General features: G+C 46.5%; 3 protein-coding genes across 3 annotated transcripts; 2 read left to right on the forward strand and 1 right to left on the reverse strand.

Annotated features, from left to right (window-relative positions):
• The first annotated feature begins 21992 nt into the window (after nt 1–21992).
• On the forward strand, nt 21993–24802 carry LOC123104456 (putative alpha-L-fucosidase 1). The gene is made up of 3 exons (XM_044526308.1): nt 21993–22537; nt 22632–22871; nt 23811–24802. Exons 1-3 carry the CDS (start codon nt 21993–21995, stop codon nt 24472–24474), a joined length of 1449 nt encoding a protein of 482 aa, XP_044382243.1. The 3' UTR covers nt 24475–24802.
• A 1687-nt stretch (nt 24803–26489) lies between these two features.
• LOC123104455 (DEAD-box ATP-dependent RNA helicase 7) lies at nt 26490–30607 on the forward strand. The gene is made up of 13 exons (XM_044526307.1): nt 26490–27062; nt 27516–27650; nt 27733–27873; nt 27963–28074; nt 28209–28279; nt 28371–28525; nt 28617–28728; nt 28992–29093; nt 29167–29399; nt 29494–29590; nt 29671–29765; nt 29849–29982; nt 30123–30607. The coding sequence occupies exons 1-13, from the start codon at nt 26559–26561 to the stop codon at nt 30329–30331; spliced, it is 2100 nt and encodes a 699-aa protein (XP_044382242.1). The 5' UTR covers nt 26490–26558; the 3' UTR covers nt 30332–30607.
• Nucleotides 30608–33126: 2519 nt separating this feature from the next.
• On the reverse strand, nt 33127–35278 carry LOC123104458 (putative alpha-L-fucosidase 1). The gene is made up of 3 exons (XM_044526309.1): nt 34310–35278; nt 33985–34224; nt 33127–33897 (listed from the first exon to the last, which is right to left on the reverse strand). Exons 1-3 carry the CDS (start codon nt 34861–34863, stop codon nt 33231–33233), a joined length of 1461 nt encoding a protein of 486 aa, XP_044382244.1. The 5' UTR covers nt 34864–35278; the 3' UTR covers nt 33127–33230.
• Nucleotides 35279–71846: the final 36568 nt, after the last annotated feature.

Below are 71846 nucleotides of genomic sequence, written 5' to 3' on the forward strand. Positions count from 1 at the left end.
ATAGTACAAAGTTGAGTCATCTATTTTGGAACGAAGGGAGTAGTATGGAGTAAAAGCCTTCCTCTGTTCTCAAATACGGAGTATTTGTCTTTCTACAGATTTCAACAAGTGACTAGGTACGGAGCAAAATGAGTGAAGTGAGCGTAGAGGCATAGGGATACTGTAGAAAGGAAGTCCTCGCGATCCATTTATTCCCCATCTCGGTCAGAGAGAACTATCCAACTAGTCTTCGCAGTGAAGTGACAATACACGCTGCAGCAGATGGGACACGTAATTAATAAGCTGAACCAGCGTGTTGGTGTTACTAAATCAGCCTTACCCAGTACTGCCATCATGTTTGCCAGTAGAGCACGCTTCCGCAAATACGCCTACGCACCTCTGTCCTCCATTAACTGACATATGGGCCCTGTTGTGGTAGACCCACATGTCATCGGTGTAACTATTTACACTCCGAAGGACGGTATATCCTGGTAGTAGTACTAGTAGAACTGAGATTGAATGCACTTTCTTCCCCGTCTTCCACTCTTCTTCCTCCTCTCTTCTTCTTCCTCCTATCTTCCCCATCGTCGGCCGCACACCATTTACCCCCGCTCACTGCTCGCCCGCCCGCGCCATCTTCCTTTGTAGCTCGCGCGTACCATATCCCCCCGCTCACTGCTCGGCCACACGAGGAGAAGCTTCTTCGCTCGCCCGCCCGAATCCACTTCCCCGCTGGCTCGCAGGCACCGAAAACTCCAATGGTAGAACCGACTGACACGCAGAGCCGCGATTGGAATTCCCTCCCCGATGTTCTCTTGGAGCAGATCTGTAGTCGTATGGACCTACTCAGCACCGTCCGTCTGGCCGCATGCTCGGTGTCTTTGTACCGTCTACTCGTCTGCAACTGGTCGGCTCTTTTCAAGACACCCTGCTTGCTGATGCCCGATCCTCGCAGGTGGCCCAGACACCGACTTGACAATCCTACGGAGGTTGCCGTGGTGCCCCTCGACATGCTACCACTACCCGTCCACCTGCCCTTCATGCGCGGCCACTACTGGGCGGGCATGAAGGCCAACTAGGTCGTCCTCATCCACCAATCTGGTAGTCCATGGCGTCTCATGGATATCTACACCCAGCGAGAGATCACCCTTCCATCTTTGGATACCGCCGCCATCGAGCCTCGCGGCCCGCCGGACACTCCTGCCTACTACGCATGAGACGCGTCAAGCTTTTGGCTCGACCTTTGTTTGCAGAAAGTTGTAATCTGTGAAGTGCCCACACCATCAGAAGACTACATGGATTACAAGCTCATTCCCTTGTTCAACAAGGGATTAGTCTATCTGGAATCCGGTCGCCATACATGGTTATGGCTCATCATCAATACTATTGAGGAAACATTTCTGTCTGATGCTATAGTGCACGATGGCATCATTTACGCGGTCGACGCACAGATTGGCTACCTATACTAGTTGAATCTATCGTCGTGTAATTGTTCTATCTCATCTCATCTTTACCTTATGAATACAACTGCCTGTTCATTTGTTACAAATTTAGAATGCATAGCATGTCTATAACCACATCATTGCTATATGTTCCTCTCATTTCCTAGATTTTTATGACCACACATGTTATTGATAGAGTTGATATGAGAACAATTGGCATCTAATGATTGTTAGAATACATATTATGACCATAACATCATGATTGCTATATGTTACTCTCGTTTACAAGATTTTTATAACAACGCATGTTATTGCTTAGAGTTGATATGAGAACAGTAGTAGTAAGTGCTATGGTAGAATATGAGTAGGCGCTGTCATAGCTGTTTTCCTCTCATTGTTACATGATGTTTGAACCATGACATATTGCTAGAATATGAAAGCCATTGGCTTATTTTTTAACTTGGGGTATGATTATGACCACGGCATTGCAATTCTCTGTCTATGATATGTGTCACTGTTATAATAATCTTAATTCCACACATACTCTGAACATGATTGTTTATTTTTGTCCTTTTGGTCTCCAATTTGAATTGTTGCAGCAGACGCAAATGCGCTGGCCTTCATGATTCCAGGACCTGGAATCATACCAGCCGATGGGTGGTGGTTTATCGCTCGTTCAGCTGACGGCGGTCATTTGATGCTCATTCGCACGTACCAAATTGACCAAACCAGTACATCAAACCACATGCAGTACAATGCCTGGGGCGTTCGTGAGATTGATGGCTATGGCTGCTTTGTGTTCGAGAAAGATCCCAGCTCCGTTGGGCCAGGCATATTCAACTGGAGGCGGGTTTACAGCCTCGGCAACCACTCCTTGTTCCTCGGGCTCAATTATCCGATCATCCAACCAATCATCGATCATATCACCGGCGATGATTACTGTGCTATGCAACTTCCATTCGCGAGGGGGGGGCTGTGTTTACACATCATACCATGGGTTTCATGAATCACCATATCCAGAGATTCGTCGACATAGCTTGTTGCCAGATAATCTTCAGTGTGTGAAAGGCATCAAGCTTCCATGCGATGGATGGCTTTTGCAAATCCGACATGCGGCGATGTGGTTCATGCCAACAGCAAATATGCAAAACTTGATTCTGCTGATATCTAGACCGAGCCATGTATTCTGCTGCTGTAGCACGACCCTCTTTTGTTGGATATTATGTATTGTTGTTAGTTTGAAGCACTCCTCTAGTTTGAAGGATAGATACCTTCCTGGGATCAAGTGCATCCTAACTCACCTGCGTAGATGTACTGATAATGATGATGGAGATGCTGTGCAGAAGCCATATATATATACATATATCAGTTAGGCTTCAAGTGCGTACTTGTTAGTTAAACCTATGTATAAATTGTGACACTAAATACGACTAGTAAGTAGTACAGTAGCAGTACTAGTATACGTCGGTCAAATTATTCATCATGTCCACACATTGAATTGACGTGACAACACGCTGCGCGTGAGGTGACACAAGAATCCCGGCGGCGTGTTCGGGTATTCTGGAATTACCGATGCAAGTCGAAGAAGGATTGGCCCAACCTGAGAAACTTGAGGCCAAAGTGAGTGCTGACAGCGCGAGATTTCAGCCTCTCATCGATTTTTTCATACCAACCATCGACAGCGAGCACGGCATATGTTACACCCAACCTGAGAAACTTCCAGGTAAGACACCGATCGGCCGTCTACTTGCACAAACATATTCCTTTGTTTATAGTTCTATTTTTCCTTTTACATGCAGACCTGGTGAAGCAATTACAATTTGACAGTTAATAAAAAATGAAACAAGTGACTGCAACATGCCAAAGGTGTTATGAAAATGCCAACTACGTACACTAAAACATGTATTCCACAATACTGCAGGTATCACACTGAGTGGCCGGAAGCATTTCTTCCAGCACAATTCCAGGGCGTTCAAAAGGGGCGCGTGGACACGTCGCAGGATACAGTCGGAGTGCGGCATGCACGCGATGTGGCACAAGACCGGCAATACCTTGCCGGTGATGGTCAACGGCCGGCAGACGGGCAGCAAAAAAGGTTCTGGTGCTGCACACTAACAAGAACTTCGACCAGTAGAGGACCAACTGGGTGATGCACCAGTACCACCTCGGGGACCTGGAGCAAGAGAAGGAGCGGGAGCTGGTCCTCTACAAGATTTTCTACCAGACGAACACTAGGGCCAGGAGTAAAAAGATTATAAGTTAGTTTGGTATTGGTAGTTGTACTACCTTGCCGTCCGCAAGTTGGTATTGTTGTTAACGATCTTTTGGTATGAACTTGCATTTGCTTCCAACCATCATGTCGAGGGTCGACGTGGATATAAAGCTGAATCATTTTTTTCGAAACGAATTTTTAGGCACCTGATTTTTATTTGATGGGTAGCATAAGCACCCGCCGTTCGAATTCCCAGTTCTCCAATTTTTTTCGAAACAAGTGCATGCACTTATTATCACGATAAAAAAACAATATCCATGCTGCATCCCAGTTATCAGTCTGTACTTGCAGAATTCTCTCGTTTATTGAGCATGTATATTGTTTTTTCTGGTCGAGCAAGTTTCAACTGGGCTGTAGATTGCCAGGGTTGTTTTGTTTTTAACAGGCCCAGCCCCTGACGACGGGGCACAAAGATCCAGCAGGTATCTACTGGCCTCTGGCCCGCCAGCATTAGTTATATTTTGTCTTACAACATCCGCAGGCAGTTTTTTTACTGAATCAAACACACAACCCAGTTCTATTTTCCTCTTGAAACGCATGTCCTACATCCATTTTCTAACCTCTACCTATAGTTTACTAGTTCGTATACACGTATCATTATATTGAAAACACATAAAATTCCCTTTTCATATTTACATCCTTATTTTTGTTGTTTTTTCCCACCCAGCGCTGATATTTTTACCACTGGTTTTCCCTTAAACCAACTAAATTTGTCCCATGTCTTATTTTCTTACAAAAACAAAAAGTTTTTTTTGGCAAATCAATAAGTTCTTAAAAAAATGTTTATCATTTCGGGATTACAACAGTTCGGACTCCACCGAAATATGCAAAATAAGGTTGGACTTTTTGACCGTGGTCCTAGGCAGAAAATGGGCTGTAATAAATTACTTAAGAATTAGCAAATGGGCTGCAAATTATAAAAAATAGCAAATGGGCTTTATGTTGTCTGCCACAGATTTGGAGACTGACTTGTGGGCCTACTAAGTTCATGCGTACACAAGGTTTCTCAAAAAAGAAACTTAGTCAACAATCAACTCTACCAGCGTCAGACCGTTAGATGTCAATCTAACGGCAATCGTACTTCTTCAGTCTCTGATCCTCCTGCCCAAGCCGCCCAAACCAGCGCCGTCGGAACCGCCTGCTCCCGCCTCCCATGGCCGGCAGTGCTGCCGGGAAGGCCTCACGGCCCCATCATACTCGCATCCCTGGCCTGTCTATCCCTCTACTCACCCACACCTCCTGTTATTTTCCGGCGATGGCAGCCGAACCAGTCAACCCTCGTACTCTCCACCGCGTTGGCAGCCACTGTCGTGTCTTCCCCGGCTCCGTGTTGCTCCCTTCGTAGGCCTCGCCGTCGTCCACCACCCTGGTGCTCTCGGCGCAGAGTGGTCAACGATGCCCATCCAACGGCCGTAGTGCTTCTTCAACCTCTGGTCTTCTTGCCCCAGCCGCCCAAAGCAGCGCCGGTCGTGCCGCATGCTCCTGCCTCCCGTGGCCGGTTGTGCTGCTGCGGAGGCCTCACCATCCCCATACTACTCCCACCGCTGGCCAGGACATCCCTCCACTCACCCACTCCCCCTGTTATTCTGCGGCGACGGCAGCCTCACACCGCAGCCGAACCAGTGAACCCTCGTACTCCTCTCCGTGTGGGCATCCACTGCCGCGTCTTCCCCGGCTCCGCGTCGTCCCCTTACTAGGCCTCGCCGTCGTCCACCGCCTTGGTACTCTCGGCGCGGCGTGGTCAACATGGTCAACGACATTCCATCGGAAGAGTATTGTACGTGGAGAGGCTGACAGCTGGGTCCACGGCCACAGCCCAGTTTTTTTGTGATTTGCCAAGTAAGTCGCTTTGTCAGGCCTGTTGGGCTGCAAATCTTTCAAGACAAGGAGGAGAGCTTTTATTCGGCTGGCCGAGAAAATGGCCCATCAGTAATGAGAAATGGGATGTACATTTTTAAAACACATCAAACCGGCAATTAGTTTCAAATATCTTTTTTTCATTTCGAGATTTGAAATTACATTAATTTTTATGCGTGGAGAATTTGTTGGATTTTATATTGATATACATTTATTTTTAAAATCAGTTTGAATGTGAGTCGAAATTTCGGGATTAAAAACAGTTCGGACCTCACCGAAATATGCAAAAATTCGTATAATTTTTTAACCGTGGCCACAATATGGGCTGTAATGCTAACAAAAAGAATATGGGCTCCAAAAAAACCTTAATAATTAGCAAATGGGCTGTAAATTATTAGAAATAATGGTAGATTGGTTGTATGCTGTTTCCCACAGATTTGAGGCTTTCCTAAAAAAAGGTTGATGCACAAGCAGTGACTGTTGGATGGCCATCCAATGGCCGTCGTGCTTCTTCAATCTCTGCTCTTCCCGCTCCAGCCGCTCAAACAGGCGCCGGCGGGACTGCCTGCTCCCTCCTCCCCGCGGCCGGCTCTGCTGTCGCGTAGGCCTCACCACCCCACTGTACTCCCATCGCTGGCCTAGCCATCCCTCTACTCACCCACACCTGCTGTTATTCTCCGGCGACGGCAGACGAACCAGTAAACCCTCGTACAGTCATACTCCCCTCCACGTGGGAAACAACTGTCGAGTCTTCCCTGCCTCCATGTCGTTCCCTTCCTAGGCCTCGCCGTCGTCCACCGCCCTGGTGCTCTCGGCGCGGCCTGGTCAACGTGGTCAACGACCGACATGCATCTGAAGTGGACTTTAGGTGGAGAGGCCGACAGCTGGGTCCACGGCCGCATGCAAGGAAATGCCTCCTTATTACGCGCAAAATAATGATTCCTCCACCTGACATCTGGGACCCACCGAAAGGGCCTCTGTATTTCGCAAAAAAAACGTTACCGCCGCTGACAGCTCGGACCCACCAGCTATATCTTCGCACGCAAGGAAGTGCCTCCTTATTACGCACGAAAAAATGAATACTCCCCCTATTAGCTAGGACCCAGTATAGTGGCAGGCTGACTTGTGGGCCTACTAAGTTGACGGGGACGGAGGGCTTTGTCAACTTAGTCAATATGCACGATTCTAGCTCCAGTGACCGTACGATGTCCATCCAACGGCCGTAGTGCTTCTTCAACCTCTGGTCTTCTTGCTCCAGCCGCCCAAACCAGCGTCGGTCGTGCCTCGTGCTCCTGCCTCCCGTGGCCGGCTGCGATGCGGCGGAGGCCTCACCGCCCCCTACTACTCCCACCGATGGCCAGGCCATCCCTCTACTCACCCACAACCCCTGTTATTCTGCGGCGACGGAAGCCTCACACCGCAGCTGAACCAGTGAACCCTCATACTCCTCTCCGCGCGGGCTTCCACTGCTGCATCTTCCCCGGCTCCGCGCCGTCCCCTTCCTAGGCCTCGTCGTCGTCCAGACCACCGCCCTGGTGCTCTCGGCGCGGCGTGGTCAACATGGTCAACGACCGACTTTCATCGGAAGAGTACTGTACGTGGAGAGGCTGACAGCTGGGTCCAGGCGGCCGCAAGGAAGTTCCTCCTTATTACGCGCAAAATAATTATTCCTCCACCTTACAACAGGGACCCACCGGACGGGCCACCTTATTTTGCGAAAATAACGTTTCCCCCCTGACTGCTCGGACCCACCGGACGGGCCAGCGTATTTCACGAAAAAATGTTCCCCCCGCTGTCAGCACGGACCCACGAGAAGTGCCTCCTTATTACGCACAAAAAATGAATACTTCCCCTGCTAGCCGGGACCCAGCATGGTGGGAGGCTGACTTGTGGGCCTACTAAGTTGACTGGGACGGGGGCCTTTGTCAACTCTAGTCAATATGAACGATTCTAGCTCCACTGACCGTACGATGTCCATCCAACGGCCGTAGTGCTTCTTCAACCTCTGGTCTTCTTGCTCCAGCCGCCCAAAGCAGCGCTGGTCGTGCCGCATGCTCCTGCCTCCCGTGGCTGGTTGTGCTACCGCGGAGGCCTCACCGCCCCTACTATTCTCACTGCTGGCCAGGCCCTGCGGCGACGGCAGCCTCACACCGCAGCCGAACCAGTGAACCCTCGCACTCCTCTCCGCGCGCGGGGGGGTTTCCACTGCCGCGTCTTCCCCGGCTCCCCATCGTCCCCTTCCTAGGCCTCGCCGTCGTCCACCACCCTGTGCTCTCGGCGCGGCGTGGTCAACGTGGTCAAGGAACGACTTCCATCGGACATGGACTGTATGTGGAGAGGCTGACAGCTGGGTCCACGGCGGCAGCAAGGAAGTGCCTCCTTATTACGTGCAAAATAATTATTCCTCCACCTGACAGCGGGGACCCACCGGACGGGCCACCGTATTTCGCCCCCCTGACTGCTGGGACCCACCAGCTACATCTTTGCAGGCAAGGAAGTGTCTGACAGTCGGGACCCACCTGGCCGAAGCGTACGTAGCGTTGTCATTCTGGTCGCGAACGTATATGTACATATATACTGGTGGATGTAGAGGCGCGCATGTGTCGTAGTAGAGGCGGCCAGGGTGCAAGAAAGAAAATACGACCACATATGTGTACATACGGGCGGGGTCTTGAACGCCTACTCGCGCATACGTACGGCGAGGGCTCGTGTACATGGCTGGGTCGGAACGGAGAAACATCATCGTCGTTGTCTTCATGGGGAGGCAACGGAATGCATCGTGTTCATGGGGAGGCAACGGAATGCGTCGTGTTCATCGGGAGGCAACGCGGCTGGGTCGGAACGGAATGCGTGGTCGTGTTCATCAGGAGGGCTTGGAAGGAAGAGGCAATGGAAACAAGGCCTGGCGTACCGCATAACAGAGGAAACGGACCTCCTACGGTCGAAACGGGGGTGCTGTTGATCGGGAGGGGTGTGGCGTACCACAAAACGGAGGAAACGGACTTGTGTTGGAGTGCTACGGTCGAAACGGGGGTCCTGTTCATCGGGAGGGGTGTGGCGTACCGCAAAACGGGACTCCACGGGATACTGTTCATCTCCACCGTCGACCCCATCCAGCCTCCACGAGCTACTGTTCATCCACCGTCGACCTCCTCCAGCCTCCACGGGCTCCTGTTCATCCAGCCTCCACCGCGCGCTACTCCACCGGCTACTGTTCAACCACCCCTCCACCGTCTACTGTTCTTCCAGCCCTCCACACCACGGGGTCCTGTTCAACCACCCCTCCACGGGCACCCCTCCACCGTCTACTGTTCATCCTGCCCTCCACACCACGGGGTCCTGTTCATCCACCCCTCCACGGGCACCCCTCCACCGTCTACTGTTCATCCAGAGGCAACGCCACCGCTCACTGTTCATCCATCCCCCCCCCCTCCCGCAATGCTCACTGTTCATCCAGAGGCAGCATCGATCGGCTTCAGTTAGCAGCAGTAGCCAAGGAATCGCTCGATCGGGTTCAGTTAACAGCCATCGATTGATCGCTCGGGTTCAGTAATGCGTAGCCTGCAGTGCAATCGCTCGGGTTCAGTTAGAGCCCAACGCCTCGCTCGGGTTTAGTTAGAGCCAACGCCTCGCACACACGCGCGTACGTGTACGAGAGAAACGCGCATCGCTCGCCCCCCTGACCTCCCACCGTAACCGGGAACTCCCCGAAATTTTCCTCCCCCTCGCTTCTACCACGGTTTTTTCCGTCATGGACGGCCCAAAGAATGTCATGCAGCTGCGTCTCCGGCCCGCCCAGGACGAAAAGCCCATTTTCTGTCATGATTTTTTGTCATAGAAGTAGGAGCCCACCACATCTATGATGATACCGGGTTTTGTCACAATTATCGTCATAGAAGTGTCATATGTATGACAGAAAAAAAATTCGTTCGGCCCAAAATGTCACGGATGTGTCTTTTTTTTGTAGTGATGGGTCGTCCCATATTCGAACGTCGGTGCCGTCCCCGATTCGCCAGATCACTCCTTCCTTGAGGAGTGCAATCCCTTGTAGAATACTCCTCCACACATAGCTCATATTGGGGACTGGTTCAGCGGAGAGCACGTTGCCATTAGGGAAATACTTAGCTCGGAGAACCTGGGCACAGAGGGATTCGGGGGACTGGATCAGACGCCATCCTTGCTTCGCTAGCATCGCTAGATTAAACGAGTAAAGGTCCCGGAAACCCAGCCCCCCTCTTCCTTTGACAGCTTCATTTTTCCCAGCCCACCCAGTGCATCTTGTTCTCTTCGCCATGGTTGTTCCACCAGTACTGATAGATAAGCTGGCTAATCTCATCACACAAAGACTTTGTTAGATCAAAGCAGGCCATGGCATATGTTGGGATCGCCTGGGCAACGGCCTTCACCCATATTTCTTTGCCGGCCATGGAGAGACACCTATCCCAGCCGCCCTGGATACGGCCGATAATCTTCTCCTTGATATATTCAAAACATTTCTTCTTTGACTTTCCAATATATGTGGGGAGGCCCAAGTACTTTCCTTCTGTGGATTCGCTGCCCAACTGTAGCTCTTGCAATAGTAAATTTCTGTGGGGCTGTTTGGCATTGGAACTAAACATCACGGATGATTTCTCACGGTTGATCATCTGGCCAGATCCCTCCTCATATGCTTGCAATATAGAGTTAATCATTGACACCCCTTGCGTAGTAGCTTCCAGAACCAACAACGAGTCGTCAGCGAAGAGAAGATGGTTTACTCTGGGTGCTATTGGAGCGAGTTTGATGCCCTTTATCCGGTTCTCCTCATCAGCCTTGTTGAGCATCGCCGATAGACCTTCAGCACAAAGGAGGAACAGATAAGGGGAAATGGAATCCCCCTGCCGTAACCCCCTGCCCGGAACCACTACATCTGAAAGTGTGTTGTTCACTTCGAATCTATATGACACCGAACTAACACACTTCATGATCAGCTGCACAAACGATTCCCCGAACCCCATCTTCCTCATCATCCCCTGTAGGAAAGACCACTCAACTCGGTCATAAGCCTTGCTCATGTCCAACTTTAGCGCCATGTATACATCCTTTCCTTTCCTTTTCCTTTTCATAAAGTGAGTCATCTCATATGCAAGGATAGTATTGTCAGAGATCAATTGTCCTGGCAAAAAGGCACTTTGGTTTTCAGAGATAAGCTTCTCCAAAATCATTTTGAGGCGGTTGGCAATAACCTTCGACACAAGTTTGTACACCATGTTGCAAAGGCTAATAGGGCGGAGATCTTTGACTCGATCAGGGTTCCGAACCTTTGGGATAAGCACAACAATTGTTTCGTTCCATCCCTCCGGTATACATCCGCCTCGCAACACATGTAACACTTCTTGTGTGACTGCATCATCCACCGTACTCCAAAAACGCTTGTAGAAGATCGCTGGCATGCCATCTGCCCCGGGGGCCTTGAGATCCCCCATTTCATCAAGTGCCTTCTTAATTTCTTCCGGAGTGTACTCTTTACTTAGCATGTCATTCATTTGTCCCGTAACTCTAGGTTGCACATCTTGTAGGACTCTATCATGGTTGGACCCCGCCCTGGCCGTAAATAAGTGCGTGAAATGATCAGTAATCAGCGCCTTAAGGTTCTCATCTCCTTGCACCACAACCCCATCATCTCCTCTTAACTTGTCAATTCTACTGTGTCTCTTTCGAGTGGACGCGTACTGATGGAAAAACTCAGTGTTCCTGTCCCCTTTCATGAGCCAGTTGGCATGAGCTCTTTGTCGCCACAAGATATCAAGTTGTTCTTCCAGGCGATCTAACTTGTACCTGGCGACCTGCTCCTTTTTGATATTCGACTCATTTAGATCCCCCCCTCTTGTACTTCTCCAGCTCGGCCTTCAGCTTTTTAATACGTTGTTGTAGGTCACCAAGCACCTCCCTGCTCCATGTATCCAGATCCTTTGACACAGCCTTTATCAGTTGGGTCACCGTAAAGTCACCATTCTCCTTTGCCCTCTGCCAAGCATCCACCACCACTCTTTCATAATCCTCCTCCAGCAGCCAGCGGGCTTCGAAACGTTTGTTTAAGTTGTTTGGTTGCGGCCGGGGTCTCTTGTGTGCATCGTCGACCTGCAGAATCACAGGCCGGTGATCCGAATGCTCAGGGCAACCATTAACCACCTTATAACCCGGGAACCGCATACACCACTCCACATTAGCCACTGCACGATCAAGACGCTCACAGATGTATCCATCAACACGATAATTATTATTGTGCCAAGTGAAAATGTCACCCTCGAATCCGAGGTCATTCAAATTACAAAAATTTAAAGCAGAACAAAAACAGTCCATGTATGCCTGGGTCCTAGGCACTCCTCCTTGCTTCTCAAAGTTGTACAAGATCTCATTAAAATCCCCCATGCAGACCCAGGGCAACTTCTCTTGGAGATGGAGAGTTCGCAGCAGCTTCCATGTCTCCTCCTTTAATTCGGTTTTGGGCTGACCATAGATGCCGGTGAACCTCCATTTGAAACCATCTGCCTCAGTGACCGTGGCATCAATGTGCATCCGTCCCATCCACCTCAAAGCCAGGTTTACCTCTTTTTCCCACAACAGTGCCAGGCCTCCACTCTTGCCTTCACAGGCCTTGAACACTAAATTGGGCATATTGAGGGTATACCTTAGCTTCTCCACTTTATTTTTATTCATCCTAGTTTCTGAAAGAAAAAGAATATCGGGGTCCTCCTTCTTCTGCATCGCCAGAAGACCACGAACTGCCGGCCTACCCCCGAGTCCCCGGCAGTTCCAAGCAACCACTTTCATTGCGGATTGCAGGGCTGTCCCGGCAGCCCTGCCTTCAAGGTTATATCTCCCACCTCTTGAGGGTTGGTTTGCTCCACTCTCCGTCTCTTCTCGCCCTGATCCTCCCCAGCCACATTACTTAGCTCCCTCTTCCCATTTACAACGTTTCCATCAGCTAGTGTGGTTTCTCCCTGCTTCCCCTCCTCCTTGCGGTTCCGTCTGTGCAGACGCTTAAAATTCCCTGGTTTACTCTTTGCCCTCCCATCTCCTTTCTCTGCCTGATGGTGCTCCTCCTTCTTCTGTTCTGCAAGCGTTCCTGGAGCACTATTCACGTGGCTGTGCATGGCCTCGGTTTCCTCCCCACACTTTGTTGCTACCGGGGCCCGCTTTATGTCTCCCTCTCTCACCAACCCACTATTTTTGTCCCCATCTGGCTGGCCCGGCACAATCTGCATTGCATGCACTTGCGTATTTTGCTGGTTTGAATGCCCTTTGCCAACATCTGCCTCGGGATCTGTGGTCTGACTGGACTGGCCGATACCTCCGGTCTCTGATGCATATGTTAACTTCTTGGGATGGCCTGCCTTGGGTTGTTGTTTGCTTTGTTTCAACAGGCTAGTAACCTCCTGCTCTTTATCATTCCCCATTATCTGATCGGCTCCACTTGTACTATTCTTGCGCCAGTTCGGCCCATCACTCCTGACAAGGTTCTACCTCTCCATGAACCCATACTTCTGCTATCAGAAACCCTGCCACCCGAGCTGGATCTGTTATTTCTCCATCCTCCCCCCCCCCATTATAGCCCCCTCTCCATTTCTCCATGAATGCCCGTAGCCAGGGGCCAAACTGCTGCTTCTCCCCTTTCCAGGGCTTAATCTTGCACATTCTATCGACGTGCCCAATGACCCCACATACATAGCAGAAGTCTGGGAGGTACTCATACTCGAAAGGACACCAGTTCCTCTCCCCCTCTTCCTCTGTGTTGCCAATAATCACCTTCATACTATCATCATCCTCTTGCTGATCGTCCTCAAGCATGAAACCCCTCATAAGGGGTGTTTTAATCCCCATTCTTACTTTCACCCAGAGAAATCTTCCAGCAGCCCGTCCATCGGCACTAGCATCCACCTCCATCACCTCTCCTATTTCCGCACCAATGGCCTCTCCGACTTCCCTATTCATCATCCCGAGTGGTAGGCGCATGATACGAACCCAGATGGGGGGTGCTGTCGAAACTGTAATCCTCGATCCGTTTCCTGGCCACATAATCTTCTAAAACTAGGAGGTCATTCCCAAACTCCCACGGACCTCCTTCAAGGGCCATTCTCTTCCCCGACTCTTGTCCAAACGTAATCAGGAAAGTGTTCTCACCCACCTCCTTGTAGTCAATGCCTCTGATTGGACACCAGATCCTGCCCAACGTCTCCGCCATGGCCTCGACGAAGACAGGTTTCTCCGAGAAAAGTTTTGCCAGTGCTTGCGGTTCCACTACTCCTGCTTTACCAGATCCAGCCCATCCAATCTTAATGCCCTTCTTCTCCTTCTCAGACAGCCTCAGATCCTTCAGCAGTCCTTCCACCTTCTCCATTGATGCACCGGGACCAGAGATCAGATCCAACTAGGGTGAGATGGTGTTTTACGATCACGTGCCCTAGTACACGCGAAAGGCTTTTGGTGTGGGTGGGTTCAGGGGCTCGGGACGCAGGTGATCGCTAGGCCGCCCCTGCGAGGAAGAGCAGCGGCCGGCACGATCAGATGAGGGAGACGACGGCGGCGGACGGGAGACGGACGGGAAACCCTAGACCGCCTAGGGAGTCGCCAGACGAGAAACCTAACCACCACTCACGGGGCAAACAACGAGCGCCGCTGTCTTTTTTTGATCTGCTGTGGGGAGACTGCGGGGGACATACGGATTACTATCAACGAGAGCACCGCCCGGATTACAGTCAGCGGCGTCCAAGATAAACGTGTTCGGCTGCTGGTCGTGCAACGGAACGGATTCTGTCCTATGATTCCGTGGTCGGTGCATTAGGTGGCCGTTGGCGGTTGGCTGCATGATAGATGATCAGATTAATTGGAGCCTACCGCCGTTTAGAGCATCTATAGTTGAATTTGGCAAATCCGAAGTTGCAGTTGGATATCTCATATTAAATTATCAAATCCATACAAAGACATGCAAACTAAAAAAACTATGTACTACATCGATCACCTAGCTACTCGTCGTCGAATATGTCGATAATCTCCGTGCCCGGCTCCGGCAGCATGGGCGACAAGCCGGCAGCTGCAGCTCCGGCTGCTCCGCTCCGGCCTCCTCCGCCTCTATCTCCACGTCGAGTTCGGCGAAAAGCGCGTTGGACTCCGCTTGCTTCCGCCGGAGGAATGCCCGGTTGGCCTCCACATAGGCCTCATTCTGGATGGAGTCCAGAATGGCCTACTGCTCCGCCATCTCGTCGGACTGGGCGACGGTGAACCCCGCCTCCGTTTGCTCCATGTTGAAGCCCGGCAGCTCCGGCTCTTGCTGCTCTGCCTCCTCCATCTTCATCGGAGGTCCTTTATCTAGAGCAAGCAAATAGTAGTAGAATGGAGAGTCCTCAAACTTTTATTTATTTCTTGTCCTTTTTTTGGGGTGGGGGGGAGGCCATCATGGCTAGCTTTATTGAACTTAAACAATAGTTACATCGTTCACCAATTGGCTAACTAATAACTCAGGAGGTTCGTTAGTCCAATTGTCATCACATTTATTACAAAAACTAAACTTTGCTAGCTCATGCGCAACTGAATTTGCTTTGCGAAAACAATGAGAGAAGATGACCTTTCCTATTGACGTTGATAAGTCTATGCACTCGGCGAAGATCGCTGCAGCTACATCCCACCATTGATCTTGTCCTCGACAACAGTTGATGACGTTCAACGAGTCTGACTCCGCTTCTACTCTGTTGAAACCCAAGGAGTTCGCCAGAATTAATCCATCCCGCAATGCCATTGCTTCAATAGTCACAACATCTGCTGCCAGTGATATCTTCAATAGCATGTGTATATTTGTATGTATGTGTGTATATATATATATATATATATATATATATATATATATATATATATATAGCAATGCTATTCATCACCCAGGGTGCAGAATATGTTATTCTTCACCCGAGGTAATCTTAAGATCGTTTCATATATTAATTACATTCTGTATACAAAAAGTTACATTCATATTGATTTTACTATGTAAAATTTAGTATAAGAAAACAAAAATATGGGTCCTAAGTCTAGAAAATTTGCATTTATGTACATTTTACACTATGCTTTTATGTTTTGTAATTTTAGGTAACATAAAATATTTTTATGGCGATTATAATTTTCTTGTGTACTCTTTTTACGTGTGAAATAAGACAAAATAAATATGGCGATTTTTCTTACGTTCTCTTTTTACGTAAGGCGATTATAAATTTTTGAAACTTTTCAGTTTCAAAAAATTCTGAAAATAAATACACATATACCAAGATACATAATGTATATGTGTGCAAACTTTCAGTTCCAAATACATCAAAATGTGAGCTGCACAAAAAAGGCAAAGCTGGAGTCTTTTAGCATATGTACTGTTCATCTATAAAGTCCATGCTTTTTGGTTTTTTGTACAGCTCTCAATTCAAAGTATTTCATCCTGAAATTTTTCACACATACACTTTACATCCTTGCATACATGTGTATTTTTTTCCAGAATTTTTTGAAACTGAAATTTATGAATTTTGAGTTATTCAAAATAAAGGGCTCCATGGAGCTCGGTCTCCAAAATGCCCTACTTTATATATAGACAATGGTCTAAAAAGATTTTTTTCAAATACACGTCCAGTTTTACAATAGAACATCTATATATAGAACGTCTATAGTCTCTCTCCTAAATTTTAATATTATTTTGTAACTACCAATTCAGCAAATCCCCTTTCGTATAACAGTAAATGTTCAAAATGCCAACAACGGCCCGCGCCTTCTCCATCTACTGCAAGCAGCCCCTGGGTTTGTCATCTGTCAAGCTTTTTTATACTTCCTCCGTTCCATAATATAGTGTATCCGTGCGTTTTGAGATTCAAATTTAACCGTAAAGTCCCGATTACGGAGGGAGTGAAAATTACATTAAATTCGTATTTTTATATGAATTCAGTGATATAATTTTTGCTCCCGCTATAATCTGTTTTGTTGGTTATATTTACGGTCAAACTTAAATTTCAGAAAGCATGGACGCACTACATTATAAAACGAAGAGAGTAGATAGCAACCGGTCGCCGTCGCATCCTTCTCATTCTTTTAATGATTTTCAAAGAAAAAGATGACATCTGGAACGACTTTGTAGTATGTACTTGGTGTACGGGACATACGGATTACTATCAACGAGAGCACCGCCCGGATTACAGCCAGCGGCGTCCAAGATAAGGGCCCGCTTGGATTGTCGTTTTCAGGGCAAATACACCGGTAAAATATACCTCCGTATGGAAAATTCAGACCGGCTACGCATGGCTGCTTGGTTGATCGTTTTTGGTCCGTAATATTTACACAGGTTCGTTCGATTACACCTGTAATTAACCGGTATTTGGTACAGACCTCGGCCCGTTGTTTCTCCCAGCATCTTCGTAATCCTCTCCTCTTTTGAGCCTAGGCGAGGTCGACGGCTTCGCCGCGACGCCGCCGCAACCACCACGGACCGGCAGGCTCTGGCGCCAGCGTCCATGATGGAGTGCCGGTGGCGATGATTGATTCTGGCGCCGGCGAGGCGCCGGCGACGTTGACCGCGACGGCGGCTAGGTGATGACGGGGTTGTTCATGCGCGTCGCTATAGGATCCGCACCACGCGTCAGATCTCCTTGTTGATGCCGATGACCTAGTCCAGCTCGCCCGCCACCGCGCGACTTCTCCGCCGGCTGCGCACGGCCGACGGCCTTGACCAGAGAGGTGGAGATCGGGATGGTGTCGGGCAGCAGGAACTGCAAGGGCAGCCTCTTGAGCGGGGGGAGGGGGTGGACGGGAGCGGCGGCGACGGCGGCAGCTTCCTGATCCATTCATCCCCCACGACAGCCAATGAGGAAGAAGACGCGTGATTATGGACGTGGGAACCGTGAAGGGGAAGGACAGAATTTACAAGCGGAAATTGTATCCGGCTGTAAATTACTGGAGACCAGTATTATGTGGTTGTAACTTGTTCCGACTGTAAGATTTTTTCGGGGCTTCCAAGCGGGGCCTAAATGTGTTCGGCTGCTGGTCGTGCAACGGAACGGATTCTGTCCTATGATTCCGTGGTCGGTGCATTAGGTGGCCGTTGGCGGTTGGCTGCATGATAGATGATCAGATTAATTGGAGCCTACCGCCGTTTAGAGCATCTATAGTTGAATTTGGCAAATCCGAAGTTGCAGTTGGATATCTCATATTAAATTATCAAATCCATACAAAGACATGCAAACTAAAAAAACTATGTACTACATCAATCACCTAGCTACTCGTCGTCGAATATGTCGATAATCTCCGTGCCCGGCTCCGGCAGCATGGGCGACAAGCCGGCAGCTGCAGCTCCGGCTGCTCCGCTCCGGCCTCCTCCGCCTCTATCTCCACGTCGAGTTCGACGAAAAGCGCGTCGGACTCCGCTTGCTTCCGCCGGAGGAACGCCCGATTGGCCTCCACATAGGCCTCATTCTGGATGGAGTCCAGAATGGCCTACTGCTCCGCCATCTCGTCGGACTGGGCGACGGTGAACCCCGCCTCCATTTGCTCCATGTTGAAGCCCGGCAGCTCCGGCTCTTGCTGCTCCGCCTCCTCCATCTTCATCGGAGGTCCTTTATCTAGAGCAAGCAAATAGTAGTAGAATGGAGAGTCCTGAAACTTTTATTTATTTCTTGTCCTTTTTTTGGGGTGGGGGGAGGCCATCATGTCTAGCTTTATTGAACTTAAACAATAGTTACATCGTTCGCCAATTGGCTAACTAATAACTCAGGAGGTTCGTTAGTCCAATTGTCATCACATTTATTACAAAAACTAAACTTTGCTAGCTCATGCGCAACTGAATTTTCTTTGCGAAAACAATGAGAGAAGATGACCTTTCCTTTTGACGTTGATAAGTCTATGCACTCGGCGAAGATCGCTGCAGCTGCATCCCACCATTGATCTTGTCCTCGACAATAGTTGATGACGTTCAACGAGTCTGACTCCGTTTCTACTCTCTTGAAACCCAAGGAGTTCGCCAGAATTAATCCATCCCGCAATGCTATTGCTTCAATAGTCACAACATCTGATGCCAGTGACATCTTCAAAAGCATGTGTATATTTGTATGTGTGTGTGTGTATATATATATAGTGTTACTATTCATCATCCAGGGTGCAGAATAAGTTATTCTTCACTCGAGGGAATCTTACGATCATTTCATAATTAAATTACGTTTAGAATTCAAATAGTTACATTTTTATTGATTCAGTACGTAAAATTTGACATAAGAAAATAAAAATATAGGTCATAAGACAAAAAAATTTATAGTTTATGTGTATTTTAGAATATGTTTTTACGTTTGTAATTTTACGTAACATAAAATATTTTTTACGGGTATATTTTCTTACTGTCTCTTTTTGCGTGGAAATAAAATAAAACTTACGGAACGTAAAATTACGGTGCATTGATGGTAAAATAGAGGGGGGTGAAGAATAACTATTCCTCACTCAGGGTGACGAATAGCGTGTGTGTGTGTATATATATATATATATATATATATATTATATATATATATATATAATATATATATATATATATATATATATATATATATATATATAGCAATGCTATTCATCACCCAAGGTGCAGAATATGTTATTCTTCACCCGAGATGATCTTAAGATCGTTTCATATATTAATTACATTTCGTATACAAAAAGTTACATTCATATTGATTTTACTACGTAAAATTTAGTATAAGAAAACAAAAATATGGATCCTAAGTCTAGAAAATTTGCATTTATTTACATTTTACACTATGCTTTTATGTTTTGTAATTTTAGGTAACATAAAATATTTTTATGGCGATTATAATTTTCTTGCGTTTTCTTTTTACGTATGAAATAAGACAAAATAAATATGGCGATTTTTCTTACGTTCTCTTTTTACGTATGGCGATTATAAATTTTTGAAACTTTTCAGTTTCAAAAAATTCTGAAAATAAATACACATATACCAAGATATATAATGTACATGTGTGCAAATTTTCACTTCCAAATACATCGAAATGTGAGCTGCACAAAAAAGGCAAATCTGGAGTCTTTTAGCATATGTACTGTTCATCTATAAAGTCCATGCTTTTTGTTTTTTTGTACAGCTCTCAATTCAAAGTATTTCATCCTGAAATTTTTCACACATACACTTTACATCCTTGCATACATATGTATTTTTTCCAGAATTTTTTGAAACTGAAATTTATGAATTTTGAGTTATTCAAAATAAAGGGCTTCATGGAGCTCGATCTCTAAAATTTCCTACTTTTTATATAGACAATGGTCTAAAAAGATTTTTTCGAATACACGTCCAGTTTTACAATAGAACATCTATATACAGAACGTCTATAGTCTCTCTCCTAAATTTTAATATTATTTTGTAACTACCAATTCAGCAAATCCCTTTTCATATAACAGTAAATGTTCAAAATGCCAACAACGGCCCGCGCCTTCTCCATCTACTGCAAGCAGCCCCTGGGTTTGTCATCTGTCAAGCTTTTTCGTACTTCCTCCGTTCCATAATATAGTGTATCCGTGCTTTTTGAGATTCAAATTTAACTGTAAAGTCCCGATTACGGAGGGAGCAAAAATTACATTAAATTTGTATTTTTATTATGAATTCAGTGATATAATTTTTACTCCCGCTGTAATCTGTTTTGTTGGTTATATTTACGGTCAAACTTAAATTTTAGAAAGCATGGACGCACTACATTATGAAACGAAAAGAGTAGATAGCAACCGGTCGCCGTCGTATCCTTCTCATTCTTTTAATGCTTTTCAAAGAAAAAGATGACATCTGGAACGACTTTGTAGTATGTACTTGGTGTACGGGACATACGGATTACTATCAACGAGAGCACCGCCCAGATTACAGCCAGCGGCGTCCAAGATAAACGTGTTCGGCTGCTGGTCGTGCAACGGAATGGATTCTGTCCTATGATTCCGTGGTCGGTGCATTAGGTGGCCGTTGGCGGTTGGCTGCATGATAGATGATCAGATTAATTGGAGCCTACTGCCGTTTAGAGCATCTATAGTTGAATTTGACAAATTCGAAGTTGCAGTTGGATATCTCATATTAAATTATCAAATTCATATAAAGACATGCAAACTAAAAAACCTACGTACTACATCGATCACCTAGCTACTCGTCGTCGGATATGTCGATAATCTCCGTGCCCGGCTCCGGCAGCATGGGCGACAAGCCGACAGCTGCAGCTCCGGCTGCTTCGCTCCGGCCTCCTCCGCCTCTATCTCCATGTCGAGTTCGGCGAAAAGCGCGCCGGACTCCGCTTGCTTCCGCCGGAGGAATGCCCGGTTGGCCTCCACATAGGCCTCATTCTGGATGGAGTCCAGAATGGCCTACTGTTCGGCCATCTCGTCGGACTGGGCGACGGTGAACCCCGCCTCCGTTTGCTCCATGTTGAAGCCCGGCAGCTCCGGCTCTTGCTGCTCCGCCTCCTCCATCTTCATTGGAGCCATCTCCTCCTCCTCCTCATCTTCCCCGGCAGCTCCTCCTCCTACTCCTCCGGCTCCCGTGAGTCCGGAGGCAGCCAGGTAGCGATGCGGGCGGCGCGCGCGGCTTGCCTCGCCTGTATCTCTTGCTATATCTCGTGGCGACGCTCCGACGTCAGCATGGCGTAGTATAAGGATACGTTATCTTGCACCGGACCATGGCGGAGTGCCCGAGCATGGGCGGAGTGTCGGATCATGGGCAGAGCGCCAGAACGGGAGAGGGAGGAGGTGGATCAGCACGGACTGGTGGCGCAGAGAAGGGGAGATGGATGGGTTAGGGTTACGAGACGCCGGCCAGGTTAAATAGCCGGATTTGGGTTTAGGCGGTGAGCCGGAGCGGCGCCAGGCGGCGTTCACAGCGCGACGACGGACATGGCGTATGTCGGACTGCCGGGTTTTCGAACGTTTCCGCGTAGGATCCCGCTATCAGACCGACGTGACGGGCGTCCATTGGCGCGTCTGAGCGTCCCATATCCGCTTCATATTTGGGCTAGATATGAAGTGCCGGTCAGCTCGAACGTTTGAGGTCCATTTAAAAAGCTCATCTGAGTTAAAAAAAGGGTGTGTCTAGGGCACATCTAGATGTGCTTTAGTTATTGCACATCTAAATGAGTGAATCAATCATAAAGAGAAAAGAAAAAAAAAATCACACGAATCTCAATGTACGATCAATGACATATGACTTAGATGTGCAATACTTATGGCACATTAGATATGGTTTAGCAAAACTGTTAAAAAAACCGTAACCGAACAGCGACCGGGCGGCCGCCCGGGCGAATCGGGTTTAAGGGCCGGGTGCAGTGTTCTTAGCTATAGCTTAGCTGCACCTGACCTGATCCCAGGCGTGGCCAGTATATATATCTCACCTGCACTCGACGAGCAACGAAGGGATCGGGGACATGGGAGGAGCTTCGCTGCTGCGTCTAGCGGCCGCCATGGTCCTCACCGGCTTGGTTTCTCCGCCTGTTGCAGTGGCGGCACGCGCGACGCCGCCACTGCCGGTGCTGCCGATCCCGACGGCGGCGCAGCTCGCGTGGCAGCGGCGGGAGGTGATCATGTTCTTCCACTTCGGGATGAACACGTTCACGAACTCCGAGCTGGGCACAGGGGAGGAGGACCCGGCCCTGTTCGGCCCCGCCGCGCTCAACGCCAGCCAGTGGATGGACGCGGCGGCCGCGGCAGGCGCGTCGCTCGCCATCCTGGTAGCCAAGCACCACGACGGCTTCTGCCTCTGGCCGTCCGCCTACACGGCCCACTCCGTGCGCGCCAGCGGCTGGCGCAGCGGCGCCGGCGACGTGGTGCGCGAGTTCGCCGCCGCGGCGCGCGCACGGGGCGTCGACGCCGGCCTCTACCTCTCGCCGTGGGACCTCCATGATCAGCGATACGGCCGCGAGGTCGCCTACAATGAGTACTACTTGGCGCAGCTCCACGAGCTCCTCACCGGGTCAGTGCCCTGAGCGCGTACGTGCACAGCACAGGTCGCATTCCATCCGACAGGTTTTCTCAATCTCAACCAGTACTCACGTCGTATTGAGTAGGTACGGGAGCTTGTCGGAGATCTGGTTCGACGGCCACAAGGACAAGAACGCGACGAACATGACGTACCACTTTCATGAGTGGTTTCAGATCGTGAGGCAGTTGCAGAGCTCTAGCATCATCTTCTCCGACGCCGGCCCCGACGTCCGGTGGGTCGGCAACGAGGACGGGTTCGTCGGAACCACGTGCTGGTCGACCGTCAACCGCTCCATGATAACGATCGGGGCGACCGGCATCGAGAAGTACATAGTAGCATGATATACTATCACGCATGCACGCTGCAAGGCCAAGCTAGACAGGAAACAAATAATCCTCTATTTCTCTCCTAAATTATGGCTCGGATTTTTAACCAGTAGACGCAGATTAGACTCGTTTAAACCTATATTAAGTTGTGCCTAAGTTACCATATCGTAACAGCATACATTCGGGTTTTTTAAACAAAAAATGCGGTTTGCTAAATATTAGGTGCCTGCAAAAAAAATCTAGCGCCAGTCACTTTTTATTATAGCGAGAATGGTGTGAGGAGCACCAGCGACGAGCGTCGGGCACGGCGAGACCGAGTCGTGTACTAGCGAGAGCCGCTGGAGCGAGTAAGAAACTTAACATGGGGTCGGAGGGTGCATGGGTCGTCGAGTCGTTCATCGAGACGGGCCTTAAGGATGGCCGGGCAGCGACTAGCATGGAGGTGGTGGGAGTGGGACATCGAAGGGAGGGCGGGGCGGCAAGGCCGCCGGCCGCGGGCAGCTACGTGAAGGAAGAAGATGAACAAGGCTAGGCGGGCTTAAGGAGGAAGATGAATTGATGGATATTGATTTGATGGTCAGTAAAGAATTAAATAGTGCCTACAGAATTTCAAAATATACAAAACCACATTGTGTATTGTAATTAATGGCTTGATTGGGTCCAAGATTTCAGCAAAATTTCTGGAAATTCGATGGGTATCGAAATACTTGTAATCGTGAAATTTCGTGTCAGAGTCAACCTGATTTCAAACCATATTTTAATTAGTTCAAAAATTATAGGAGTAAGAGCTAACTGGATTTTGATAGATCGAGTTGCGAAAGGATTCTCGAGATATTGTACAGTACGAGATACTACTAACTGTTAGAGCATGAAGTTGGGTAGTCCAATTAGGCCTACTATTTTGGACTACTGAACCCTGATGGATTATGTGTGTGCAGCTATCTGAACAACGGCGACCCGTGGGGGACGGAGTGGGTGCCGCCGGAGTGCGACGTGACGATCCGTCCTGGCTGGTTCTGGCACAAGAACGAGACGGCCAAGACGCTGAGCCAGCTGCTCGATATATACTACACCTCGGTGGGCCGGAACTGCGTGCTGCTGTTGAACGCGCCGCCCAACACCACGGGCCTGGTGGAGGACGCCGACATCGCCAGGCTCCGCGAGTTCCGTGCCGCCGTGACGCGCATCTTCGGCACGGACCTCGCCGATGGCAGCACGGCGAGGGCCAGCAGCGAGCGCGGCAGCGGATTCGCGGCGGGCAATGTGCTGGACGGCCGGGACGACACGTACTGGGCGCCGACGGCGGAGGACGAGTACTGGGTCGAGCTGCGGCGGCCGGCGAGAGCGCGAGCGCGCGCGTTCAACGTGGTGAGGATACAGGAGCACGTGGCGCTGGGGCAGCGGGTGGAGCGGCACGAGGTGTACGTGGACGGCCTGGCCGTGGCCCGCGGCACGACGGTGGGGAGCAAGCGGCTGCACCGGCTGGTCGGACCCGTCGTTGGCCGGACGGTCAAGATATGGTTCGCCGCGCGCCGTGGGCCTCCGCTAGTGTCGGCGGTGGGCCTGCATCTCGACCCTTTCGAAGCCAATCGTGCGCGCTGATCGAGTGGCTGGAGCTGACTCGCTGCGCTGGCCGCTGGAGTTGAATCACAACCACCATGCAGAGCGATGTGCTACTGCTACGTACTAGTGTACTACTAGCATCGTCCCCAGCGCCGATTACAGGTGACCGGAGACCAAAGTTACTTTGCACTCTTGAAAATGCCTTTTCAATGGTCCGACGTTAGTCATCGCTGGACACCGCAGACGAGGTGATGGACCAGGCATGATATTTGTCTTTTATTACTTTGTACCAACAAAAATGAAAGCCAAACTCATCTGAGCTAGAAATTTGTTTCAGTTTATGGAAGATAGTCGTGTGTTTATTGGATGTTTGGTGGATTTTGAATTTTCAGATGTTCACCCTCAAAAAATATCTCAAAGATGTCTTGGGTGTTCGGGTGCTCCCCCTGAATCTCTCCAAAGGTCAACCACATTTGTCAAAACTCCTCTTTTTGAAAGGTCGTCTTCAAAGTATCGAAATGTTTGTGCACAAATAGTCGAAAGTTGTTAGTTTTGTCATTTGATTTCTTCTTCATTGGACCAGGAGATGTGAGCATAACGCTCACCAGCCACCAAAGGATGTGTGCATGGCAAATAACGGGACAGTCGGTGGTTCATATTGCTGATTGTCCACGGATGTACTCCATAAGTCCATATAGCATGCGAAGATTGTCAAAAGTAACCACTTCATGTGCTCGAATTTTAGTAGCCCAAAAAAGAGATATCCAGTGTTATGGGAGTCTACTACAGGAAACAAAAAGGTGAAGCCGTCTTTTTACGTCTTGACTCCTCAAGCCATTATTGAACAATTTTTCGTCCTCACTTTGTGAGCTTACCACGAGAAAAAACTACAAACAGTTGAACTTGCACAATCTAGATTAACCTTGTAGGTTTTGAAAAGACGCATGAACCGCCAATCCCAATACATTGAGGACATATAATGGTTGAACGTGTTCGGAGGCACACCCTTAAATATAGCCTATTCAACCGTTGCTTCATTGTTTCACAAAGAGAAAAAACCAAGTGCTTTGTTGTCATGTTGTCGGGGAATAGGACCGGTTTACCGAAAAAGAAAGCAAGAAGATTGGAAACACGTAAATAGTCACTGATGAAACCAAACTCGATTCTATACTTGCCGCCACCGATGTCTTTTGATGCTATCAGAGGAGAAAAAGACGCGTTTCCTATTCGGCGGTTAACGCGTTGGATACTACTGTTTCTGTTAGCGAGTGCCAGTTGCTGGCGAGTGCGCATGCCGCATGGGATCAGTGCGTTAGGTGGGCCGGCCCATCTTGCTTTCCTTTTGAACGGCTTTAGGAAGCTTCCAGATGATCTTTTGTTTCTTTTCTTTGTTTCCCCTTTTCCTTTTCTCTTCTTAAATCGCAAGCATTTTCCAAATTCACAAACTTTGTTCAATTTGACAAACAATTTATAAATTCATGTTTTTTTAAAATTCTGTGAACTTTATCAAATCTATGAACTTCAAAGTCATGATTTTTTTTCAATTTTGAGAACATTTTTAAAAATACATGAACATTTTTAAAATACGTGAAATTTGGAAACATTTTTCAAATTTGTGAGTTTTTTTCAACTCCATGAACATGCGGTCGACTGGTCAATCATTGACTGGACGAATGTAGCAGTTGATGGGCCAGCCCACGGTAGTAGGAGCTCTGCAAAAAAAGATGACACTTACAGAAGGGGGTTCATGGCCTACTCGGCAATGGGGCCGATCGGGCCTGGGCTAAGCCAAACCTCTGTGTAATAAAGCCTGGCCCAGGAACCGCTCTAAGCACGAGACAGGTCCCACGCATTCCACGGTGGACGAATCACGAAACGCAACGGCCACGCTTGCCGCAAAATATCTCCACCGCTTGGCCGGTGGTGCTCCACCTGTCAGCACCTCCGGCACACAACCTGTGGCCCCACCAGTCAGCGACGCACAGCCTAGGGTTTCATCCCCAGCGTCGTAACTACATAAACCTCTCGAGCCCGGACCTCTCTTCCCCCTCTTTTCCCGGCTGCGCATCCCTTGCCAGCCTCCCACCCTCCCCACCCCCGCCGCCGCCGCCCCCGCCCCGTCGATGCCTTCCATCGCCGCCATCCCCGAGCCCATGGCCGTCGACGACTCCGCCTCCAAGAAGGCCAAGCGCAAGCAGCTCAAGGCCGAGGCCGCGGCCGCGGCCGAGGCAGCCGCCGCCTCCTCCGGCAAGAAGGAGAAGAAGGAGAAGAAGGACAAGAAGCGGAAGACCAAGGAGCCGGCCTCCTCCGACGAGGAGGGCCGGAGCAGCACCAGCTCCGACTCGGACCGGGCGCCCTCCGCCAAGAAGGCTAAGAAGGAGAAGAAGGACAAAAAGGCCAAGGCCGAGCCGGCCGAGGAGCCGGCCAACGACGACGGGGAGCTCACCGCCAGCGGCGAGGAGGAGGAGCCCGCCGACCCCAACGCGCTCGCCAACTTCCGGATTTCCGACAAGCTCAAGGACAAGCTCAAGTCCAAGGGCATCAACGCGCTCTTCCCCATCCAGGCCACCACCTTCGCCCTCGTCCTCGATGGCAACGACCTCGTCGGCCGCGCGCGCACCGGACAGGTGACTGTTCACCGCTTCTCTGTCTCATTTGATTGGTTGATTTGTCATGTAATAGGAACTGGTTAGCTGGGTTGTAGTTTCACCTGTGTTTAGATTTAGTGACAAGCGTGCTTCGCGAATTTGACACGATCAATCCCATAATTTTTAAGAGAATAAATCTTTAATTTATTACCATGATCATTGTCAGAATTCCATGGATTATAAGAGAAGGGTTGTTCCTGTCTCGGAATTGCACGCCCTTTGTTCACATGGGACATTTTTATGTAGTTATACAGTTAATAGGAAAGTGTTAATATTTAACAGGCCATAAGGTCTGTGCAACATCGCTTGTAGTTATCGTTCTTGGTGTCCTGACCATAAAAACAACCATTTTGGGGGCCTAGGCATGAAGATCAGTTTGTGTTTGTGATTGTGTGATGTCAACTGAAAACATTTTGTTCATTTTAATTGTAGGGCAAAACGCTGGCTTTTGTTCTACCCATATTGGAATCATTGGTTAATGGGCCACACAAGGCAACGAGAAGGACTGATTACGGAAGGCCTCCAAGTGTTTTGGTTCTGCTACCAACCAGAGAGCTGGCCAATCAGGTATGAATTACCGTCTGATTCTCAAGAAAGATGGATCGTTCCTCTAAATCCTCTGTGATCTGACATTCCCAACAAATTTCAGGTGCATGCAGACTTCGAGTTTTATGGTGGAACGTTTGGGCTTTCTACATGCTGTGCTTATGGAGGTTCCCCCTACCGTCCTCAAGAGAATGCACTGAGACAGGGGGTCGACATTGTTGTTGGGACTCCTGGCCGTGTCAAGGTATTTCCCCCCTCTGTTTATCCTGGTTCATTTGCTCTATAGCTCTCTTAATTTTGTTCTAATACTCGCTGCATCACTTTCTTGCCCAGGATCTTATTGAAAAGCAAAAACTAAACTTGAGGTGCTTGAAATTCCGTGTCCTTGATGAGGCTGATGAAATGCTTAACATGGGGTTTAAGGACGATGTCGAGCTTATTCTTGGTATGTCTACATCCTTGTTATACTAGATGTTCATTCTACAAAGTTGTCTGTATGGTGTTACACAAGTGAATACATGACTTTGCATGCAACTTACTTGCCCAACTTAACCCAAATTCCTTTACTGTTTTAAACAGGCAAGGTTGAAGATGTTACAAAAGTACAGACACTTCTTTTCAGTGCTACTCTACCGGAGTGGGTAAAAAAGGTATGAACCACTTTGGCCAGATATGTTTCTTCTATTGATAATCTTCTTTTTGACAAGCATGTGAACTGACTATATTGTGGAATGATTGTAGCTCTCAATGAGCTTTCTGAAAGCTGACAGGAAGACAGTTGATCTTGTTGGCAACGAGAAAATGAAAGCTAGTGCGTCTGTTAAGCATCTTGCTCTTCCTTGCAACAAGGCTGCAAGGTCACAGATTATTCCAGACATCATAAAATGCTACAGCCAGTATGTATTTCTACCAAATGATCATCCTGTTGGCAGATAGACTAATGCAATTCTCACAAGTTCTTACTGTATATTTAATATTTGCTTTCAGTGGAGGGCGGACCATTATTTTCACCGAGACAAAAGAATCTGCATCTGAGCTCTCTAGTTTGATTCCTGGATCCCGTGCCCTGCATGGAGATATCGCACAAGCTCAACGTGAGGTAAGTGATTCTGTTTTGACCATGCTTGTGCCCAATGTGATTGAAGTGAACGTGCTGTTCTCTCTGCAATTATTTTTGTAACCAATACATTTATATTGAGCTCTATGAGAATATATCATTTATGTTATATATGCTAGTTGACTTGGATATTATAGTATTTCAGAGTCCTGATTCTAGTAGTTTGCTTGTTCATCCATTTGTAATATGATTATAACTGCCAAACACATCAATTGAAGTGTACTGATTACCGGATGGTTATGCAGGTCGTCATTGCTGGATTTAGGAGTGGGAAGTTCCTCGTTTTAGTTGCTACAAATGTGGCAGCAAGAGGCCTTGACATTAATGATGTGCAGCTTATCATTCAGGTATGCCAATAACTGTAGTTGATTAACTTATCTGATAATTAGCTCCCTCACTGATCATATTCCAAATCTCTAGTGTGAACCTCCACGCGATGTTGAAGCCTACATACATCGGTCAGGTCGGACAGGGAGGGCTGGCAATACTGGCATTGCAGTCATGCTTTTTGAGCCCAGATATAAATTCGGTGTGACCAGAATAGAGAGGGAATCTGGGGTGAAGTTTGAACATATATCTGCACCGCAGCCTACTGACGTGGCACAATCTGCTGGCAATGAAGCAGCAGAGGCCATTGCAAGTGTGTCTGACAGGTAATGTATCATAACTAATTATAATATCTGGGACTAAACAGATTCCGTGTTACATTGAATTGTGCCATTAACTATGTGGGTGGATACATTGCAGTGTTATTCCTGTTTTCCGGCAACAAGCAGAGGAGCTGCTAAGCAACTCCAGCATGTCTGCAGTGGATCTACTAGCCAAAGCACTTGCAAAGGCAGTAGTAAGTCTGTTTGTAGTTCTATATTTGTTCTGATCATACTGGCTGTTAATGGGGTAATTAACAGAATGTACTTCTCTTAGGGCTACACTGACATAAAGAAGAGATCTTTGCTTTCATCTATGGAGAACCATACTACACTACACCTTCAAACTGGCCGACCGTTGTACACACCATCGTGAGTAACAGCTGCGCGTGCTGGTTTAGTGTCTTGTATCTTGTTGGATGTTGGATTGATTCGAAAATGTATCTTGTGTGCAGGTTTGTTATTAGTACATTGAAAAGGTTCATGCCAGAAGATAGACTCTCAAGTTTACATGGTATAACCCTGACCACTGATGGGACAAGTGCTGTATTTGATGTTCCTTCAGCAGAGGTTCAAGACTACATTCAAGGTATATACGCTTTCTGTACTGTTTCACTTGTACAACTGTGATTTATATTTGACTGAATTTACATTTCAATGCATTTCACCTCTTTGTGCATTGGGTATTACAACCTCGCCTGCTAAAAAACTCTTGATGATTCCCTGCAGGCGCGGAGAACGTGGCCGGGGTGACAATTGATGAAGTGAAGCAACTGCCAGCCTTGCAAGAGAGGGAGCAGTCAAAGGGTAACTTCGGCGGGTCGAGGTTTGGCGGCCGTGGAGGCGGTGGAAGGAGGTTCGGTGGTGGCGGAGGTGGACGATTCGGTGGTGGCGGAAGAGGCAGGGGAGGCGGCGGTGGCAGGTTTAACAGGAGGTGAAGACCTAAAAACAGTATAATCTATTTTTGACGGGAGTTTGAGAGATGAAAGAAGGCACAGGGAATCGTCAAAGTTTTGACTGCGCCGTGTATCGGGTTTTTTGTTTTTACGTATTTGTTAAGTGTTCTGTCCCCCCAGATTATGACGATCAAGTTTGCCAACGGAAGAGTGTAAAATATTGATCTGATACTGATACTCAACCACTGTTATGAACGAATGAAGCTATGTGTGTTGTTTTGAGACAAACAGATTTAGTAATCAGCTCTTGCAAATCTATTTTTTGGTTGCTACTCTGTCTCCTGAAGTCCTGATATTCAGATGGAGCAAATGACATACTCCCTCGGTCTTATAATGTGTAAGACGCTTTTTGACACTAGTGTAAATTCACTCATTTTGCTTCGTATGTAGTCTCTTATTGCAATTTCTAAAAATACTTATATTTAGGAACAAGGAAGTAGTTGCTCATAGTAACAATCATGTAACGTGATTCAACATAATCAATTGTTTGGATCCATATAAAAAACGGTTTCGCTAAGCAAGTTCGAAACCTAACGGCATGGTTGTCGGAGTTGTTCACTGGGATGAGGCTTAGAGAGGGCTTAGAGAGGGCGGCGGTTGATGAAGGGCGAGGCGACAAGGAGGCTATAGCAGTCGGCCACGAGGACGAAGGCAGGTGGTTAGGGCTGGGTATGTGGCGAGGAAGGAGGAACCGTTGTGGCAGAGGAGGAAGTAGATATGGGAGAAAGAAAATGAACGGGTAGCGGTGCGATTCTGACCGTTGGATCTTGATCCGATGGCCAGAATAGAAGTGACAGGCACGAATGATCTTTTTCAGGTACGTGCTTCCAGAAAAGAATGTTTGAAGTTGTGAATTTTGATCATATTTAACCGAAGGAATGAGAAGGATGTGGCTCTGTGTCATCATCGTATCGGTTACTTTTCTCTGCAATGCCGAACCGTGTATAAGTGGGAGCCAACAACAAAAGGAGGGGGTCGCCGAGTTTTTCTTTTTCGAGGGTACGCAAATTGCGTACCTTAGCTTTATAGAAGGAGAGAAATACAGCCATACAACCACATCTACCTCTCGCTGCGAACAGCGAGCGTAGCACAACTCCACACCCGACACAAGTAAGGAAACCACACACGACACACACTACGACAAACAGAGCCTACCCAAAACCGATATCCTCGCCGCGTCTTGACCGACGCCGGTGATCATCGAAGAACAGCAACTCCAGCTTCCCAGGAAGAGCCAGCGACGACCGTACATAGCGCCAGAGAAGAACGATTTGGGTAGCGGTGCACGCCGGAGGAGCGCAACATAGGGCCTCTTATCTCCAAGCACGAAGCTCCCAACAGAGAAACAACGTCAGAAAGACGCCGCCATCGTGCCGATCCTACGAATCAAGGCTTTCGCCCCGGAGATGGTTGCCGATACAAGGCACCGTGAACAATGGCGCTACACTCGGCGACGCCTCTAGGAAGGGGAATGACACCCACGGGTGCCATCGACGCCGGTCCGACCAAGACCGAACAGAATTTTCATCCGTAGCATTGCACATTTCCACGCCACCAAGCTCCCGGCCAGCCCCGAAAGATGCCTCACACCGCCAACACTGCAGCCACTTGCAGTCGGAGCCACACATCACTGCCGAGGAAGCACGCCTCAAGCCACCACCTTCAGCACACTAGGAACCGCAGCAACCACCAATCGATGTGGGGACCAGATCCGTCGCGATGGCCTTCACCCACACCTAGGGACTGCCACACAAATGGACCTGACACGCACCACCAGCCACACTTCGGCGCCAACTTCACAGAGGCATCACCGCCGGCACCTCACACGTAGGTGGTCGGGCGCCCGCTGCTCGCCAGACCCTGCCTAGCCGAGCCTCGCAGCGCCGCCGCCTCCATGGCTGCGCATGCGCTGCCGCCTCCGACGAAATCAGTGCACCACCCACATCCACTCACCCGCTGCACCCCTCGTGTAGATCCAGGGGACTACCGTCGAGCATCCCGCCGTGAACCAGCCTCCCGCAGCACCCGATCAGGAGCCATCCGACGCGCAAGATCTGGCCCGAGAGCCACGGATCCGCGCAAAGGAGGGCTGCCAGCCAGCCGACCCACGCCGCCAAGGGAGCCACCACGGCGCCACAGGCCGGACAAGGCCGCACCAAGCCGAGCAGGGCCGCGCCACGCCGCCCGGAGCGGGGCATCGCCGAACCCAAACGCCGCCGACACGCCCCGTGCCACCCGGAGCAAGGCCGCGCCACTCCGCCCAGACGGGAGCCACGCACGCGTCGAGCCTCGCCAGAGCCACCCCCGCCCGCCGCCGGCACGCGAACCACGCCGGCGTGAGGGCCTCCGCGCCAGATCTGGCGTCCCGCGCCGCCTAGTGCCTGGAGAGGAGGGGAGAATCCCCGCCGCCGCCGACCCGCCCGGGCTTAGCCCGGCGGCGTCCCTTGGCGGCGGCGAGGGAGTGGGGAGGCGGGGCGGGAGGGCTGGCGGCGGCGCGATTTAGGGTTCCTCCCGGGCCGCTCGCGAGAGCGGCACGGGGGAACGGGGGAAAGCTGGTCGCCGAGTTTTTCATCGCTACAGGGCTTAGAGGGATGGTTGTGGTGGTGGTTAGCACGGTGATGGGCGAAGATCGAGGGAAGCGTGGTACGGTAGATGGTTAGGGCTGGGTAGGCCGCGAGGAAGGAGGAACTGTGCGGGGAGGAGGAAGAATATGAACAGGTGGCGGCAATAGAAGTCACCGACACGAATTGTCCTTTTGAGGTACCTGACCTAGGTGCTTCCAAGAAAAAAGTTGCTTTGTGTCACTATATCGTATCGATGGTTCGCCGAACTGACACATGACGCAACAACAAATTATTTGGCGCACGCGCGGGACGGCCCGTCACATGACGTCGGTTGCGTAGGGGTCGAGGTGGAGGCCCACCGCCGACACCAGCGGCGGCCCGCGCCGCGCCGCGAACCATATCCTCACCGTCCGCCCGGCGACGGGGCAGGCCAGCCGGTGCAGCCGCTTGTGGCCCACCGTGGTGCCGCGGGCCACGGCCACGCCGTCCACGTACACCTCGTGCCGCTCCACCCGCTGCCCCAGCGCCACGTGCTCCTGCACCCGCACCACGTTGAACGCCCGCGCCCCCGCCGGCCGCCGCAGCTCGATCCAGTACCCGTTCCGCCACCCGTCCTCCGCCGTCGGCGCCCAGTACGTCTCCTCGCGCCCGTCCAGCACCTTCCCCGCCTCGAATCCGCCGCCGCGCTCGCTGCTGGCCCGCGCCCTGCTGCCCTCGGCCAGGTCCGTGCCGAAGATGCGCCTCACGGCGGCGCCGAACTCGCGCAGCCTGGCCATGTCGGCGCCGTCGATGAGGCCCGTGGCGTTGGGCGGCGCGTTCAGCAGCAGCACGCAGTTGCGGCCCACCGAGTTGTAGTAGATGTTGAGCAGCTGGCTCAGCGGCTTGGCCGTCTCGTTCCGGTGCCAGAACCAGCCCGGCCGGATCGACACGTCGCACTCCGGCGGCACCCACTCCGTGCCCCGCGGATCGCCCTCGTTCAGGTACCTGACAATCCGCTGTCAGTCAACAACAGAAGAGAGCAATTCTTTTGGTGGTGGTATCACGTTGTATGTATGTGTGTGCGCTACGTACTTCTCGATGCCGGCGCTGCCGATGGTTATGGAGGATCGGTTGACGGCGGACCAGCAGGTGGTGCCGGCGAAGCCGTTCTCGTCGCCGACCCACCGGATGTCGGGGCCGGCGTCGGAGAAGATGTTGATGGAGCCCTGCAGCTGCCTCACGGTGTCGAACCACTCCTGGAAATGGTACGTCATCTTGGTCGCGTTCGTCCCCTTGTTGCCGTCGAACCAGATCTCCCACACCTTCCCGTACCTACACATGCAACAATGATATGTCAGCAATGGCCGGCCGGGCCGACGATGTGTGGATGCACGTGCAAGCGCGTTCAGGCACTGACCGGGTGAGGAGCTCGTGGAGCTGGGCCATGTAGTACTCGTTGTACGCGACCTCTTGGCCGTAGCGGCGGTCGTGGAGGTCCCACGGCGAGAGGTAGAGGCCGGCGTCGACGCCCCGTGCGCGGGCCGCGGCCGTGAACTCACCGACGACGTCGCCGTTGCCGGCGTGCCAGGGGCTGGCGCGCACGGAGTGGGCGGTGTAGGCGGACGGCCAGAGGCAGAAGCCGTCGTGGTGCTTGGCGACGAGGATGGCGAGCGAGGCGCCGGCGGCCGCCGCCGCGTCCATCCACTGGTTGGCGTTGAGCGCGGCCGGGGCGAAGAGGGCCGGGTCCTCGGCCCCCGTGCCCCGCTCCACGTCCGTGAAGGTGTTCATCCCGAAGTGGAAGAACATGATGACCTCGCGCCGCTGCCACGCCAGCTGCGCCGCCGTCGGGATGGGCAGCATCGGCAGCGGCGGCGGCACGCTCGTTCCAGTCGCCGCCGACGCCGACACCAGGCCGGCGGCGAACACCAGGCAGTAGTAGCACAGCAGCGACATCGACGGACCTCCCCCCATGCCGTCTTTCTCTCCCTCCCCGGTGTCCACTGTCCCGTCCTACTCCTACATATACTGCCAACGCCGCGGGCTGTAACGGACGGGGGACTCCGGCGACGGGAGAGGGAGAAACGTGACACGGCGAATGCGGACACGCCAGTGGCGCGTGTGAACCTGAGCGAGTGAGGTTGGATTTTTACCCGAGTTTCAGTGGCTACGTACGCGCCCCGATCGACCCGGTACCCGACACCCTGATCGATCGCGCTCGATCCGGGTATCCAGTCCGTGTTACGGGACGAGGACGATCGGTCGGTCGCGCTGGGGCTCAGTAACTTGAGTTGCTTTCAGTGGGTGGCCGGCCGGTCCGATAACGCACAGGCCTGCATGCCGGCTGCCATTCTCGGCATCTTGCGGCAGGACGGGAATATTTGCTGCTGGAAGAAGCGCTCGGGAGGATGGGCCTGAAGCTCCAGAACGCTCCAAGTCGGCAAGGCAACCCTGCCCTGGCTTGGCTTGCTGTCGCTGGTCTGGAAGAAGATGCCATTTGTCGCCGCCACCAGGGCCGGGACAAGTGAACAACCATGGCGGCCGCCACAGGACACAGGACCATGGATGCACGTGAATCGGTCTCTTCAAGCAGCACCCACGGGCACGATCGGCAGCGCGAGCGCGGAGCACGCTGGCTTTGGACGTAGCTGCGCTGCTGCCGCCGGAAGGGAGCGCGAGCGAGGTTGTAGCGTCGCTTTTGTTGTCGCTGTCCCAACCCCCGCGTGCTCGACGTTTCTCCGGGAACTCTAGCGCCGGAAAGCGCGGCGCACGCCGCGCCCGTGGTGGTAATGACCGTTTAAATATTTGGCGAGGAAGATGATATTGCAAATAACAAAGCATCAAGTTGCACAAATCACAACACACCGAAGTGGCAATATGACAGAGGAGGATAGAAATAGAATGGCTGACATTTTTAGGGAACTGGCCAATATTTGGCAAGTTGAGGAGATTAAAGCTAGACAAAAATCTAGAGAAAGAGATATTGTAGAAGGTGATAGGAACACAACATACTTCAATGTTGTGGCAAACCAGACAAGGAGGAAAAAGACTATTCATGTGTTAGACGGGGCTGAAGACCCCACCTCTGACCCTGCTGGGATGCAAAAAATTGCAGTAGAGTAAAACTTTTTGAATGGGAACCCAGACCAGACATTAACCTGAGAGATGATTTTTTTTAGGAAGGTGAGAAAGTGACTAGTCTGAAAAGAGTAGTCTAGAAGCTAAATTTTCTGAGAAAGAAATTAGAGAGGCAGTATTTGGCTCTTACTCTGATGGAGCACCATGCCCAGATGGGCTGCCTTTCATGTTCTTCCAGGAGTACCGGGAGATAACTAAATATGATTTAATTAGGCTCTTTGATACTTGGTTTGAGGGTGATCTAGGTATTTTTAGACTTAATTTTCCTATGATCACACTAATTCCAAAGGAAGATGAGGCCAAGACCATGAACAAATTTAGGCCCATCAGCCTCCTGAATTGTAGTTTTAAGATTTTTTCTAAGGTACTCACTAACAGACATTGGGGGATTGGTTTATGGGTGCCAATCTGCCTTTATTAGAGGGAGATTTATTCTTGAAAGTGTAGTTACTCCTCATGAGATTATACATGAAGTCCGTTCCTCAGGGAAATAGGGCCTGGTTCTTAAACTAGATTATGAAAAAGCATACGACAAGGTCAACTTAGATTTTGTCTATGAGGTTTTAAAACTGGGTTAAGAGTCTAACTGAGAATGGCTCTGTAGGAGTCAAGCTGAATGGGATGGAGAGTGATTTCTTCATCACAGGGAAGGGGCTGAGGCAAGGAGATCCGTTTTCCCCTCTCCTGTTTAACCTGGTAGTTGATGTCTTTTCCAGGATGTTGGTTAAAGGTAGTTGAGCTGGGCTAGTAAAAGGTTTGTGTCCTGATATGGTCGAGGGAGGGGTGATGTGTCTGTAGTATGCTGCTACCTCTTGAGCACTGCGTTAGTTTTCCCTTGAAGAGGAAAGGGTGATGCAACAAAGTAGCGTAAGTATTTCCCTCAGTTTTTAAAAACCAAGGTATCAATCCAGTAGGAGGCCACACGCAAGTCCCTCGTACCTACACAAACAAATAAGAACCTCACAACCAACGCGATAAAGGGTTGTCAATTCCTTCACGGTCACTTACGAGAGTGAGATCTGATAGAAATGATAAGATAATATTTTTGGTATTTTTATGATAAAGATTAAAAGTAAAGATTGCAAAATAAAATAGATTGGAAACTTATATGATAAAAGATAGACCCGGGGGCCATAGGTTTCACTAGTGGCTTCTCTCAAGATAGCATAAGTATTACGGTGGGTGAACAAATTACTGTCGAGCAATTGATAGAAAAGCGAATAATTATGAGAATATCTAGGCATGATCATGTATATAGGCATCACGTCCGTGAAAAGTAGACCGACTCCTGCCTGCATCTACTACTATTACTCCACACATCGACCGCTATCCAACATGCATCTAGAGTATTAAGTTCATAAGAACAGAGTAACGCATTAGGTGAGATGACATGATGTAGAGGGATAAACTCAAGCAATACGATATAAACCACATCTTTTTATCCTCGATGACAACAATACAATACGTGTCGTTTCCCTTTCTGTCACTGGGATCGAGCACTGCAAGATTGAACCCAAAGCTAAGCACTTCTCCCGTTGCAAGAAAGATCAATCTAATAGGCCAAACCAAACTGATAATTCGAAGAGACTTGCAAAGATAACCAATCATACATAAAAGATTTCAGAGAAGAATAAAATGTTGTTCATAGATAGACTTGATCATAAACCCACAATTCATCGGATCTCGACAAACACACCGCAAAAAGAGTTACATCAAATAGATCTCCAAGAAGTTCGAGGAGAACTTTGTATTGAGATTCAAAGAGAGAGAAGAAGCCAGCTAGCTAATAACTATGGACCCGAAGGTCTGAAGTAAACTACTCACACATCATCGGAGGGGCCATGGAGTTGAGGTAGAGGCCCTCCGTGATCAATGCCCCTCCGACGGAGCTCCGAAAAAGGCCCCAAGATGGGATCTCTTGGGTACAGAAGGTTGCGGCGGTGTAAATAGGGTTTCGTGGTGCTCCTAGATGTTTTCAGGGTATATGAGTATATATAGGAGGAAGAAGTAGGTCGGTTGAGCCACGAGGGGCCCACAAGGGGGGAGGGCGCCCCCCTGCCTTGTGGACTCCTCGTTTGTTTCTTGACGTCCACTCCAAGTCCTCTGGATCACGTTTGTTGCAAAAATAACTCTCCCGAAGGTTTCATTACGTTTGGATTCCGTTTGATATTCCTTTTCTGCGAAACACTGAAATAGGCAAAAAACCGCAATTTTCATTGGGCCTTGGGTTAATAGGTTAGTCCCAAAAATAATATACAAGTGTAAAATAAAGCCCATTAACATCCAAAACAGATAATATAATAGCATGGAACAATAAAAAATTATAGATACGTTACTCTTTATTCCTTCAGCTGGATCCCAGGGCAACTTTGAACCTCAAATGGATCCTCACCTGCTTTGAGCAAGTCTCCGGGATGAGAATCAATTTCCATAAGACTGCACTTACTCCCATTAATATAGGATCGGAAGATATGGTGCCTTTATTGATATATTTCAATGTGTTGCTGGTGATTTCCATATTAAGTATTTGGGCATACCATTGCATTATAGTAAGCTAAGTCGAGAGGATCTGCAATTCCTGATAGACAAGATACTAGCTAGGATTGCTGGCTGGAGGGGGAAGCTTCTCTCCTATTTAGGGAAGATTACCTTGATTAAATCCTACCTGGCTAGTATCCCATTATACTTTCTGTCTTTCATTAAGTTTCCTAAATGGGCTATCCAGCTAATCAACTCACATATGGCAAGGTGTCTGTGGAGTGATAGTGAAGGGAATGATAAAATCCATTTAGCAAACTAGCCTTCCATTTGTATGAGGAAGGAGTTTGGAGGGATGGGGGTTCTTAATTTACAAGATATGATCATTTGCCTGATTGGAGCATGGGTTAAAAGATACATAGCAGGGGAAGGGACTCTCTGGAGGAGAGTGATAGACAACAAGTACAACACTAGGAGTCCTAATATACTTTGTTGTCATGATAACAATGCCTCTCAATTCTGGAAAGGGGTCCAGTGGGCCATGCGGGCGGTTAGAGTGGGCTATAAATGGTCGGTTGATACGTCCATTTTGCATCATGTTTTCTTATTATTTATAATGTTTTTATCCATAATAATGCTTTTTGGAGTAATTCTAATGCCTTTTCTCTCATAATTTGCAAGGAACACACCAAGAGGGAGAATTCCGGTAGCTGAAAATCTGGACCTGGAAAAGCTACGTCAGGCCACCTATTATGCACAACTCCAAATGAGCTAAAACTTCACGGAGTCATGGATTATTTAAGAAATATTGGAGCCAAAAACACCAGAGGGGGGCCACCAGGTGGGCACAACCCACCTAGGCGCACCAGCCCCCCCCCCCCCCCCAGGCGTGCCCTGGTGGGTTGTGGCCTCCTCGGCCCACCTCCGGTGCCCATCTTTTGGTATATAAGTCATTTTTACCTAGAAAAAATAACGATAGGACTTTTGGGACGGAGCGCCGCCGCCTCGAGGCGGAACTTGGGCAGGAGCACTTTTGCCCTCCGGCAGAGTGATTCCGTCGGGGGAACTTCCCTCTCGGAGGGGGAAATCATCATCATCATCACCAACAACTCTCCCATCTTGGGGAGGGAAATCTCCATCAACATCTTCAAAAGCACCATCTCCTCTCAAACCCTAGTTCATCTCTTGTGCTCAATCTTGTTACCGGGACTATAGATTGGTGCTTGTGGGTGACTAGTAGTGTTGATTACATCTTGTAGTTGATTACTATATGATTTATTTGGTGGAAGATTATATGTTCAGATCCATTATGCTATTTAATACTCCTCTGATCATGAGTATGTTTATCATTTGTGAGTAGTTACTCTTGTTCTTGAGGTCACGGGAGAAACCATGTTGCAAGTAATCATGTGAAATTGATATGTGTTCGATATTTTGATAGTATGTATGTCGTGATTCCCTTAGTGGTGTCATGTGAACGTCGACTACATGACACTTCATCATATTTGGGCCTAAGGGAATGCATTATGGAGTACGATGATGGGTTGCGAGAGTGAGAAAAGCTTAAACCCCAGTTTATGCGCTATTCTATAAGGGACCGAATGGATTCAAAAGTTTAATGCTATAGTTAGAATTTATTCTTTATACTTTTCTCGTAGTTGCGGATGCTTGCGGGAGGGTTAATCATAAGTAGGAGGTTTGTTCAAGTAAGAACATCACCTAAGCATCGGTCCACCCACATATCAAATTATCAAAGTAGCGAACACAAATCGAACCAACATGATGAAAGTGACTAGATGAAATTCGCATGTACCCTCAAGAATGATTTGCTTATCATAAGAGACCATTTTGGCCTGTTCTTTGCTTCAAAAGGATTGGGCTACCTTGCTGCACTTTTGTTACTACTACCGTTACTTGCTCGTTACAAATTACCTTGCTATCAAACTACTCTGCTACTTACAATTTCAACACTTGCAGAGATTACCATGCTGAAAACCACTTGTCATTTCCTTTTGCTCCTCGTTGGGTTCGACACTCTTACTTATCGAAAAGAGCTACAATTAATCCCCTATACTTGTGGGTCATCATCGGTTGGCAATGGTAGATCGATTAGATTCTAGGAAGACATTTGGCATGGGAATGCGCCTTTCGCAACCCAATTCTGGGATCTTTATTTTTTGGTAAATGAAAAAAATAAATCCATTCCTGAGATCTGGGATGGACATGAGCTTAAATGCTCATTTGGGAGAACGTTCTCTGATGAACTTAGGGTTCAGTGGTTTGATTTGGTCAATATCCTCGAATTGTCTAGAAGCAATATGAATCAAAAGGGATCTACTCTACGAAATATATGTATGTTATAATTAACTTTAGAGGAGTTCAACCTATTTTCCTGTTTGCAGTTTGGAAAATTAAGGTGCCTCCTAAGGTCCAAGGGTTTCTTTGGTTGTTCTCTCAAAATAAGATCATGACCTGTGATAACTTGAGAAAGAGGGGGCTGCCAAAACCTCTTGAATATATCCATTGCACCGAGATTGAGTCGGTGTTTCATCTGTTCTTTGAATGTGTGGTGGCTAGGTTAATGTGGAAAGAGGTTGAGGATATATTTAACTTGGTCATCACAGATTTTGAGTCCTTAGCTAAATGGTGGTTGTGTGAGAAGAAACATCTACATTTAAATGTGATTTCTTCAGCAGTCCTGTGGGGACTGTGGAATTGTAGAAATGCTCTAGTTTTTAATTGTTGCTCTTGGATCTCCATGAAACAGGTGTTCGGTCGAGTCCTGCGGTACCTAAAGGATTGGACGAAACCATTCAAGGATATCCAAGGGGGAAAGATGCAGGTTTTCCAGGAAGCTCTATGGAAGAAGCTAAGAAAATCCTCTGGAGCTGGAACCGGGGTAACAAGCTGCAAGAAAGGGCTGGAGACCTTGTCGTGGACTAAAGCTATCCGTGGAGCTGCACACGACGGAAGGAGCACGCTGGAGTACCAGCAGAAGCTCGTGAGGCGTACTCCATCCATGTGGTCTTTGCTGGATGAGAGTGGCCTTCCTCCCCTGCAGCATTCGGGTTCCCTTTGAGAGAAAAAAGTGTTGATGCTGGTCTTGTAATGCTTTGACATGTTAAACTAGCGTTTAGGGTTGCAATTTAGTAGCTGGATGATGAACACCTTCCCTAGTTGGGGGGCTGCTTTTGTGTTGTAGCTCCTGCTTTGTGGTACTAGTTTGGCTTCTGTTTCTCTAATGAAATTTGGAGCCGGGGGGAGGCCCCTGATTTTCGAAAAAAGTGTAAAATAATTTAATGGTTGCACTACACTAATTAACGCTAGTTTCTAAAGTAGGAGTAGTAGACAGGAGACATCTACACAGAATAAATCACACCCAGCGGATGATGAGTTATAATATTCATGATACAAACACAGAAAAGATCAATGTAGTCTCTACATCACCGATTTCCCGTGCTATTCGCAACTTATATAAAGTAGTCAAATGATGCAACAGTTCCTCAGTATCCGAGTTGGCGCAGTCTAAACTTGCTGATGGGAAGATCATCCTAATACTCTTGTTAATAGCACAAAAGTTTTTATCTGCTACATCAAAGGCTGATCTAAAATTTTGAAGATAAATGAAATTATATCAAAATCAATTTCATAGATACCTGCTGATTATATTACAGCATGGCTATGGCTTTATGGATGCATGTACTGGTTGCCCGCAAGGAATAGTAATTTGAGTTTGCAATATGTGACTGGAAACCTTGAAACTGAGAGGTACTGTAATAGGAGGGGAAACCAAGATAGCTGCAGCCAATGTTGATTTTGCTGGACTAACTACTTCTGCAATATTAGAATAGCTTAAGCAATGATCACATCACAGAACATGATTTCAAAACTGCAGCCATAAATTGGTGATACAAAAGCAAAGTTAGGCATAATCAATGATAAACCAAGGCCATCTTTGAAAAGTTAGTGTGCATATGTTCATTCAGTGTTTTCCCCAGTTTTTACCATTGAAGGGAGCACACAAACACCATAGGAAGAAAAAGTAAACAGAGCCCGCCGCTTAAAAAAAGTCCCGTTGCAAGTATATTTTTGCATCAGTTATCCCTTTTTCAGCAAAGTACATCCGATATTTCTGGGATTTGTGCATTGATACGTAATTTTCAGCATAAAGTTCCTATGCACAAAAAATACAGTGGAAGAATAGGAAACAGAAGAATATAGAACTGAAAATAAACCTGGATGTGGCATGCCAACAAAAGGCATGCATCTTTCTCTTGAAACCAGCATAAACCATTCCTAATATAACTCTAAAATATGTATGTCAAAGAGCTGAATAAGGGCATATCTGCAAAGGAGAGAGAAATTAGACTTTCTTCTTTACTCCTCCTCACTATTCAAGACGTGAAATAAAGTGTATTGTACTCCCTTGGATCTTTTCCGGGATCTTTGCTCATCATTGATCAGGAAAGCTAGAAGGAAGATGCGTGGTAGGGTGAATGAACATTCGTATCCTCTTCAAATCGTCGGTTAGGAGAGAAGCTACGAAAAAGAAATCATTATACAGGATAACTGTCGTAGAGATAAAGATGTAGGAATGAGAAAGTTGGTTTCAATGTGAATTGTAGAAGAAATAATTAAACATGGCGGGTTAATATATATACGTTTGAGTAACTTCACTAGGTAGCGTTTTCGAAGAAAGAAAGAGAGAGAATGTTGCCGTTGTGGGCCTCCTCCAGGCTCAAAGCCGACCAAGATTCCACTGAGGGCCTGCATAAAAGAAGGCGCCTATGTCTTGATTTTTTTGAGAAGAGCCTATGTCTTGATAGGCTCGTTTATTGCGCGACTGAAGGTGAGGGCGACACTGGGCCGGCCCAGCGCGCGAGACCACAGGCCCCAACTTCGTTTTTTCCTTATCCATTAATCATTTTTTGCCTTTTTGTTTATATGTCCAAATATTGTAAATATATATATCACAAAAAAATTCATAAACATTTGACAATGTTATATGTGTATAGAAGAATATTTCTCATGTATATGAAAAAGGATGACCAAGTATTGGAAAAATATTAATCAAGCATTTGAAAAATGTTAAAGTTGGATAGGAAAAGATGTTTCTCATGTATACGAAAAATGTTTACAAAAGATATACAATGTGTATAAAAAATGATCATCTATTAAAAAATGTTAATAAAGCAATTGAAAAATGCTAAATTTATGCAGGAAAAAGTGTTTTCATGTGTACAAAAAATATATACAAAAAATATAAAATATGTATGAAAAAATGTTGATCATGTATTTAAAATTATATTGATCAAACATTTGAAAAATGTTAAATGTATGCAGAAAAAATATTTATCATGTAGTATACGATAAATTTATGAAAAAATATATAATGTGTATGGAAAAATATTGATCATGTATTTCAGAAAATTAAACATTTGTTACAAAAATGTTTCTAAATCATATGAAAAATGTACAACTTACACTGAATGAAGTAGATATCAACTAACATATATTTGAAAAAGTTAATTCTGTAATTATAAATGTTAAACATGTATATATAAATGTTCATAATGTATATGGAAAATGTATATTGTGGGTGTAAAAATGTTAGTTCCCATTAAAAAGTATTCACTGCGTATTAAAAAAATATCCATCATGTATTTAAAAAAATGTTCAGAACTTGTATTTAAGAAAATAATATACTTTTTTTGCTTAAAAAGCAGTGAAAACTGAGAAGAAAACAGAGAAAACTAAAAAACTGATGAAAAAGAAAAAAGAAACAAAGAAAACCAATGAAAAGTAAAAGAAAAGCCATTGAAAATGGCAAACAAACAAAAAAGTGCAAAAAAGGAAAAACTAAGAAATAAACAAAGGGAATTAATATATAAAGAAAAAAAGAAAAAGAAAAATGTCAGTGAAAAACAAAAAAAAAGTGAAAACGAAGGAGAAAAGGAAATACACAAGAAAACCGGTGAAGAGATAAAAAACAAAAGAAAACAATAGAAAAACCCAAGAAAACCTGACCCTGAAACAGTGAAAACCAGTAAAACATTATAAAAACCCGGCCCAAACAGTAAAAAGCATAAAGAAACACAGGAAAAAAACGGACACTAAAACGGACACTCTGCAACAATGATGGGCCAGGCGGTTGTGCCACGCTTTAGACGAGGGGAACTGTCGTCTCGCTATTAGCGAATCAGAAGGCTGCACACGTAATTGTAAGGTGGCCGAGCCTTGCCTTGCTTAGCCCACCATATCAGTAGCACTGTACAAGGAAGATGCGCTAGGCCAGGCTTCTGATTTCGCATCTTCCTTGTATACTGCAGACGTTCATAGAATGGCCGAAATCACTTGTTAAGGCCAACTTCATCGTGTGACCTCAAACGAACGTTCGTTTTGTTTGGATTTTATCCGTTTACGTAGGGATTTGAAGTCGTGTCCGGACGTGTTCTGGGATGCGGTGGCCGTGCGCCTAGCGCGTGGCCGCATCCATTTGCCCCATACTGTCCGTGTCTATTTAAAAAACCAGAAACAACGTTTCAAATGCCAAGTCTTAGTTCAGGACAGCGACCCGGTTCATCACGCCGGCAACAGAGCCAGCGGCCTACATATCCATCGCCGGTATCAGCCAACGGCCGGCAACACAGCCAGCCTCCAAAATCAATAGTTGTCCTCGCCGGCAATACAGCCGGCCACCAAAATGAATGTTTTCTCGCCGGCACACAGCTAGCGGCCCAGCGGGCGGGCGGGCGGCCGCTGCAGGGAACCCGGCCGGACGGCCCATGCCAAGCATGAGGATGGCGTACGCTTTGTTGAGGAGGTCCTCCTTCTCGTCGGCAGAGGCCTTGCGCCGCGCGGCCTCCAGCTTCTCGCGCTGGGCGGCGAACTTGGCCGCGGCGGCATTGACCTTGACGACCGCTCTCCGTTCCCTCCTCTTCGCCGATTCCGCGTCCAATTTGGCGATCTCCTCCGGCGTGCACTCCGACCGCCGCTTCCTTGACGCCTTGGCCTTCTTCTTCTTCACCATTGTGGGCGGGTCGACGGCCAGGCTGCCGGAATTCGGCGGGGCGTCGGCCATGGACGGGGGAGAGAGGGGATGGGCGGGAGGGACGTGGGAGGGTTTGTGGAAAATGGCGCCAAATGGGTGTGGGGTGGTTCGGTTTCTCCCACCGACAGACGGGTCAGGGGAGGACAAGCGGATGATTCAAAAGCGGACAAATGTCCATTTACGGTCACACACTGAACCGTCTGATTTGTCCGTTTTATCCCATCCAAATGGACGAGACCGTAAGAGGGAGAGCTCCTAGCTTTTGCTTGAAGGGCGCGCAGCCCATTTGAAGGCGTCCAATGTACAGTTTCATGGAAAAATAATCGCTTGAGCATGGATTCGAACTATCGAACTACAAACCTCATGCTAGAAAGCAACGCTGGCAGCCAGTCGAGCTGGCAACTATGTCTATAAAAAAAAAGCAGCGCTAACTTATAAGTAATAGCTACAGCAGCAGATATATATTTTTTGAAAATTTTGAAATTTCTTCGAAAACATGTGAACAAAATTTCTAATTTTTTTGAATAATGTTTGAAAATGTGAACAAATTTCAGAATTGGAACAAAACCTTTAAAACATGCACAATTTCGAAAGGTGATTTTTGTTTTAAAAACATGAACAATCTTAAGTATACAGTGAACAATTATTATATATACATTGATCCTTTTTGTAATATACTGTGACCAATTTTTAAATACACATTGAACATTTTAGTGATATATGCTGAACAATTTTAAAATACACAATGAACATTTTGCGATATATGCTGAACATTTGTTAATTTCAAAGTGAACATTTTAAGGAAATTTTTGAACATTTTATTAATATAGGACACCGTATAATAAAAACAAAAAAATAAATAAGAAAAGAGGAAAATAAAATAATAGGAAAGAAATGGAAACAGAAACCGAAACAGAAAAATGGAAAATAAGGAAAACGAGAAGAAGAAGCTGAGTGACCGTGGGCCGGCCCAAATTGGGTGTTGGGAGCTTATGCTTCAGCATTTTTCAAATACTTTTTCAACATGTTTTAAATGATTTTTGTAGACTTTTTTGTAAGTATATATATTTAAAACATTTGAAAGTATAAACAAAAGGTTAAGGCTCCGTTTGATCGCAAAATATTTTCCAAGTATTTTGAGAATACTACAGTTTTTGAGATTATCATAGTTTTATTTACAATGAGTTATTTGGTTGCCCCTAACTACTGTGGTTTTAATACTGTAGTATTGGAAAAACGTTAGTTTTTTCTCTGCATAAAAAAGGAACCCCATACCTCTTTTTAAAAAACAGAGCTGATGAGTGCTTAAACAGAACAGCTAAGCAGCAAAATTTGCAGTATTGTGAAGCAACATCCAAACAGGTTCTATGTATTGTCAATACTCTAAAATACTCTGTTATAATAAAACCATGGTTTCTCATACCTACACTGAAAATCACTGCAGTTTTTGATACTTTGGTTATGTACTACTTTGCTATCAAACACAGCCTAAAAAAGCAAAAAAAAAATCTAAATAAGAAAGCCTAAATGAAAAGTGGAAAATGAGGTTGTGGCTTCTCTCGCGCTTGGGCCGGCCCAAGCCGCCCTCTCCTTCAGCGATCAGTCCCCTCGCTCTCGCAGAAAGCGAGAAATAGGGGCGTGTGACACCTCGAGACCGTTGCGCCAAGTGTCTTCCAGTTATTCGATGTTGTTGCCTTGTCTTTCGCTTGTGTGTTGCATCTTGCCATGTCATCATCCGCATTGCATCATCATGTTTTCAAAACTTGCATCCGTCCGGGTTCCCCAGTTCCGTCCGTTGTCCGTTCTGAGCCCAACCACACTCGCATGCGCTCGTGGCAAGTCCGGAATAGTATTTTATAAGTGGCCAGAAAATGTTCTCGGAATGGGTTAAAAGTTGGCATGCGGTGTTGTTTTATTGTCAGTAGGTCTCCTGCCAAGTTTCATCGCATTCGGAGTCCGCTTGACGCCCCAACGGATAACTATAGCGGCAATAGTTACCGGTCTATCATCAGACGTTTTCGGTCTCCAGAAACAGTCGCTGGGCCTCTCTCTCTGTCTTTTTTTCTCTCAGCCCAAGGCCTTCTGCACAACCCACTACCACTCACCGCCAGGCCCAACCTAAGCTCTCTTGTCAGCCCGCGGACCTCCTCGCGCGCGCGTCTGAAAGCTGTCCCGGACCTGACCCGGGCAGTCGTCACCGTTGGTTTCTGTGATTATTTATTTGGACCCTCTAGCCTTTATTTTCTCGGCCGTCCGATTATAATCGTTGGGACAATATAGCCTACCCTAATCCCTACATATATATATAGTCTAAACCCTAGCCCTGTCCCATCCATCCATCAAATCCTCCCCGCCGCCGCCACCCACTCTTCCTTGTTCCTCGGGATCTTGCCCGATCCATTCAAGCCACTCGACCAACCTCCTTCCTCCTTGGGATTTCCTCCCAATTCAACCGAAGCCAACCAGCACCACCCCCCTGTGGCCCTCCTCGAACCGTAGCAGCCAGCGCAACTTTCTCCCTCCGCTCCTCGCTCTCACCTCTTTTCCCTCGCAGGAGCCGCCATGAGGAACCACAAGCAGCTTCGTCTCAGAGCTTCCTCTGTGCTGTCGTTTACCTGGATCCGACGAGCAACCAGCAGGCCCCGCGCTCGGGCAGGTGCACCTCGAGCCGGAGCTCATCCACGAGCGGAGCCGCCGCCACCCGTCCGGCGCATCCCGGCGACCCACGGAACCAGAAGCTCTCCAGTCCCTTGATCTAGTGCGCCTCCTACCCCGTGCGCCTCCCATGGCGCCCTTGTTCCCGAGCTCGTCGTCCTCCATCGGCCATGAATCCAGCCGACGCCATCTTCTTCATAGAGGTCCGCCAATGCCGCAAGTCCTGCTGCCACCTGTTTCCTCTCGTCAGAGACGGCTCGCATCGACCGCCGGCGCCCGTCCCGTCCTTCCTCGCTTCCACTGAAGGAAATATGCCCTAGAGGCAATAATAAAGTTATTATTTATTTCCTTATATCATGATAAATGTTTATTATTCATGCTAGAATTGTATTAACCAGAAACATAATACATGTGTGAATACATAGACAAACAGAGTGTCACTAGTATGCCTCTACTTGACTAGCTCGTTGATCAAAGATGGTTATGTTTCCTAACCATAGACATGAGTTGTCATTTGATTAACGGGATCACATCATTAGGAGAATGATGTGATTGACTTGACCCATTCCGTTAGCTTAGCACTTGATCGTTTAGTTTGTTGCTATTGCTTTCTTCATAACTTATACATGTTCCTATGACTAAGAGATTATGCAACTCCCGTTTACTGGAGGAACACTTTGTGTTCTACCAAACGTCACAACGTAACTGGGTGATTATAAAGGTGCTCTACAGGTGTCTCTGAAGGTACTTGTTGGGTTGGCGTATTTCGAGATTAGGATTTGTCACTCCGATTGTTGGAGAGGTATCTCTGGGCCCTCTCGGTAATACACATCACTCAAGACTTGCAAGCATTGCAACTAATAAGTTAGTTGCGGGATGATGTATTACGAAACGAGTAAAGAGACTTGCCGGTAACGAGATTGAACTAGGTATTGAGATACCAACGATCGAATCTCGGGCAAGTAACATACCGATGACAAAGGGAACAACGTATGTTGTTATGCCGTCTGACCGATAAAGATCTTTGTAGAATATGCAGGAGCCAATATGAGCATCCAGGTTCCGCTATTGGTTATTGACCGAAGATGTGTCTCGGTCATGTCTACATAGTTCTCAAACCCGTAGGGTCCGCACGCTTAAAGTTCAGTGACGATCGTAATTAGGGTTTTTGTGTTTTGATGTACCAAAGGTTGTTTGGAGTCTCGGATGTGATCACGGACATGACGAGGAGTCTCGAAATGGTCTAGACATAAAGATTGATATATTGGAAGCCTATATTTGGATATCGGAATCGTTCCGGGTGAAATCGGGATTTTACCAGAGTACCGGGCGGGGGGGGGGGGGGGGGGGGGGTTACCGGAACCCCCCCGGGGGTTAATGGGCCTACATGGGCCCTAAGGGAAAATAGGAGGGCCGGCCAGGGCAGGCCGCACGCCCCCTCCCCCTAGTCTGTATAGGACAAGGAAGGGGGGGGGGCGGCGCCCCCCTTTCCTCTTTCCCCCTTCCCCTTTCCTTCTCCAACAAGACAAGAGGGGGGAGTCCTACTCCCGGTGGGAGTAGGACTCCTCCAGGCGCACCCCTAGGGGCCGGCCGCACCTCTCCCTCCCTCCTTTATATACGGGGGCAGGGGGTCACCCCATGACACACAAGTTGATCTTCGTGATCGTTCCTTAGCCGTGTGCGGTGCCCCCTTCCACCATATTCCACCTCGGTCATATCGTAGCGGTGCTTAGGCAAAGCCCTGCGTTGGTAGAACATCATCACGCCGTTGTGCTGACGAAACTCTCCCTCAACACTCGGTTGGATCGGAGCTCGAGGGACGTCACCGAGTTGAACATGTGCAGAACTCGGAGGTGCCGTACGTTCGGTACTTGGATCGGTTGGATCGGGAAGATGTACGACTACTTCCTCTACGTTGTGTCAACGCTTCCGTTGCCAGTCTACGAGGGTACATAGACAACATTCTCCCCTCTCATTGCTATGCATCACCATGATCTTGTGTGTGCGTAGGATTTTTTTTAAATTACTACGTTCCCCAACAGTGGCATCCGAGCCAGGTTTTATGCGTTGATGTTATATGCACGAGTAGAACACAAGTGAGTTGTGGGCGATATAAGTCATACTGCTTACCAGCATGTCATACTTTGGTTCGGCGGTATTGTTGGATGAAGCGGCCGGGACTGACATTACGCGTATGCTTACGCGAGACTGGTTCTACCTACGTGCTTTGCACACAGGTGGCTAGCGGGTGTTAGTTTCTCCAACTTTAGTTGAATCGAGTGTGGCTACGCCCAGTCCTTGCAAAGGTTAAAACAACACCAACTTGACAAACTATCATTGTGGTTTTGATGCGTAGGTAAGAACGGTTCTTGCTGAGCTCGTAGCAGCCACGTAAAACTTGCAACAACAAAGTAGAGGACGTCTAACTTGTTTTTGCAGGGCATGTTGTGATGTGATATGGTCAAGACATGATGCTAAATTTTATTGTATGAGATGATCATGTTTTGTAACCGAGTTATCGGCAACTGGCAGGAGCCATATGGTTGTCGCTTTATTGTATGCAATGCAATCACGCTGTAATGCTTTACTTTATCACTAAGCGGTAGCGACAGTCGTGGAAGCATAAGATTGGCGAGACGACAACGATGCTACGATGGAGATCAAGGTGTCGCGCCGGTGATGATGGTGATCATGACAGTACTTCGGAGATGGATATCACAAGTACAAGATGATGATGGCCATATCATATCACTTATATTGATTGCATGTGATGTTTATCTTTTATGCATCTTATCTTGCTTTGATTGACGGTAGCATTATAAGATGATCTCTCACTAAATTTCAAGATAAAAGTGTTCTCCCTGAGTATGCACCGTTGCCAAAGTTCGTCATGCCCAGACACCACGTGATGATCGGGTGTGATAAGCTCTACGTCCATCTACAACAGGTGCAAGCCAGTTTTGCACACGCAGAATACTCAGGTTAAACTTGACGAGCCTAGCATATGCAGATATGGCCTCGGAACACTGAGACCGAAAGGTCGAGCGTGAATCATATAGTAGATATGATCAACATATTGATGTTCACCATTGAAAGCTACTCCATTTCACGTGATGATCGGTTATGGTTTAGTTGATTTGGATCACGTGATCACTTAGAAGATTAGAGGGATGTCTTTCTAAGTGGGAGTTCTTAAGTAATATGATTAATTGAACTTAAATTTATCATGAACTTAGTACCTGATAGTATCTTGCTTGTCTATGTTTGATTGTAGATAGATGGCCCGTGCTGTTGTTCCGTTGAATTTTAATGCGTTCCTTGAGAAAGCAAAGTTGAAATATGATGGTAGCAATTACACGGACTAGGTCCGTAACTTGAGGATTATCCTCATTGCTGCACAGAAGAATTACATCCTAGAAGCACCGCTGGGTGCCAGGCCTGCTGCTGGAGCAACACCAGATGTTATGAACGTCTGGCAGAGCAAAGCTGATGACTACTCGATAGTTCAGTGTGCCATGCTTTATGGCTTAGAATCGGGACTTCAACGACGTTTTGAACGTCATGGAGCATATGAGATGTTCCAGGAGTTGAAGTTAATATTTCAAGCAAATGCCCGGATTGAGAGATATGAAGTCTCCAATAAGTTCTATAGCTGTAGGATGGAGGAGAACAGTTCTGTCAGTGAACATATACTCAAAATGTCTGGGTATCATAATCACTTGACTCAACTGGGAGTAAATCTTCCTGTTGATAGTGTCATTGAAAGAGTTCTTCAATCACTGCCACCAAGCTACAAGAGCTTCGTGATGAACTATAACATGCAAGGGATGGATAAGACGATTCCCGAGCTCTTCGCAATGTTAAAGGCTGCGGAGGTAGAAATCAAGAAGGAGCATCTGAAGGAAATACGCCCTAGAGGCAATAATAAAGTTATTATTTATTTCCTTATATCATGATAAAAGTTTATTATTCATGCTAGAATTGTATTATCCGGAAACATAATACTTGTGTGAATACATAGACAAACTAAACGTCACTAGTGTGCCTGTACTTGACTAGCTCGTTAATCGAAGATGGTTATGTTTCCTAACCATAGACATGTGTTGTCATTTGATTAACGGGATCACATCATTAGGAGAATGATGTGATTGACATGACCCATTCCATTAGCTTAGCACCCGATCATTTAGTATGTTGCTATTGCTTTCTTCATGACTTATACATGTTCCTATGACTATGAGATTATGCAACTCCCGTTTGCCGGAGGAACACTTTGTGTGCTACCAAACGTCACAACGTAACTGGGTGATTATAAAGGAGCTCTACATGTGTCTCCAAAGGTACATGTTGGGTTGGCGTATTTCGAGATTAGGATTTGTCACTACGATTGTCGGAGAGGTATCTCTGGGCCCTCTCGGTAATGCACATCACATAAGCCTTGCAAGCATTGCAACTAATGAGTTAGTTGCGAGATGATGTATTACGAAACGAGTAAAGAGACTTGCCGATAACGAGATTGAACTAGGTATTGAGATACCGACGATCGAATCTCGGGCAAGTAACATATTGATGACAAAGGGAACAAAGTATGTTGTTATGCGGTCTGACCGATAAAGATCTTCGAAGAATATGTGGGAGCCAATATGAGCATCCAGGTTCCGCTATTGATTATTGACCGGAAACATGTCTCGGTCATGTCTACATTGTTCTCGGACCTGTAGGGTCCGCACGCTTAACGTTACGATGACAGATTCATTATGAGTTTATATATTTTGATGTACCAAAGTTTTTTCGGAGTCCCGGATGTGATCATGGACATGACGAGGAGTCTCGAAATAGTTGAGACATAAAGATTGATATATTGGACGGCTATATTCGGACACGGGAAGTGTTCCGGGTGATTTCGGAGAAAACCGGAGTGCTGGAGGGTTACCGGAACCCCCCGGGAGAAGTAATGGGCCTTATGGGCCCTAGTGGAGAGAGAGAGAGGGGCGGCCAGGGTGGGCCGCGTGCCCCCTCCCCCTCTGGTCCGAATTGGACTAGGAGAGGGGGGCGGCGCCCCCCTTTCCTTCTCCCTCTCCCCCTTCCTTTCCCCCTCCTAGTAGGAGTAGGAAAGAAGGGAGTCCTACTCCTACTAGGAGGAGGACTCCTCCTTGGCGCACCCAAGGGCCGGCCGGCCTCCCCCCTTGTTCCTTTATATATGTGGGCAAGGGGGCACCTCTAGACACACAAGTTGATCCTCGTGATCATTTTCTTACCCGTGTGTGGTGCCCCCTTCCACCATACTCCTCGATAATATTGTAGCGGTGCTTAGGCGAAGCCCTGTGACGGTAGAACATCAAGATCGCCACCACACCGTCGTGCTGACGGAACTCTTCCCTGACACTTTGCTGGATCGGAGTCCGGGGATCGTCATCGAGTTGAACGTGTGCTAAAACTCAGAGGTGCCGTAGTTTCGGTGCTTCATCGGTCGGGCTGTGAAGACGTACGACTACATCAACCGCGTTGTCATAACGCTTCCGCTGTCGGTCTACGAGGGTATGTAGACAATACTCTCCCCTCTCGTTGCTATGCATCACCAATTTTTGAAATTACTACGTTCCCCAACAGTGGTATCCGAGCCTAGGTTTTATGCGTTGATGTTGTGCACGAGTAGAACACAAGTGAGTTGTGGGCGATATAAGTCATACTGCTTACCAGCATGTCATACTTTGGTCCGGCGGTATTGTTGGATGAAGCGGCCTGGACCGACATTACGCGTACGCTTACGTGAGACTGATTCTACTGACGTGCTTTGCACACAGGTGGCTGGCGGGTGTCAGTTTCTCCAACTTTAGTTGAACCGAGTGTGGCTACGCCCGGTCCTTGCGAAGGTTAAAACAACACCAACTTGACAAACTATCGTTGTGGTTTTTGATGCATAGGTAAGATTGGTTCTTGCTTAAGCCCGTAGCAGCCACGTAAAACTTGCAACAACAAAGTAGAGGACGTCTAACTTGTTTTTGCAGGGCATGTTGTGATGTGATATGGTCAAGACATGATGCTAAATTTTATTGTATGAGATGATCATATTTTGTAACCGAGTTATTGGCAAATGGCAGGAGCCATATGGTTGTCGCTTTATTGTATGCAATGCAATCGCCCTGTAATGCTTTACTTTATCACTAAGCGGTAGCGATAGTCGTAGAAGCATAAGATTGGCGAGACGACAACGATGCTACGATGGAGATCAAGGTGTCGGGCCGGTGACGATGGTGATCATGACGGTGCTTCGAAGATGGAGATCGCAAGCACAAGATGATGATGTCCATATCATATAACTTATATTGATTGCATGTGATGTTTATCTTTTATGCATCTTATCTTGCTTTGATTGACGGTAGCATTTTAAGATGATCTCTCGCTAATTATCAAGAAATGTTCTCCCTGAGTATGCATCGTTGCGAAAGTTCTTCCTGCTGAGACACCACGTGATGATCGGGTGTGATGGGCTCTAGGTTCAAATACAACGGGTGCAAAACAGTTGCACACGCGGAATACTCAGGTTATACTTGATGAGCCAATCATATACAGATATGGCCTCGAACACGGAGACCGAAAGGTCGAGCATGAATCATATAGTAGATATGATCAACATAGTGATGTTCACCAATGAAGCTACTCCATCTCACGTGATGATCGGACATGGTTTAGTTGATTTGGATCACGTGATCACTTAGAGGATTAGAGGGATGTCTATCTAAGTGGGAGTTCTTTAGCAATATGATTAATTTAACTTAACTTTATCATGAACTTAGTACCTGATAGTATCTTGCTTGTTTATGTTTGATTGTAGATAGATGGCCCGTGTTGTTGTTCCATTGAATTTTAATGCGTTCCTTGAGAAAGCAAAGTTGAAAGATGATGGTAGCAATTACACGGACTGGGTCCGTAACTTGAGGATTATCCTCATTGCTGCACAGAAGAATTACGTCATGGAAGCACCGCTGGGTGCCAGGCTTGCTGCTGGAGCAACACCAGATGTTATGAACGTCTGGCAGAGCAAAGCTGATGACTACTCGATAGTTCAGTGTGCCATGCTTTACGGCTTAGAATCGGGACTTCAATGACGTTTTGAACGTCATGGAGCATATGAGATGTTCCAAGAGTTGAAGTTAATATTCCAAGCAAATGCCCGGATTGAGAGATATGAAGTCTCCAATAAGTTCTATAGCTGCAAGATGGAGGAGAACGGTTCTGTCAGTGAGCATATACTCAAAATGTCTGGGTATAATAATCACTTGATTCAATTAGGAGTTAATCTTCCAGATGATTGCATCATTGACAGAATTCTCCAATCACTTCCACCTAGCTACAAGAGCTTCGTGATGAACTATAATATGCAAGGGATGAATAAGACAATTCCCGAGCTCTTCGCAATGCTGAAAGCTGCGGAGGTAGAAATCAAGAAGGAGCATCAAGTGTTGATGGTCAACAAGACAACTAGTTTCAAGAAAAAGGGCAAACAGAAGAAGAAGGGGAACTTCAAAAAGAATAACAAGCAAGTTGCTGCTCAGGAGAAGAAACCGAAATCTGGACCTAAGCCTGAAACTGAGTGCTTCTACTGCAAGCAGACTGGTCACTGGAAGCGGAATTGCCCCAAGTATTTGGCGGATAAGAAGGATGGCAAGGTGAACAAAGGTATATATGATATACATGTTATTGATGTGTACCTTACTAATGCTCGCAGTAGCACTTGGGTATTTGATACTGGATCTGTTGCTAATATTTGCAACTCGAAACAGGGACTACAGATTAAGCGAAGATTGGCTAAGGACGAGGTGACGATGCGCGTTGGAAATGGTTCCAAAGTCGATGTGATCATGGTCGGCACACTACCTCTACATCTACCTTCGGGATTAGTATTAGACCTAAATAATTGTTATTTGGTGCCAGCGTTGAGCATGAACATTATATCTGGATCTTGTTTGATGCGAGACAGTTATTCATTTAAATTAGAGAATAATGGTTGTTCTATTTATATGAGTAATATCTTTTATGGTCATGCACCCTTGAAGAGTGGTCTATTCTTATTAAATCTCGATAGTAGTGACACACATATTCATAATGTTGAAGCCAAAAGATGCAGAGTTGATAATGATAGTGCAACTTATTTGTGGCACTGCCGTTTAGGTCATATCGGTGTAAAGCGCATGAAGAAACTCCATACTGATGGACTTTTGGAACCACTTGATTATGAATCACTTGGTACTTGCGAACCGTGCCTTATGGGCAAGATGACCAAAACACCGTTCTCCGGTACTATGGAGAGAGCAACAGATTTGTTGGAAATCATACATACAGATGTATGTGGTCCGATGAATGTTGAGGCTCGTGGCGGATATCGTTATTTTCTCACCTTCACAGATGACTTAAGCAGATATGGGTATATCTACTTCATGAAACGTAAGTCTGAAACATTTGAAAAGTTCAAAGAATTTCAGAGTGAAGTTGAAAATCATCATAACAAGAAAATAAAATTCCTATGATCTGATCGTGGAGGAGAATATTTGATTTACGAGTTTGGTGTACATTTGAAACAATGCGGAATAGTTTTGCAACTCACGCCACCCGGAACACCACAGCGTAATGGTGTGTGCGAACATCGTAATCATACTTTACTAGATATGGTGCGATCTATGATGTCTCTTACTGATTTACCGCTATCATTTTGGGGTTATGCTTTGGAGATGGTCACATTCATGTTAAATAGGGCACCATCAAAATCCGTTGAGACGATGCCTTATGAACTGTGGTTTGGCAAGAAACCAAAGTTGTCGTTTCTGAAAGTTTGGGGCTGCGATGCTTATGTGAAAAAGCTTCAACCTGATAAGCTCGAACCCAAATTGGAGAAATGTGTCTTCATAGGATATCCAAAGGAAACTATTGGATACACCTTCTATCACAGATCCGAAGGCAAGACTTTTGTTGCTAAATTCGGAAACTTTCTAGAGAAGGAGTTTCTCTCGAAAGAAGTGAGTGGGAGGAAAGTATAACTTGATGAGGTAATTGTACCTGCTCCCTTATTGGAAAGTAGTACATCACAGAAACCGGTTTCTGTGACACCTACACCAATTAGTGAGGAAGCTAATGATAATGTTCATGAAACTTCAGATCAAGTTACTACCGAACCTCGTAGATCAACCAGAGTAAGATCCGCACCACAGTGGTACGGTAATCCTGTTCTGGAAGTCATGCTACTAGATCATGATGAACCTACGAACTATGAAGAAGCGATGGTGAACCCACATTCCGCAAAATGGCTAGAAGCCATGAAATCTGAGATGGGATCCATGTATGAGAACAAAGTGTGGACTTTGGTTGACTTTCCCGTTGATCGACAAGCAATTGAGAATAAATGGATCTTCAAGAAGAAGACTGACGCTGACGGTAATGTTACTGTCTACAAAGCTCGATTTGTTGCGAAAGGTTTTCGACAAGTTCAAGGGATTGACTACGATGAGACCTTCTCACCCGTAGCGATGCTTAAGTCTGTCCGAATCATGTTAGCAATTGCCGCATTTTATGATTATGAAATTTGGCAGATGGATGTCAAAACTGCATTCCTGAATGGATTTCTGGAAGAAGAGTTGTATATGATGCAACCGAAAGGTTTTGTTGATCCAAAGGGAGCTAACAAAGTGTGCGAGCTCCAGCGATCCATTTATGGACTGGTGCAAGCCTCTCGGAGTTGGAATAAACGCTTTGATAGTGTGATCAAAGCATTTGGTTTTGTACAGACTGTTGGAGAAGCCTCTATTTACAAGAAAGTGAGTGGGAGCTCTGTAGCATTTCTGATATTATATGTGGATGACATATTACTGATTAGAAATGATATAGAATTTCTGGATAGCATAAAGGGATACTTGAATAAGAGTTTTTCAATGAAAGACCTCGGTGAAGCTGCTTACATATTGGGCATTAAGATCTATAGAGATAGATCAAGACGCTTAATTGGACTTTCACATAGCACATACCTTGACAAAGTTTTGAAGAAGTTCAAAATGGATCAAGCAAAGAAAGGGTTCTTGCCTGTGTTACAAGGTGTGAAGTTGAGTAAGACTCAATGTCCGACCACCGCAGAAGATAGAGAGAAAATGAAAGATGTTCCCTATGCTTCAGCCATAGGCTCTATCATGTATGCAATGTTGTGTACCAGACCTGATGTGTGCCTTGCTATAAGTCTAGTAGGGAGGTACCAAAGTAATCCAGGAGTGGATCAATGGACAGCGGTCAAGAACATCCTGAAGTACCTGAAAAGGACTAAGGATATGTTTCTCATATATGGAGGTGACAAAGAGCTCATCGTAAATGGTTACGTAGATGCAAGCTTTGACACTGATCCGAACGATTCTAAATCGCAAACCGGATACGTGTTTACATTGAACGGTGGAGCTGTCAGTTGGTGCAGTTCTAAACAAAGCGTCGTGGCGGGATCTACATGTGAAGCGGAGTACATAGCTGCTTCGAAAGCAACAAATGAAGGAGCCTGGATGAAGGAGTTCATATCCGATCTAGGTGTCATACCTAGTGCATCGGGTCCAATGAAAAATCTTTTGTGACAATACTGGTGCAATTGCCTTGGCAAAGGAATCCAGATTTCACAAGAGAACCAAGCACATCAAGAGACGCTTCAATTCCATTCGGTATTTAGTCCAAGTGGAAGACATAGAAATTTGCAAGATACATACGGATCTGAATGTTGCAGAGCCGCTCACTAAGCCTCTTCCACGAGCAAAACATGATCAACACCAAGGCTCCATGGGTGTTAGAATCATTACTGTGTAATCTAGATTATTAACTCTAGTGCAAGTGGGAGACTAAAGGAAATATGCCCTAGAGGCAATAATAAAGTTATTATTTATTTCCTCATATCATGATAAATGTTTATTATTCATGCTAGAATTGTATTAACCGGAAACATAATACATGTGTGAATACATAGACAAACAGAGTGTCACTAGTATGCCTCTACTTGACTAGCTCATTGATCAAAGATGGTTATGTTTCCTAACCATATACATGAGTTGTCATTTGATTAACGGGATCACATCATTAGGAGAATGATGTGATTGACTTGACCCATTCCGTTAGCTTAGCACTTGATCGTTTAGTTTGGTGCTATTGCTTTCTTCATAACTTATACATGTTCCTATGACTATGAGATTATGCAACTCCCGTTTACCGGAGGAACACTTTATGTGCTACCAAACATCACAATGTAACTCGGTGATTATAAAGGTGCTCTACAGGTGTCTCCGAAGGTACTTGTTGGGTTGGCGTATTTCGAGATTAGGATTTGTCACTCCGCTTGTCGGAGAGGTATCTCTGGGCCCTCTCGGTAATACACATCACTCAAGCCTTGCAAGCATTGCAACTAATAAGTTAGTTGCGGGATGATGTATTACGGAACGAGTAAAGAGACTTGCCGGTAACGAGATTGAACTAGGTATTGAGATACCGACGATCGAATCTCGGGCAAGTAACATACCGATGACAAAGGGAACAACATATGTTGTTATGCGGTCTGACCGAGAAAGATCTTCGTAGAATATGTAGGAGCCAATATGAGCATCCAGGTTCCGCTATTGGTTATTGACCAGAGATGTGTCTCGGTCATGTCTACATAGTTCTCGAACCCGTAGGGTCCGCACGCTTAAAGTTCAGTGACGATCGTAATTAGGGTTTTTTGTTTTGATGTACCGAAGGTTGTTCGGAGTCCCAGATGTGATCACTGACATGAAGAGGAGTCTCGAAATGGTCGAGACATAAAGATTGATATATTGGAAGCCTATATTTGGATATTAGAATCGTTCCGGGTGAAATCGGTATTTTACCGGAGTACCGGGGGGTTATTGGAACCCCCCCGGGGGTTAATGGGCCTACATGGGCCCTAAGGAAAAGAGGAGGGCCGGCCAGGGCAGAGGCCGCGCGCCCCCTCCCCTAGTCCGAATAGGATAAGGAAGGGGGGGCCTTTCCTCTTTCCCCCTTCCCCTTTCCTTCTCCAACAAGGCAAGAGGGGGGAGTCCTACTCCCGGTGGGAGTAGGACTCCTCCAGGCGCATCCCTAGGGGCCGGCCACACCTCCCCTCCCTCCTTTATATACGGGGGCAGGGGGGCACCCCATGACACATAAGTTGATCTTCGTGATCGTTCGTTAGCCGTGTGCGGTGCCCCCTTCCACCATATTCCACCCCGGTCATATCGTAGCGGTGCTTAGGCAAAGCCCTGCGTCGGTAGACCATCATCACCGTCATCACGCCGTCGTGCTGACGAAACTCTCCCTCAACACTCGGCTGGATCGGAGCTCGAGGGACGTCACTGAGTTGAACGTGTGCAGAACTCGGAGGTGCCGTACGTTCGGTACTTGGATCGGTTGGATCGGGAAGACGTACGACTACTTCCTCTACGTTGTGTCAACGCTTCCGTTGCCGGTCTACGAGGGTACGTAGACAACACTCTCCCCTCTCGTTGCTATGCATCACCATGATCTTGGGTGTGCGTAGGAATTTTTTTTGAAATTACTACGTTCCCCAACATCCACTCCGTCCTCATCTGTAGCCTGCCTCACGTGGATTCGGATGAGTTCGTGCCTCCCGCCGCTTCGATCCCCAAACACCGCCGACCTCCGTTCCGTCCTGCTGCTGCCGCCCCGCCATGCTCCTGGAGCCGCGGCGCCGCTCGTCCTCAAGGTCGCCGGCGTGCGTCGCGCCAAGTCCGCCGCTGCATCCTCTTCTTCCCCTGCGCTGCATCCTCTTCTTCCCCCTGCATCAAGAGGAGCAGAGTGCCGCGCTACAGTCGCGTTGACCGCACCTCCAGGCCAGCATGCCCCTTCACGGCCTGCCTCCTCCACTAAACCGGGCCTTGGCCCAATGTGAGCCCCCACAGCCCCCCCTCTTGGTTGGGCTAGCAGTGCATTCAGATTTCGGCCCGTATAACGTTTTTTCCCTGGATGAATTTAATCATTTTTCCAGAGATTGCATGCTACCTCTTGAGTACTGCGTTGGTTTTCCCCGTAGAGGAAGGGATGATGCAACAAAGTAGAATAAGTATTTCCCTCAGTTTTTGAGAACCAAGGTATCAATCCAGTAGGAGGCTACGCGCGAGTCCCTCGTACCTGCACAAAACAAATAAATCCTCGCAACCAACGCAAATAGGGGTTGTCAATCCCTATAAGGCCACTTACGAGAGTGAGATCTGATAGATATGATAAGATAATATTTTTGGTATTTTTATGATAAAGATGCAAAGTAAAATAAAGGCAAAGTAAATAACAAAGGAAATAACTAAGTAGTAGGAGATTAATATGATGAAGATAGGCCCGGGGGCCATAGGTTTCACTAGTGGCTTCTCTCGACAGCATAAGTATTCAACGGTGGGTGAACAAATTACTGTTGAGCAATTGACAGAATTGAGCATAGTTATGAGAATATCTAGGTATGATCATGTATATAGGCATCACGTCCGAGACAAGTAGACCGACTCCTGCCTGCATCTACTACTATTACTCTACTCATCGACCGCTATCCAGCATGCATCTAGAGTATTAAGTTAAAAACAGAGTAATGCCAAGATGACATGATGTAGAGGGATAGACTCATGCAATATGATGAAAACCCCATCTTGTTATCCTCGATGGCAACAATACAATACGTGCCTTGCTGCCCCTACTGTCACTGGGAAAGGACACCGCAAGATTGAACCCAAAGCTAAGCACTTCTCCCATTGCAAGAAAGATCAATCTAGTAGGCCAAACCAAACTGATAATTCGAAGAGACTTGCAAATATAACCAATCATATATAAAATAATTCAGAGAAGATTCAAATATTATTCATAGATAGACTTGATCATAAACCCACAATTCATCGATTTCAACAAACACACCACAAAAAGAAGATTACATCGAATAGTTCTCCACAAGAGAGGGGGAGAACATTGTATTGAGATCCAAAAAGAGAGAAGAAGCCACCTAGCTACTAACTATGGACCCGTAGGTCTGAGGTAAACTACTCACACTTCATCGGAGGGGCTATGGTGTTGATGAAGAAGCCCTCCGTGATCGATGCCCCCTCCGGCGGAGCTCCAGAACAGGCCCCAAGATGGGATCTCGTGGATACAGAAAGTTACGGCGGTGGAATTAGGGTTTTGGCTCCGTATCTGATCGTTCGGGGGTACATAGGTATATGTAGGAGGATGGAGTACGTCGGTTGAGCAACAGGGGGCCCACGAGGGTGGAGGGCCCCCTACCTCGTGGCCTCCTGTTTCCTTTCTTGACGTAGGGTCCAAGTCTCCCGGGTCTTGTTCGTTGAGAAAATCACGTTCCCGAAGGTTTCATTCCGTTTGGACTCCGTTTGATATTCCTTTTCTTCGAAACCCTAAAATAGGCAAAAAACAACAATTCTGGGCTAGGCCTCCGGTTAATAGGTTAGTCCCAAAAATAATGTAAAAGTGGATAATAAAGCCCAATAATGTCCAAAACAGTAGATAATATAGCATGGAGCAATAAAAAATTATAGATACGTTGGAGACGTATCACTACAGTTTTACAGAAAACCCCCTGTGGTTCATGCATATCATATATCTCAAACTATGCATCATATGTAAAAACTTTAAATATGAAAAATGCTTAGAATTTTGTGTAGGTTCATAATATGCAATTTTAGTCCATGTTTGAAATGTTTAAATTGCTATTTGTTTAAATTTTTTCAAATGCCATGTTAAAATGCTTTAATTCATAACTAAATAACCGTAGCTCCAAACCTAACAAACTTTATATGTAAATGGGGTAGAAAAATGTCTAGTTTTTCATGATGTACTTACTTTGCATGTTTAATAATTCTAAACTTATGTTTAGGGCAGAACAGTACCAAACCTAAAATATGCTCATGAGGAGTTTCCGGACTTGTTGTTTGTTGTTCCGGCCTCATTTAAACTTGCCTACATAGGTAATTTTCATTTGCTCACCTCTTGTCATGTTAATCAACATTTAATATTGTTGGGTACATAAACGAGATCGAACTAAATAACTTGTTGCCGTGTTTCGTCAATATGCAACTCGTTGCATATTGAGCTCCACTTAACTTGTAGTTTTGCTTGTGCACTTTGCCATGCCATGCCTCTTTAAACCGGACATGCATCATAATTGTTTGTGCATCATGCCATGTTTATGTGGTGGTTGTTTACTATGTTGTTTGATTCTTTCCGGCGTTTCTTCTTCGGGTTAGTTCCGATAACGTCGCGTTTGTGAGCATTTGTTCGACTTCGTCCATTTGTCTTCTTCATGGACTCATTCTTCTTCCTTGTGGGATCTCGGGCAAGATGACCATACCGTCGAAATCACTTCTATCTTTGCTTGCTAGCTGTTCTCTCTATTGCTATGCCGCGTTACCTACCACTTGCTTTATCATGCCTCCCATATTGCCATGTCAAGCCTCTAACCCTCCTTTCCTAGCAAACCGTTGTTTGGCTATGTTCCCGCCTTTGCTCAGCCCCTCTTATAGCATTGCTAGTTGCAGGTGAAGCTGAAGTTTGTTCCATGTTTGGAAAATGGATATGTTGGGATATCACAATATCTCTTATTTAATTAATGCATCTATATACTTGGTAAAGGGTGGAAGGCTCAGCCTTATGCCTGGTGTTTTGTTCCACTCTTGCCGCCCTAGTTTCCGTCATACCGGTGTTATGTTCCTTGATTTTGCGTTCCTTACATGGTTGGGTGTTATGGGAACCCCTTGACAGTTCGCTTTGAATAAAACTCCTCCAGCAAGGCCCAACCTTGGTTTTACCATTTGCCTCACCACCACCCATATTTCCCTTGGGAGTCGCGCTCCCGAGGGTCATCTTTATTTTAACCCCCCGGGCCAGTGCTTCTCTAAGTGTTGGTCCGAACTAGAGCCACTTGCGGCGCCACCTCAGGGAAACTTGAGGGTTGGTTTCAGCTGTACGTAGTGTTCATCCGGTGTTTCCCTGAGAACGAGATATGTGCAGCTCCTATCGGGATGTCGGCGCATCGGGTGGTCTTGCTGGTCTTGTTTTGCCATTGTCGAAATGTCTTGTAACCGGGATTCCGAGCTTGATCGGGTCTTTGTGGGAGAAGGAATATCCTTTGTTGACCGTGAGAGCTTATGATGGGCTAAGTTGGGACACCCCTGCAGGGTTATGAACTTTCAAAAGCCGTGTCCGCGGTTATGGGCAGATGGGATTTTGTTAATGTCTGGTTGTAGAGAACTTGAAACTTGACTTAATAAAAATGCATCAACCACGCGTGTAGCCGTGATGGTCTCTTCTCGGCGGAATCCGGGAAGTGAACACGGTTCTTGTGTTATGCTTGGATGTAAGTAGTTTCAGGATCACTTCTTGATCACTTCTAGTTCACGACCGTGCTTTGCTTCTCTTCTCGCTCTTATTTGCGTATGTTAGCCACCATATATGCTAGTGCTTGTTGCAGCTCCACCTCACTACCCTTTCCTACCTTTAAGCTTAAATAGTCTTGATCGCAAGGGTGTGAGATTGCTGAGTCCCCGTGACTCACAGATACTTCCAAAACAGTTGCAGGTGCCGATGATTCCAGTGCAGGTGACGCAACCGAGCTCAAGTGGGAGCTCGATGAAGATCATGTTCGTTGTGTTGTTTCGTTTCCAGTTGATCAGTAGTGGAGCCCAGTTGGGACGATCGGGGATCTAGCATTTGGGGTTTTCTTCTTTTATTTTGGTACCGTAGTCGGACCTTGATTGTATTCTGGATGATGTATGATATATTTATGTATTGTGTGAAGTGGCGATTGTAAGCCAACTCTTTATCCCTTTCTTATTTAGTACATGGGATGTGTAAAGATTACCCCTCTTGCGACATGCCTACCATGCGGTTATGCCTCTAAGTCGTGCTCCGACACGTGGGAGATATAGCGGCATCGTGGGTGTTACACGATTTTTGAAGGTTTCTTGGTTATGTGTTGAAGGATGGATATAGCTGGATGTAGGATTTGCTAGTTTGGGTGAGATAATATGCTTCCCCTGTATCCCCAACACCTGATTGCATAAATAGAAAGTTTCGGGAGTTTATAAGTGGGAATTCAAGTATCATGTAGGAATTATTTCCAACAGACACATGATACGATATGGGATCTATCATATGTTTGTTTCCGGCTTATTGTGCAAGCCAAATCCTTGTTTTGTTTTTGTTGTGGTATTCGAGTTGCTTCGAAGTCAAATGTTGATTTCCATACCTTGCCTAAGTGGTGTTCTCATATTTCTATGTGAATACTAATCCTTCATGATAATTGAGATTGTCATGTCAATCCTTTTCAACCGGCGTGTTTCTCTTCAAGTGGATCCGACATTTTCAACATCCGCAAGATCAACTCAAAGTCTTCTCAACGTTATTTGTTTCATCCGTCCCAAGTTTCCTTTGTTTTCCTGCCCTCCCACCCTTTTTCTTCAAGGACTCGGATTTCTTAATCAAGTATCCATTTTATTCATGTGAAGTCTCTTCATTCTTTTCTTTCAATGTTCGTATCCGGTGATTCTCATGAAGGTACCAGCAGAGCTTCAAGTTCATCATTCTCTGTTCTTTTTCTTCTCCGATGGATTCAAGTCAAGCCTTGTCGATCACATCCTTTTTCCTTGTTTCAAATGCTTTGTCATGCGGGTGCACCTCATAATCATTCCCCGCTTGCTATTCAATTGTTCCGGAGTGCTGAAGATATCTCAGAAGGCTCGTCTTTTCATTCAAGATCCGTTAAACCTATTTCGAGATTGTTATCTCATTCAAGCATCCTAATTCAACCAGTGCAATCTCCCTTTCAAGCAATCTTTTCAACGGTGTTTCTTTTGAGTGGGCCCTAACCCACAGGTCTTTCCCAGGATCTTACCTGACTCTTCTAATTTTCCTGGAGCTTTTCAAATTCATTTCAAAGTTTGACGTAAGAATGATTTGTCATCAGTCATATGTATTTCTCCATGATCTTTCAAATTCTTTTCATCGTTGGCTCAACCTTTCCAATTTTCATTCTGGAGTGCCTCAAAAATTCTCAGTGGTGGTTCTCGTCATCATTCTCAACATTTGAAGACCGAAGAAGAGTTTCTCTGCAATCATATCCGTTCTCTTGAAGACTCGTGGTTCTAGATTCATGCCATCCTCTCATAATTGTTTTCGATTGTGAGAATTCTTTTCACCCATCCGAAGTAATTCAGGTGTCTTTTTAGTTTGATTCTTTGAAGACCATAATTTCGGGTTAATTCATTCTCAGCTTTCAGCTCTCATTCTCCAAATCTTACCGGTGCATCATTCGTATATTCTCTAATCAGTTCATGATCTCTTCGTTCTCTTATATCTAAACTCTCTCATGTATCTTCGTTCATTTGCTAATTCTTACCGGCGATTCATCCCTTTACTTCGTTCGTTTTTCAATTCTTATGGTGGTTCATTCAAGATTTCTTTTCCTTCGTTATCATATCAATTTATTCGTTGTTTCAATCCTACCGGTGATTCGTTGAAGACCTCCTCAAGTTTGCGCTATATCTTTCTTGACCCTTTCAACAAAAATAAGTAGTATGCCAAATTAGTTGCTTGTCATCAATTTAAACTGGTGAAGGATAAGCATAATGTAATTCTTATTCTTGTTTCATCGAGAAAATTCAATTCCTTATTCCGTAGGCTCATCAAAATTCTTGATTTTTTTTGTTCATCTTTCTTTTCTGGAGTTCCAAGTTTTTCTGCATTATCTCATCGCAAAGCTCCACCTAAATCATTGCAAGGCTTCACCTTGTGTTGTCAATTTCTCTTTCTTTTATCATCATTTTGTTTACCGGAGTTCTTCATGTTGGGGAACGTAGTAATTTCAAAAATTTCCTACGCACACGCAAGATCATGGTGATGCATAGCAACGAGAGGGGAGAGTGTTGTCCATGTACCCTCGTAGACCGAAAGCGGAAGCGTTAGCACAACGCGGTTGATGTAGTCGTACGTCTTCACGATCCGACCGATCAAGTACCGAACGCACGGTACCTCCAAGTTCTGCACACATTCAACTCGATGACGTCCCTCGAACTCCGATCCAGCCAAGTGTTGAGGAAGAGTTTCATCAGCACGACGGCGTGGTGACGATGATGATGTTCTACCGACGCAGGGCTTTGCCTAAGCACCGCTACGATATGAACGAGGTGGATTATGGTGGAGGGGGGCACCGCACACGGCTAAGAGATCCAAGGGATCAATTGTTGTGTCTTTGGGGTGCCCCTGCCCCTGTATATAAAGGAGTGGAGGAGGGGGAGGGCCGGCCCTCTCTATGGCGCGCCCTAGGGGAGTCCTACTCCCACCGAGAGTAGGATTCCCCCTTTCCTAGTAGAACTAGGAGCCCTTCCAAGTAGTAGGAGTAGGAGGGAAGGAAAGGGAAGGGAAAAGGAGAAGGAAGGAAGGGGGCGCCCCCCCTCCCTAGTCCAATTCGGACCAGCCCATGGGGAGGGGTGCGGCCACCCTTTGAGGCCTTTCTCTCCTTTTCCGTATGGCCCATTAAGGCCCAATACGAATTCCCGTAACTCCCCGGTACTCCCGAAAATACCCGAATCACTCGGAACCTTTCCGATGTCCAAATATAGTCGTCCAATATATCGATCTTTACATCTCGACCATTTCAAGACTCCTCGTCATATCCCCGATCTCATCTAGGACTCCGAACTCCTTCGGTACATCAAAACACATAAACTCATAATATAACCGTCATCAACCTTTAAGCGTGCGGACCCTACGGGTTCGAGAACTATGTAGACATGACCGAGACACGTCTCCGGTCAATAACCAATAGCGGAACCTAGATGCTCATATTGGCTCCTACATATTCTACGAAGATCTTTATCGGTCAAATCGCATAACATACGTTGTTCCCTTTGTCATCAGGATGTTACTTGTCCGAGATTCGACGGTCGGTATCTCAATACCTAGTTCAATCTCGTTACCGGCAAGTCTCTTTACTCGTTCTGTAACACATCATCCCGCAACTAACTCATTAGTTGCAATGCTTGCAAGGCTTATAGTGATGTGCATTACCGAGTGGGCCCAGAGATACCTCTCCGACAATCGGAGTGACAAATCCAAATCTCAAAATACGCCAACCCAACAAGTACCTTCGGAGACACGTGTAGAGCACCTTTATAATCACCCAATTACGTTGTGACGTTTGGTAGCACACAAAGTATTCCTCCGATAAACGGGAGTTGCATAATCTCATAGTCATAGGAACATGTATAAGTCAGGAAGAAAGCAATAGCAACAAACTAAATGATCAAGTGCTATGCTAACGGAATGGGTCAAGTCAATCACATCATTCTCTAATGATGTGATCCCGTTAATCAAATGACAACTCATGTCTATGGCTAGGAAACTTAACCATCTTTGATTCAACGAGCTAGTCAAGTAGAGGCATACTAGTGACATACTGTTTGTCTATGTATTCACACATGTATCATGTTTCTGGTTAATACAATTCTAGCATGAATAATAAACATTTATCATGATATAAGGAAATAAATAATAACTTTATTATTGCCTCTAGGGCATATTTCCTTCAGTCTCCCACTTGCACTAGAGTCAATAATCTAGTTCACATCGCCATGTGATTTAACATCAATAGTTCACATCACCATGTGATTAACACCCATAATTCACATTGTCATGTGACCAACACCCAAAGGGTTTACTAGAGTCAATAATCTAGTTCACATCGCTATGTGATTAATACCCAAAGAGTACTAAGGTGTGATCATGTTTTGCTTGTGAGGGAAGTTTAGTCAACGGGTCTGCTACATTCAGATCCGTATGTATTTTGCAAATTTCTATGTCAACAATGCTCTGCACGGAGCTACTCTAGCTAATTGCTCCCACTTTAAATATGTATCCAGATTGAGATTTTGAGTCATCTGGATCAGTGCCAAAACTTGCATTGACATAACCCTTTATGACGAACCTTTTGTCACCTCCATAATCGAGAAACATATTCTTATTCCACTAAGGATAATTTTGACCAATGTCCAGTGATTTACTCCTAGATCACTATTGTACTCCCTTGCCAAACTCAGGGCAGGGTATACATTAGGTCTGGTACACAGCATGGCATACTTTATAGAACCTATGGCTAAGGCATAGGGAATGACTTTCATTCTCTCTCTATCTTCTGCCGTGGTCGGGTTTTTTGTCTTACTCAACTTCACACCTTGTAACACAGGCAAGAACTCCTTCTTTAACTGTTCCATTTTGAACTACTTCAAAATCTTGTCAAGGTATGTACTCATTGAAAAACTTATCAAGCATCTTGATCTATCTCTATAGATCTTGATGCTCAATATGTAAGCAGCTTCACCGAGGTCTTTCTTTGAAAAACTCCTTTCAAACATTCCTTTATGCTTTGCAGAATAATTCTACATTATCTCCGATCAACAATATGTCATTCACATATACTTATCAGAAATGTTGTAGTGCTCCCACTCACTTTCTTGTAAATACAGTCTTCACCGCAAGTCTGCATAAAACTATATGCTTTGATCAACTTATCAAAGCGTATATTCCAACTCCGAGATGCTTGCACCAGTCCATAGATGGATCGCTGGAGCTTGCATATTTTGTTAGTACCTTTAGGATTGACAAAACCTTCTGGTTGCATCATATACAACTCTTCTTTAATAAATCCATTAAGGAATGCAGTTTTGTTTATCCATTTGCCAGATTTCATAAAATGCGGCAATTGCTAACATGATTCAGACAGACTTAAGCATAGATACGAGTGAGAAACTCTCATCGTAGTCAACACCTTGAACTTGTCGAAAACCTTTTTGCGACAATTCTAGCTTTGTAGATAGTAACACTACTATTAGCATCCGTCTTCCTCTTGAATATCCATTTAATCTCAATGGCTCACCGATCAATGGGCAAGTCAATCAAAGTCCATACTTTGTTCTCATACATGGATCTCATCTCAGATTTCATGGCCTCAAGCCATTTCACGGAATCTGGGCTCATCATCGCTTCCTCATAGTTTGTAGGCTCGTCATGGTCAAGTAACATGACCTCCAGAACAAGATTACCATACCACTCTAGTGCGGATCTCACTCTGGCTTACCTACGAGGTTCGGTAGCAACTTGATCTGAAGTTACATGATCATCATCATTAGCTTCCTCACTAATTGGTGTAGTAGTCACAGGAACATATTTCTGTGATGAACTACTTTCCAATAAGGGAGCAGGTACAGTTACCTCATCAAGTTCTACTTTCCTCCCACTCACTTCTTTCGAGAGAAACTCCTTCTCTAGAAAGGATCCATTCTCAGCAACGAATATCATGCCTTCGGATCTGTGATAGAAGGTGTACCCAACAAATTTTTTGGGGTATCCTATGAAGACGCACTTCTCCGATTTGGGTTTGAGCTTATCAGGTTGAAACTTTTTCACATAAGCATTGCAACCTCAAACTTTAAGAAACGACAGCTTAGGTTTCTTGCCAAACCATAGTTCATATGGTGTCGTCTCAACGGATTTAGATGGTGCCCTATTTAACGTGAATGCAGTTGTCTCTAATGCATAACCCCAAAACGATAGTGGTAGATCGGTAAGAGACATCATAGATCGCACCATATCTAATAAAGTACGGTTATGACGTTCGGACACACCATTACACTGTGGTGTTCTAGGTGGCGTGAGTAGTGAAACTATTTCACATTGTTTTAACTAAAGGCCAAACTCTTAACTCAAATATTTTACCTCTGCGATCATATCGTAGAAACTTTTATTTTCTTGTTACGATGATTCTCCACTTCACTCTGAAATTCTTTGAACTTTTCAAATGTTTCAGACTTGTGTTTCATTAAGTAGATATACCCATATCTGCTCAAATCATCTGTGAAGGTCAGAAAATAACGATACTTGCCGTGAGCCTTAACACTCATCGGACCGCATACATCAGTATGTATTATTTCCAATAAGTCAATTGCTCGCTCCATTGTTCCGGATAACGGAGTCTTAGTCATCTTTCCCATGAGGCATGGTTCGCAAGCATCAAGTGATTCATAATCAAGTGATTCCAAAAGTCCATCTGCATGGAGTTTCTTCATGTGCTTTACACCAATATGACCTAAACGGCAGTGCCACAAATAAGTTGCACTATCATTATTAACTTTGCATCTTTTGGTTTCAATATTATGAATATGTGTATCACTATGATCGAGATCCAATGAACCATTTTCATTGGGTGTGTAACCATATAAGGTTTTATTCATGTAAACAGAACATCAATTTATTCTCTTACTTAAATGAATAACCGTATTGCAATAAACATGATCAAATCATATTCGTGCTCAACGCAAACACCAAATAACACTTATTTAGGTTCAACACTAATCCCGAAAGTATAGGGAGTGTGTGATGATGATCATATCAATCTTGGAACCACTTCCAACACACATCGTCACTTCACCCTTAACTAGTCTCTTTTCGTTCTGCAACTCCCATTTCGAGTTACTACTCTTAGCAACTGAACCAGTATCAAATACCGAGGGGTTGCTACGAACACTAGTAAAATACACATCAATAATCTGTATATCAAATATACCTT

Source organism: Triticum aestivum, chromosome 5A, assembly GCF_018294505.1.
Source record: "Triticum aestivum cultivar Chinese Spring chromosome 5A, IWGSC CS RefSeq v2.1, whole genome shotgun sequence".
In the NCBI taxonomy this organism is placed as follows: Eukaryota; Viridiplantae; Streptophyta; class Magnoliopsida; order Poales; family Poaceae; genus Triticum; species Triticum aestivum.

Bases quoted from the DNA above. Each gene is read 5' to 3' on its own strand.
- LOC123104456 (XM_044526308.1), top strand. From the start codon at position 21,993: ATGGGAGGAGCTTCGCTGCTGCGTCTAGCGGCCGCCATGGTCCTCACC. The intron at 22,538-22,631 runs GTCAGTGCCCTG...CGTATTGAGTAG, and splicing joins CTCCACGAGCTCCTCACCGG to GTACGGGAGCTTGTCGGAGA. The intron at 22,872-23,810 runs GTACATAGTAGC...ATGTGTGTGCAG, and splicing joins GGGGCGACCGGCATCGAGAA to CTATCTGAACAACGGCGACC.
- LOC123104455 (XM_044526307.1), top strand. From the start codon at position 26,559: ATGCCTTCCATCGCCGCCATCCCCGAGCCCATGGCCGTCGACGACTCC. The intron at 29,591-29,670 runs GTAAGTCTGTTT...TACTTCTCTTAG, and splicing joins AAGCACTTGCAAAGGCAGTA to GGCTACACTGACATAAAGAA. The intron at 29,766-29,848 runs GTGAGTAACAGC...TCTTGTGTGCAG, and splicing joins CGACCGTTGTACACACCATC to GTTTGTTATTAGTACATTGA.
- LOC123104458 (XM_044526309.1), bottom strand. From the start codon at position 34,863: ATGGGGGGAGGTCCGTCGATGTCGCTGCTGTGCTACTACTGCCTGGTG. The intron at 34,225-34,309 runs GTCAGTGCCTGA...TTGCATGTGTAG, and splicing joins CTCCACGAGCTCCTCACCCG to GTACGGGAAGGTGTGGGAGA. The intron at 33,898-33,984 runs GTACGTAGCGCA...GCGGATTGTCAG, and splicing joins GGCAGCGCCGGCATCGAGAA to GTACCTGAACGAGGGCGATC.